Below are 72,089 nucleotides of genomic sequence, written 5' to 3'. Positions count from 1 at the left end.
GTTTTACAGTATTGTTTTACAAACTATTGTAAGGCAGGGTTAGAACAACGGAGAGTATTAGCCAGGCCCTGGGAGGAGGGTAGCTTTATGAGCCCTCTGAGGCTGGCTGGGGAGCGCCTGGGCTCCTGTGCAGTTAAGCAGTAGGCTGCGGCGCTACAAGCTGCCCCTACATTTACAGAATGCCCTTGGACGGAGGATGTGTGTGAGAGAGAAAGTGTGGGGCATGCATGCTCGTGGGCTAATGAGTGCATGTGTTAATGCCTGTGTGTGTTTGTGCGCACATGTGAGTGTGCGTGGACGAGATGTTGTTGGGTTGAGTCAGTCTCCAGAGGGAAGGAGAAGGACAAATGCTCCTTAAAAATAGCCCCTGGGCAGCTGGTGTACACAGTCTATCAGCAGTCCGTCCCTGGGGCCAAGGAGGGAGGGAGGGGGGGGGGGGGGGGGGGTGGAGAGAAAGAGAGAGAGAGAGAGAGAGAGAGAGAGAGAGAGAGAGAGAGAGAGAGAGAGAGGGTGGATGTAAGAGATAGTGAGAGAAATGTGGAAAAAATAGGATAGAATATGGGTGGAATAAAATGAGAGAAGGAAAAAATATATATATATACTTATGGATAAAAAAAGATAACCGTCCTCTCAAGAAAGAGAGAAGATAGTAAAAAAAAAACCCAAAAGTCAAAGAGAAAAGGAGAACAAACTGAGATAGTCAGCGAAAGAGAGGAAGGCAAAAGATGGAGAGTGCCTCCTAGTCCCAGTTGTGAATGCTCTAGAGGTCACAGTGGAGGGATAGGGTTTTAGAGAGAGCAGTTTTGTCCCCAGACGTCTTCAGTTACTAATATACCAGTGTGTGCTTCACTAAATCGCTCCCAGTCGGCGGGAGTAGAGATCCTTGAGACCCACTGAGACCCTTTATGGAAATAACTCTACCCCATTTGCTCTCAATAACTTGCTGTAACATTTTGTGCGTATGTAAGTGTGCGTGTGCGTGTGTGTGTGTGTGTGTGTGTGTGTGTGTGTGCGCGTGCACACGCAAGGGTTTGTGTATATTTGAATTGAAGGTGCTCACTGAACATTTGAATGCGCAGTTTTAATGGACACGCACATAATGGATAGATGGTTTTTACAACTGTTCAATCTACTGGGAGCAACAAACTCATCAAGCTATTAGATATTTGTGGCACAGGAATGCTCTGATTTTTTTTAGGGCTTGCAGTGTCTGCTTTTTGGGATCCTGGTGTGATCTCAGGTATGACATTACCACATACTAGAAAAAAATTTAGATTAAACCCAGACACAAGAAAAGAATCTCAAAAGGAATATCAGGTAGTATATAGTTTGCAGCATGCGACTGGGAGGTTTTGTGGGTGTATTTCAACTTTAAATGAGAAATAAAGAGCTGGAAGACATGCTATGGTTGCCTCAAGGATCCCACACTCTCACAGTATCATCAACACACCAATTAGAGCCACAGACTGGGAAAGGATCAATGCGATTCTGAGTGTGTGTATGTGTGTGGGCGGTGTATGTGTGTGTGTGTGTGTGCATGTATAGATGTATTTCGTTAGTTCCTCCACTGAGTTAATTGAGCTGTTTTTCCTCAACAGTTGGGAGCTCTTAGGCTGCGGACAGATGCCCTTGGGCACAAGGTGTGTGTTTGTGTGTGTGTGCGTGTGTGTGTATCAGTTTGTGTGCATCTGTGTGTTTGCCACTGCAAGCATGTGTTCCACCCTGCCATAGTGATTGCGAGAGTTTGTCAGTGCATGCCGAAATGAAAACTTGTGTGTGATGTGTGTGTGCATGGCATGCTGGCCGTTGGTCTGTCAGTGGCGTATTTAGCGGTCTCCAGGCGTCATTAGTACCCGGACTGTCACATCGGGCTGTCTTAGTTGAGCTCTTTATAAAGCTTTGTTTGGAATACTCCGGCCACATGTGCTCCACTGCGACTGATGAGCCCTGAGCGGGTGCTGATGGAGTGTGTGCGTGTGTGAGTGTGTGTGTGTGGAAGCGGGGTGGTGATGGAGCAAAGCCGTCCTGACAGAGACGTTACCCAGCCGCAGGAACCTGCGCTCTACCCCCACCCCTGTCCTACACACACACATTGAAACATACACACACACACACACACACACACACACACACACACACACACACACACTCACTAGCATCACCTACCCAAACAGCCTGGCTCTCAATGTCATCATTCAGGTCATGTTTAACCATGACCCGAATAAACTTTGTTTATTCCAGGGAAAGGACAGTTGACCATTCCTCACATACAGGAAATACTACATAATACTGTGCAAGACGATAATAGTCACACTACACTGCAGCACTCGTGGAAAGTAACCAAGTTCTTCTACTCAAGCACTTTACCTCAACTTTGATTTACATGTACTCTCAGCCTCCGCCATTCAAATATTCCCTTTTTTTCCCCATACATCTACCTGAGTTGTGGGTTGACAAATTTTTGTAACTTTCAGAAACAAAAAAATCGACAGTCACAATCACTACACACAGCAACTGGTCTGATATGTGGAGGTGTTCCTGTGAACACCATAAATGCCTTTCAGGACAGAATGCACGCTCTTAAAGCCGTTTGTATCATTCACCATATCAGGTCATGAAGGTTTAGGCTTTTTGCTCCACCTTCAACTGTGTCCAGTTTGACCCAAGACCCAAGCTCATTCGATGCTGCTCACAAATACATTGTTTCATTTTCAAAAAATGAAAATTGTCTCAAAATAAACTACAGAGTAATAAAGGAACATGTTATCCAGTGGCTCACTGATGTGCTTTTCATATTTTTTTGGACAACAATGGAAACAGAGGCACAGAGGAAAAACATATATCAGCTCTTGGCTACATGGACAATACTTGTTAGCAGGATAAAGATTATTAAGAGATTTCATTTTTGTATAATAATATATCACTCTGAAAGATGCCTTCTGCCCTTTTTAATACTTAATTACATTTTGTGGCAAACGCTGCTGTACATTAAGATTTTAAATGTAATGTATTTTTACATTGTGTTTTGGCTAATTTTATTTACTTACATGATGTAAAGTCTTCTTCCACCACTGCACTGTGATGTGAGCGTCTATATGAAAGGCTGTTTGGAATTAAAGCTCTCAGAAAATTTAAGATTTCTACATTAATATGTAATATATGTAAGCACCCATGGAATCAACAAGTAGTCAACGTTGTTTTCGAGAAAACTTCCCTGCAGCATCTAGCTGGTGCTAGTCGTCTCTCCTCACCACGGCAGCTGCCTGTGATGGTTATCTCTCATTCATTTTCAAACACACACACACACACACACACACACACACACACACACACACACACACACACACACACACACCCAGACCCACGCACATTTGCACACCCACTCCTACAACAACTCACGCACTTCCACATTTGCACACGATAACACACTTGAACACGCTTGTTCTTTTTCCCCCCCTGTCTCTTTTTAACAACACAACTTCCAGCTTAACTTCCAGCAGAAGTGCGCCACTCTCAGTCCTTCAGCGGGAGTCGTTACTTTGAGCTACTCGGGAATACAGTCTAACTTTCTAGTACAAGACTAGTCATTGAGTTTCTCTCCAGGGACCGCCGCTATATAACTTATACTCACTTTACAGGACTTCCATATCAGTGGAAGGCATCTCTCTGTGAAAGCACTCAGATAGGAATTGGGATAAAGTTATTTGATGTTTTGTGGCGAACGTATCTAAGGTAATGGATACTGTGTGAAAGGCTACGGCTGCGTGAGTGAAGTGACAAAGTTAGTTTGGGCCTTACAGATCTTTAAATCCCCCCGGATCACTCAAAATGCCCTCTCCTACACTCACCGCTCCACTGATTGTGTGTGTTTGTGTGTGTGTCAGATGATTGGTACCTGGGCTAACAGAGAGGAGTCCCTCAGGTCCTTCTGTGGAGGTTCTCAGGTCTGGTCAGTTAACCTCCATCTCTCTCTTTGATCGCTGCGGCTCAGACGACCCTCAGGGAAAACACAACACAGTCAAACCTCAGTCAGACCTCTTTTAGCAGATACACACACACACACACACACACACACACACACACACAGGCACACACACACAGGCACACATATCTACACTTATCCAAAGCAGACAAACGAATTGATACAAGAAAAACTTGCACATATGCCAATGCATACACCCTCAATCCACACATATACACACACTCTTTGCCACACAGTCAGACCAAGGGGTAATGCTATACAGCCAGTGTCAGTGAGAGCAGGGTACTTAAGGTGCTATTACACTCCCATTACCTCTACTCTCATGTGCAATCAGGGAGAGGTGATGGCCTGCGCTCTGGCAACACATACCCTGTTTCCCCCGTCTGACAGCACTGTGGACAGAAGCCCAGGGCAGCAGGCTCCAGGATCGTGAGGTAGCTAAAGCAAGAAGATTTAATCTGAAGGGTGTGTATCGTGTCTGGAAGGTACAAGAGAAGGAATGCATTGTGTAGGAGCAGGGCTAACAGAGATAAAGCTCATACTCCTATTTGCAGATAATGATGATGGATATGCAGCGTTTCATGTGTTTGTGAATCTGTTTTAATGAAACGTATGAAAAGAAAACATTGTTCGCCCCCCCCCTCGCCCCCATTTTCTACCTCTGTTTTTTTGTGCCCTCTCTCTCTCTCTCGCTTTCTCTCTCTCTCACACACACACACCAACACACTCTCTCTCGCTCTCTCTCAGCTGGCCCTAGATAGTTTTGCTCTTCCCCCAGCTCCTCTGGGACCCCTTCTCTGTGTCGTTAATCAGAGCTCCTCAGCTCAGCTTCTCACTCTCCTTCTCTCTCCCTTTTTCTTTCTTTCCACCCAACGCACGCACTTGCTCGTTCACACACACACACACACACTCTCATAGTCTCTCTCTCCCCTCCTCCCACATGCATTCTCAGCCCCATCCATCATAAAATGGCAGTGGGAAGGTGGGGTTGTGTGTAAGTGTAAGTGCGTGAAAGTGTGCACGTCAGGTTCTGTGTGTGCGTCTGTCTGTGTGTGTGTCGGCTCATGTATGTGCACGCTATTGGCACACATCTCTGTGTCTCCTCAGCAAAAACGAATTGAGACTTTACAAGAAGAAAGCAATTAGGCCAGGGCTTTGCCCTATCATTCACTGGCTAATGTATCAGAGGCAGAGTGAATATTATTAACGGACGGGGAGGGTTAGGCTCTGTGGATTTTACAGCCAGAAGGTAGGACAAGAAAAGACTAATGATTGTGATGAAGTAACCCTGAGTTGAAAGGTTTATATCACTTGTAGGCTTTGTGGCTTCGCAGTTGACATGCTCTTTATGATAACTGCGTGGCTTCCAGCTCTCCGTCTCCGCCATTCAACGGAACACTGACAGGAAAGAATCAAATGAGCCATTATCGAACATGGACAAGGATGGCTGGGTACAATGCAACAAGATTACTCATTCATCAAGATGTGTGAGTGAGGGCCACAGGGCCGAGGGACCCGGAGAGCAAACAAATCATGACTCAGAAAAATGGAAACTATGATGAACAGAGGACAAAGAGACAAATTATAAGGGGGGAGAGGGAGGAAGAGGGCACAGAGACAAAAGTGCAAAAGGGGCGACTGAGGTGGAGCGTTGATGGACAGAGTCAAGAAGGAGCAGACAGAGGAGAGAAGAGGTGAAGGAGCAGCGTTGGGTCAGTGATGCGTAGAGACAAACCATTTGCACCTCAGCAGCAACTGAGCAGAGTGCTCTTGACTTCTGTATGTGTGTGTGAGATAGAGAGTGTGACATGTGACATGTTACATGGGTCGGGCGAAACTGGGTTCAGGCGGAGGATAGGTCACACTGTAATGGTGGGTTTTTTAAGCAGCATTTTTGTTTCACGTCTCCACAGCGCTCTTAAATGTCATGCATTTTAAAAAGTCAGGTCTCGGCGGGTCGAGCCGACACTGATGTGTGTGCGTTCTTCAAACAGGAACCTTCCTCTTTGTGATTTAAAGCAACATTTCGTGCTCTCTGGTTACATTTGTTGACATCACTCAGCTCTTAACAGCAAATGTGATATGATAACTCAATCAGGCAAAACGCTAAATATTGAGATAAGCCCATAGTGACCCTGAAGAAAAATATGAGGCCAATCTGTTCCAGCCTGTTTCAGTGTTACAGTCACAATTACTGGAGATTACAGCCAAATCACTTCCACATGGGCTCAATGAAAACTTTACAATCTCTCCCACAATACACGATGAGGTGACTTTGTTTGGACTTAAACCAACAGAGAAAAGAGGAGAGGAGGTGAAGGAAGTAAAAGAGAGAGAGCCTTAGAGCAACAGGGGTAGAGGGGAGACATTTGAGGGATAGGTGGAGGATTTTTGAGAAGGGCTTATTTTTGAACCATCATGCAACCATCATTTTCTCTCCCAAGAATTTCTGTTCCAAAATCTGTCAAATTGGAAACAAATGTTGTGGGTGAGACCGCAACGAGAATAAAAAACATTCTTGTTGTTTCACAATCCACCACCAGAAAAGAGCTGGCTCAGAGGAGGAATAAAAGAATGAGCAAGCAAAGTCAAAAATCAAAATCAGCTTCAACATCACAGAAAGCAGAGGAATTCTGTGTGTGATGCTGAAGGCCTTTAAAAATATATTTGTATTTTAAAAAAGAAGCAGGCACAAAAAGGGACTGTAGAAAAATTATCGGAGGAGCAGAAAAGTGGAGGATTATTGTATTTTTTTTTTTTTTCTGCTAAAGAGTGGGTAGTCATTTTTTTTTCTTTGTAAAGAGCAGGTGGTAAGAAAGTTTTTATACTTTAATAAAAATGTAAAGATTTATCGTGAATTTAACCTCGTGAAAATTTTGCTTAAAAGAGTAATCCACCAATTTAGCATTGCAGTCCTATAACGCAGACTTGTGACAGACAAGTTAAAAATGATCAGATTTGATGCTGCAGAACCAACCTATTTCGCACCAGAATTACCCACAATGCAATTCTTTCGGTCAGAGATTACAGTGGGTTATGCCAGTAGTGGCTGATGTAGCCTCAAGCAGAGATGAGGAGCAAGCTCCAGAGATCTGGTAAGCTCATTTTCTTCTAACTAACACACCCCCAGATGTTTTTCATTTTACAGCTTGTGGTCTTCAGTCCCAACCGATGCTGACTCAGGTGAATTATACCAGTCATGACCGTACGCAGGGTTTTAGAAATATTAAGGTCCAAAAACTGAGCTTACTAGAGGTGTTGGGGAGCATGCTGGTTAATTCATTCAAGTGAAACTAACTAACATCACAGTAGATGGCCACTGTATAACGTAACGCAACTGCCCAGGAGCTATTGGTCAGATGATGAATGGCACTGAACTACAAGCTGTCCGTTAGTAAAATTCTCTAGCTACCTGTATCACACTTTGGCAGATTTGGCAGCCTGTGTCGTTTGTTGACACAGTCAAAGAACCACCGTATTAGTAACAATTTCGCAGTAACAAGATCATTCACTAAACCCACCCACACACAAGCACTGATGCCACTGATCAGGTGAGAAAGTCAGTTATCCTGGTGTTGTACCATATCTTTGCAACACCAAAGTAGAGCTATTTTTAGGCACTCAGTTTATGACTTGTATTAAATACACCAAAAAATAAATCCTCATGCATTACTGAGGTCCGGACCACAGTGATCGTAATGGTGGGGTACGCCCATGATACCAGTTTAGTACTGTAATATTATGTTGAGTAAGTGGGGATAGTTTGTTGCAGTTTTTCTCTTACTCAAGGGCTGGGAACTCCCGGCTCCATTCATTTTTGTACAGTCCTTAAGTCAGTGAAAGGAAGGGGGTGATTGTTGCGCTAAGTAAAGTAATTTCTAGTTTTTCCCCCTTTTCCTCCATAAAGTGAACTTGTTGAAATGTCCTCTTTGTCCACAGGAGCTCCTTGGTAAAACAATCCAGGGTAAAGTCAGAGCATGTGGTCATTAACTCAGGCTGGCATACCTGTCTTGCTTTTATAGGTGGCAAAAGCTACTAATCCTTCAGTCCAATATTTACTTAGTCCAAGTTATGTTTTCCTGGACCCTAGCTATGCATCTCTCCTGCTCCCTGCTTATATATTCTTGGCCCTTGATGTATTCCTGGCTCAGGAAACAACTTTTAGTGCCCCGCAAGGGCTGAGTGAGAATTGACAGTGTGTGCCAGAGTGAGAGCGAGAGGTAGGGGGCCTGTTTTAGTTCCACTGTGTTTGTAAGGTCACTCAGAGTACATCTGTATGGAGTGGGAACTCACTCGCTTTCACTGTCACAACCACTCACAACAGCCATCTGTAATGCTGTTATGTGGAGCACTGTGTCCCTTTGTCCCTTACACACACACACACAGAGGCAACCACACAGTTACTCGCACACCCTCACACATATAAAAGCACATATGTGTGTATGTGACATACACGCACGCAGCCAAACCCACACACACACTCTCGCGGCGTCACCGTTCACATGACAACAAATGAACCAGCGCAAACACACATTAACATAATGCTAGGTTCTAATTGCTAGAGCATGTGTTTCTGATGAAAAAGTTGTTTTAGGGTTTTATTCCGCTCGGCTGTCAAACAATTCGCTCATGTTTTGAAATATAATTGTGGAGACCGTAGGAGTTTCGAAACCAAACCAAAACATTGCCGCGATCCTGGTTTCTAATGTTTCTAATTTGTTCAAATATGCTGAGTGAATGACAAAAGTAGAAGTCCGACCTGCCAAGAAAAACATATCAGAGGCAGGGCCATGTGGAAATACAGAGTCTCTTTTAGAAACATGATCAATGTAACCTTTGTTACAGGAAGGAGAGGGGGAGAGAGAGACGGGTGGGGGGAGGGAAGGCCGGGATATGGAGACAACATACAAAGACAGTAGGTTCATGTCTGTGTACGTGTTTATTTATCACTATATCCACAGTGCATACAGTAAAAATAAGCTAGGAATTCAAGTGGACAGTTTCACTCTGCTTGTGTGTGCACCACATACCGATGTACATGCATTGTTGTGGTGAACTGAAGGTTTTCTGTGCGGGGCGAATACGTTAGAGAGTCATTTTCACAAACTGTCTAGATACCGAGAGGAAGAGGAGAAGGATTTAATCATTTACAGATGGAAAGTATATCTTTTACTTCTCATTTGTGCTCCTTCTTTCCTAGGCAGACTGAGGTGTATCCCCCCCCCCCCCCGCCATCTCCACCCCTTCCCTCCATCCCACTCACTCCTAACCCAAAACTAACATACAGCCTGGAAGTGGGCTGAGTGTGTGTGTGTGTATATATATGTATGTGTGCGTTGGTGAGACGGAGAACGAAATTCATATGGTTGCAGAGCATCTCTTTTTTTTTCCCCCTGCTGCTCTCTGCTTCTCTCTCTCTCTGTCTCCCCTTCCCTCCCCACGTATCTGTTTCTCCGAAGAATAACATACAAACCCTCTGTGAAAGGATTCATGGTTTATTAAACCAGAGGTCCTTTTCCTGTTTCAACACTGAGAAGAAAAAATAAATACCGCAGTTTGTTTTCTCTCCCTCTAGCTTAGTCCTCTATCTATCTCTCTATCTATTTTCATACATTTTTTTCTCCAATTTTTTTTTCTATCATCCCGGTTGTTGTCCGTCAATCTTTCAACTTTCCCCCTTATTCCAGAACTTTCCATACTCTAACATTGTGTATCCTGCTTGTTTCAAGTCTTTTTTTTTTTTTTCATTCCTCTTCATCTCTTGGGCACCAATCAGCCACACAGCCCATTAAAGCAGAGTGTGTGACCGCTGAATGGGTCCCACTAGTTTACACCCCGCGTCTGCTTGGCCAGTGTGTGTATATGTCTGTGTGTGTGTGCGTGTTAGAGGAGGGCAGACTAGGATAACTCAGGGTAATGTATTGTCCTGGGCGTGCACCCTGACAGTTCCCCCTACCGGTGCCTGGTCATTCATTAATGCTAATTTGACATGTTTACGGACCCCCCTCCTAACATTACATACTTAAGGCAATCGACTGACCTTAAATGGAAACACCTACAGCCGTGCGGCATGTCAATACCAGATGAGGATGTTTGTGTCTGGGTGTTGTGTGTGTGTGTATGTGTGTGTGTGCTCTCATGTGAGTATGTACCTGTGAAGCAGTGCATCAATACTGAGTTAGTGGTTAATCTGGAAGAGCAGGTGAGTTATGTCTGCAGAGACAGCTTCCTGCATTATCTGAGTAAGTGTGTGTAATGCGGCTAAGAGGTGAACAATTCAGAATAATGCAGGTGCAGTGTGTGTGTGTTTGTGTGTGTGTGTGTGTGTGTGAGTGTGAGTGTGTGTGTGTGTGTCAGTGTAAGGGAGGGAGGAGGGGCAGTGGGAGTGAGGCCAAGGGGGAAAAGTGAGAGATTAGACCTTTAAGAGCCAATATCTGTTTTGATTTCAATCACGGCTTCTCTAATTTCCCCCCTCTGTTTGTATTTTTACATATTCAGCACTTAAATACAGTGTTGTGCCATTAAATGTCCAATCTTGCGTTGACTCTCACTGATACACAACATTAATCACCAATTAGCTTGTCCTGCGACTGGCCACCTCTCTCATTAGAATATGATAGAATATAATGGTACTTAATGATGCTTAGGAAACATAATTAAATGACTGAGCTGTAGAACATGTAGAAGAACCGCGGTGCATCAATCAAAGACGACCCTGTCAATCCAGCGCTCATCAAGAGTGTGCAGAGAGGTTGTGTGTGTGTGTGTGTGAGTATTAAAAAAAACAGAGGGTGAGTGTGTGTGCAGAAACCACTGGCCTCTATCATGACCTCATTAGGGAGAAATGAAGGGTGGACGTGTCCCCATCACAAGATACCATTGGTGCTTCAAAGTGTGAATGACATTAATATGTGACTGTCTCTGCCTCTGTCTGAATGTCAGTTGGTCTGTCTGATTGCACTGGAACAGATGAGGAATTAAAAAAAAAAATGCGGTCTCTCTGAGGTATCTGCTTCTAGCTCTAATTAGCATGTGAATAAATGGAATAAATAATCTATATTATTTATGGATTTGCTTTTATCATTAATCAACATAACAAAAAGCTTGTCTAATGCGCTCGCTGCAGTCGCCACTGTAACATCAGCTGAGGGGAGGATGGAGGGGGAGAAAGAGGGAGAGAGAGAGAGAAAGAGAGGGAAAGTAGGAAGGGGAGGGGAAAATAGCTTATCTTTTTTTTTTTTTTTTCATTTTAGTAGAACAATAAAGATAAGTGTTCTACATGCTTGCTTAACACACACAGTTCGCCGGCCTCCTCCCCTTCTCCCTCTCTCTGCCGGCAGTGGTGAAATCCATCTCTCTATCTCTATCTCTCTAACATCCATTACATACCCCAGCCCCTCACCTCCCTACTCATTAGGCCAACGCACAGTAAATTAGCAGCAGCAATTACAGGGAATATAAAGCATGGGCTGTGCCGGGCTCCCTCTGACAGGTACCACACAGATCATAGACAGACACCCACAGTCACCAGGATAATTACTGTGGGAAACGACCACACACCCTTGTATAAGCGAGAGCGCAAAGCTGAATGTGAGTGCACACTCATCCTAGGTATGCCTGTACTCAGATATGCTCTGTCTTACTGCTAGGCGTGTTCATGCATACACAGATGTAGAAGCTTGTGTGCATCTGCAAACACACATACATTAAGTAAGGCTAGGAACTTGCTTCCCATTGCCTCCCTACGTCTCTCTATGATGTCCATTGTGACTATTTTTCCTGCATAGAACATTATTAATATTCATTCCTCCTCTCCTTGTCTTTTGCTCACTGTCTAGGTCTGCTTCCATTCTGGATATTTCCCCACCCCACCCTACACCCATCCTCTCTCTCCTCTCTATTTCCTTCCTTTCCTTTCTTTATCTGGGATCCCCATGGGGACTCCTGTTTTTCTTTCAAATAAGCCTCTCCGCTCATCCTCCCTTCATGTGTCCATGCAGGGAGGAGAATGAGAAAGAGGAGTAGGAGAGCAAGGAATATGTGCATTAATATATTTCATTAGGATACTAGTAGCACAGAAGCACCCGAACAGCACCTCTCTTGATGTGCGAAGGCTCTACCGTCTGTATCCAGAGGAGTAGTTCTCCAGGAATAGCGTCTTTAATGTTATGTCTCCAGAGGGCTGAGGTCTGCTGGCTCCGCGCTGCCCTCGGCCTTCCACTCCTATTGTCCTCCTCCCACACTGACCAGTCTATCTGGGCCTGAAAAGCTGCTGGAAATAAAGAGCAAAATGGGTTCACCTTTTGTCTATATGTATTTATGATTTATGAGAGTGTGTGTATTGCAGTGCAAGCTGCATCCCTGGAGCTGTGCGGTGCAACACGGCAGCGGTGCTCGGTTCGCTAATCAAAAACATTAGGCTCCAGGACTCATTTTCCCCAGCACTGAGTGTGTAACCTCCATAATTCAATATCCCACCTCTTACTGCTAAATCGCGTACACTACAACCCACTTTACTGTTTGTCAGCAAACTATCAACTCTGTTATTAGATATAAGGGAGAAAAAAAAGCCCTGTGCGGTTATGAACCTTTGGGCAATTAAAGGAGGCAAACACACACATGCACGCACAGTGTTTACAAGTCCTTATTTCATCAGTACTTCCAGGTCGTCTCGCTCTCCCCCACCCTCCCCCCACCCCTTGGCGTTACGGAAGCCTCCAGTTACCGTGGAGACCCTGGAACACTTTGAGGTCAGCAGAATCCCAGGATCCGCTATTTTCACAAGCTAATCCAATCGCAACCCCCTAAATTAGATATGCAAAAAATAAAAAAGAAATTAATTTTCTGCTGATGACCGGGTATGCAAATGATGACTCAATTATGGTGGGCTGGTGCGTTTGCAATTAATAACCTTGGAATCATCATTAACTAATATGTTTAGGAGGAAACTTGTCAGGCTAACCATGTTCACCATGCCATCAGTAATGCATTAATGAATTAGATTCATTAGAGAAAGGAGCCTAGAGGGGGGAGGGGATGCAGGCCTGTTTCTGACCTGTGGAATTAGTCTTAGCCAGGACTCCTCTATTCTCAGTGAACCGCCTGTCAGCTATTTGGTGATAACATTTTCAGTCAAACACGACAATAAAGACACAAAACCCTCATCACCAGGCTGAACGTGCAGTGCCTTCAGATAACATTCAGACCCCCTATTAAAAATCAAAAACTGAAATCTCTCACTGACAAAAGTATTCAGACCCACGATTCAGTATTTTGTAGAAGTACAGCTTTGAGTCTAAGTCTGTAGAAGCTTTACACACCTGGATGTGGGCAGTTTGTCCAATTGTTTTCCTCTCAAGCTCCATCAGGCTGGATAAGAAGTGTCTGTGAACAGCCATCTCCAGGTCTCCTCACTTGTCCCAAAACCACTCCGTTGTCATGGCTGTGTGCTTTGGATCATTGTTGTGTTGAAAGGTAAACCCTCTCAGGTCACTTGCACTCTGGAGCCAGTTTCTTGAAGGATCTCTCTGTATTTGGCTGCATTCATCCTTCCCTCAGTTCCCTTCCCTCAGTTTTAACTTTTGTCTCATCAGACCAGAGAATCTTTTTATTCTCATCATCAGAGTGCTTTAAATACTGTTTGGCAAACTCCAAACAGGCTGTTATATGGCTTTAACTCAAAGTGGTTTCTGTCTTACTGTTCTACCATAAAGTCCTGATTGATAGAGGATTTCCATTTAGGTTCTTGATTGCCTCCTTGACCAAGGTCCCTGTCCCTAGTTTGGACAGACAGCAAACTCTGGGAAGAGTCCTGGTGGTTTCAAACATCTTCCATTTCACAATATTGAGGCCACTGTGCTCCTAGGAACACTCAAAGATTTAGAAAAGGTTTTATACCCTCCCCTTGATCTATGCCTCTTATGTGTTTTTGGTCCGGGCGTGCACTGTGAATTGTGGGATCCAACAAAGGTGTGTGTCTTTTTTTTTTTTTTTTTTAACTCTGTCAGTTCAGTTTGACACAGGTGATCTCCAGTCAAGGATAATTAAACCAAAGTGGATGCACCTGAACATAATTTGGAGCGCCACAGAAAAAGTCTAAATACTTTTCTGACTAAGAAATTTCAGCCTGTGATTTTTAATACATTTGTAAAACTTTCTAAAAACATACTTTCACTTTGTCATCATTGATTGCTGAGTGTAGACTGAAGGGTAAAAGGGCCAATTTTATCTAGTTAAAATTAAATCTAAAACACAATCAATTGTGTAAAAAGTGAATACTTTCTGAAGCCACTGTATTTTACATTTGTTAATCGTATGACAGAGAAACAGAAATGTGGCATGTTTTAAAATAACAAAATGACAACATAAGTCACAGACAAGAGGTAACTTTAATTCAACATTGTGAGAGTCCAAAAGTTATCTTACAGCTCAATTTTCATCAAAAACAATAACAATCTATACAGTAGAATTTTTTTCTTCCCTTATATCATAGAGCTGTTCAGTGTATTTGCAGTCAAAGACAAAACAGAGGAAAAAAATAGACACCAGCTATTTGGTTTGCATCTTTTTTTTGTTGTTTGTTACCTAAATACAAAACTTTTCACCCATTACCAATATTCATAATCAGGATGGAACTTTGCTTACAAAGAAGCCATTGTATGACAACAGACCTCTGTAGTTCATTTGAAACAGATATGGTGCGGCCCCTCCCGCCCCGGCCCAGACCAGCACAGGCACACAAGTGCCTGAAAAACACTTGTCTGTCAGCAGGCGCCTCTGTTAAAACGGTCCTTTCTACCCACTTAACAAAACCAGGCTCTAGAAAAGAAAAGCAGAGAGAAAAGCCCTATTCTCTGTCCAGCAACAGCTTGAAGACACACGGCAGACACAAAGAAAAGACTACAGAAATGGCTGAGGGGCCAAGGAGCTCCCTTTCATGCTTCCTCACTTGTTCTTGTTCTGTTTAGCTTGTAATGAAGCTGTATTGTCCAAAGGCTAATACAGGGAGAGGACTGGGGGATTGACTGTCAGATACTGGAGTCAGACCTACAACTCCATGCGTGAAGATTAAAATTGTGCTGTGACAGTGCTTGTCTTCACTGTGCGCCCCTTTGTACTACAATTAAAGCAGCTCGGTGTTGTCATACTGTTGTGATCCTGTGGTTAATGAGAAATATTACCATCATGCTGTTGAAATTATTTCGTTAATCGGCAAAAAAGCTACATAATCGCTACAAAAAAAGAGCAAGTGTTTCTGTGAACACTAAAGTGCAATGAGCACAGCCGAGACGGGCCTCTCAGCGTTGACTGTCCTTCAAAGCATGCCATTGCTGTAGTATTATAGTACATCGGGGTGTGTGTGATTCTTGAATTATGGCTCTTTGTATTCTAGTCTGGCTTCACCACCAAACAGAGTGGGTTTGTGCTTTGTCCCCAAGTTCCCATGAATTCCTCTGTGGCAACAGACAATTGTGGTGAGGGTAGAAAACTGTACACGTGATTGAATGAAGAATGGGTTTGCATTGTTAAGGCATCTAGACTGCTGGTAAAGATTACAGTGACAGAAAAAAAAAGAAGGAGTATATAGATACAGTATGTAAGCAGGCATAAATAACATAGGAAAAGAAAGAACAGGGGGGAAAAGAGGAACACAAAGAAAGAAAAACACAGAGCAATTTCTTAGTTCTCTTGGTTTCCACACACGAAAAAAGAAAGTGTCACTCAAGAGAAGAACCCATGCATATTATCAGTTCAAGAACAGTATCAATCTGAAAGCCTCAAAGAGTTCAAACAAAAAGATATAGATTTACAGTATATATTAATGTGTGTATATATTCTTAAAAAATCTACTTCAACCAAATACTCTGAATAAGATGCTACTTTTTTGCCATACAATAAACATTTTCATAAGGAAAAAAACTGAATTTTGTTTTATTAACTTACAAATAATACAAAAATAGACAATGGCATGTTTTGAATCAACAAATGAAAGCATGTTATACCAATGCAAAACAATCAACATACAAAACAAACAAAGAAACAAACCAACAAAAAAGATTAAAAAAAAAAGTCACATTTAAATAGTGAGAGACAACAGTAAATAAAGAAACAAAACACTGTGAAATATGTTCACTTACTGTATTAAACTTACACAACACAACTAAAGGGGGGGTGAGGGGCAATGTACAAATACAAGGGATAAATACATTATTTATAGGATATTTTACAGGAATCCCCTTTTTGTATCCAAATCCATGTTTCTCATGTTTAGCAGATGAGATATTGACAACACACAGTAAATCTATCTTCTGTACTGAGAAGCTGCCTTAAGACATTTAATGTTTACATTTCAAACTATAGCTATTGCAAAAAGAAAAGAAAAGTCAAATGAAAAATTCAACATTTTTTTTTTATATACAAAAATATATGACATATATCACGCATTTATTCTAATTTGATATTTGCTAGACTCCTTCAGTACAGTGCTGGCTGGACGCACACATCCTCTGGCTTTTCAAGTCTTCACTAAAGTCTCCGACAAAATGTCAATTTTGGCTAAATCATCCTCACCTTTTCTTCACATGACAAGCGGAAAAGCATATTGCAAACAGCTCAATCCTCACAGTTTTATTGAAATTCAAACAAACAAACAAACCAAACAAAAAAGAAAGAAAGAAAGAAAGCATAGGGTGATTCTGATACAACATTTTTTTTGTTTTATGGGATAATTAGCAGCAAAATTAGGGGGTTGATTTTGTTCTTTTCTGTATTTCTTTGCCTTTTGTGTGTTGTTGACCTTAGTTCCATTTGGCCAGTGTGTTGTTATGTGGTTTTAGTAAGCCGGCTGAGCTAAGGAAAGCATCTTCTGTTGTGACAGAGGTTACGTAAACTTCATGGCCAAACCAACACTTCACTGTTGTTTGTGCGAGTTATGGATTTGCAAGACGGCGTGGGGCCTCCAGTAATCAAACCCAAACCTTACAGGCATAAACATAAAGATAAATAAATGCTCTTTTCATGAGGTCAGTGTCACACTGTGGGCAAACTATCAGTCTCTATACACTCCATCCAACGCGGTGTCAGAGAAGCTACACTACTTCAACCAAGAGGGAAATAACATCACAAAGGTTCATATTGTTCCTTTTTTTTTCTCCTCCCCTATCCCTTCAGATGAAATCCCAATGGAAAGGCCTGAGTTTAACAGAGTCCTGCGTCTTATCTTGACTTCCTTCAGTTCAGCTCCGGAGCATAACAGAGACTCGCCAGACTCCGCTACTGTGTCTTTTCCTCTCAACATTCCCAAAATCTCCAGCTATCCCAGATCCTCTACATGGGTGGAACAATCATCCCGGGGATCGCTGCTTTGTGGGAAAAGAGGGGGAGGAAGAAGGAGAGAAATGGGAGATTGGGGTGGTAGAGAAAGACAGAAAAAAGAGAGAGAGAGAGAGAGAGAGAGAGAGAGAGAGAGAGGGAGAGAGGTCAGTCATGTGATTGCTGGGTTTCATCTGTCATCACAACAGTCACGTAACAGAAATGTGCTCCAGCATCTGGCGAACAAAGACGACTCTCTCTCATTATCTCTTCATTCCGAGGCCCCAAAATCAAAACATTTTTCTCCGCTGCGCCGCTAACTTGGCGCGCGCCGACAACATCATTCAACTTTTCGCAGGCTTTCTGAATAGCTTCATGCAAAAGCTGCCACTGTTAATTGTTAGCAGTTACACTGTGTAAGCCCACTGCGCATCATGGAACATAATTCAGACATGAGACAGAGAATGCAGTGACGTGGGATGACAGAGGTGATGAAATTATGCTCGACAGTCGAACATGGAAATGGAATCCATGAGCCTTTCATGGGGAGTTTTATTCACATTTTTACCTTCTTATATCATGCTCTGCCTTACCACTAGCTCCTTTCCCCACCTCCTCACTCCGACCTCCCCCTCGCCCCTTTCCCTTCCCCCCATTTTTACACAGGAGCCATCACAGGGAGGAATTTTTCATATAACATATTGGCTCCTTATTGATTCCCCTCTCTCTTCAATCCACTAATTCCCTGGTTATTTCCTAAGTGTCCCCGGCTTGTTGGGATTAACAGAATGGTGTGTGTGTGTGTGTGTGTGTCAGCGTGATCAGCGCACAGTGGCCACTAGCCCTTGGGTCACCGTGGTCAGCGCTCATCAACGCCGACAGAGGAAGTGAGGAAGTGCTTAGCTTGGGGCTCTGATAAAGATTCCCATCCATCATCTCTCTCTCTCAGGATCTCAACACCATACAACATCCTGCCTAGAAGAGCAGACCCCGCGCTGCATTCAGTGGAAATGGGAGAACAAAATAACCCTTGGTAGCTTAACACCCCCACCCTTCTCACCACCGCCACCTCTTTACAGAGACACCCACTGGACCGCAGGCAGGAAGCAGGAAGTGAAAACAGGAAATGGAACACATATGGTGTGGCATGCTGTCTCTCTGACAAGTCAAGAGTGACAAATAAAAACAGAAAAGAGAAGGTTAGGGCAGGATGAGCTGGTTTTCGCAAATGAGTGGTGGGATAGCGTGGAGTGGAAAGAAAACAGTGAAAAAGAGAAGACGAAAGAAAAGGATAACGTACTTCAGGAGAAGGCCAGGCCCTGCAGAGAGCTGGCTGATGAGTACTTGCTAGAGTCCACAAAAGACTGATCTACAGTGAGGAAGGAGAGTGGAGGGTTCAAGGAGGGTAAAGAAAGGAAAAACAGGGAGTGAAGAGGAGGCAGAAAAGGAAAATCGGAAGAAGAAGTGGGAGTAAAAGTGGGAAATTGTTATCGTAAGGAGGTGAAGAAGAGCTGGATTAAAGCTTGAGGATGAAAGTTTCTAAGTAAATACAATTTAACCTATTGGAATCTTTCACTGTGCACATAAACAACAGCTCTACATTGATTAGATACCATGTAAATAAATGCTAGATGGCTACGTGTTTAGCGGCTTACCTTGCAGGCTGTTAGCATTAGTGCTGGTGCACGTGGGCGGAGGGGAGTTCTGGGGTCGAACGACAGGGGCAAAGGCGCTCTTCTGCTTGACGGCAGCAGACACCATGTTGGCTGGAGAGAAGGAGAAGATGCCGGAGGAGCTGCTGCAGTTGGAGGGCAGGCTGGTCGACGAGGCCATGGTGGGGCTTGATGGGACGACTGAGAGGAGAGAAACGGGTAGGAGGGGGATGGGGGTTAAGGGGGTCATGGGGAACGCATCAGGGAAGAAGGACAGGGAGGAAAGATGAAGACGGAGAGGGGAGAGATGGGGTTAAAGAGAAGGCCGTGGGCAGAGGACGGGCAGACGGGACGAACAGAAAGGGACTGGTCAATGGACGATGGCAGGAGGGATAATATTTTGGACTCAGATCAGCTGGCTGAGACGTTTCTTTTAGTTGTTTAATAATCACCTGGCAATGCGTTATTCCATAGCTAAGACAAAAATGTGTTTAGTTGGCAGTGAAAACAGCTGGAAGCACTTTTTTTTCCTCAGATCAGTCTGTTTTGATGACTCATCCTATGCTCAAGGGTTGCAACAGCTTGATAAACATCTTGCAAACTTGGGGCGCTGTACCCATAATTCGTTTCAAGAGCAACTTACCAACAAGGGTCTCCCACATCAGCTTTATCACAGTTAATCATGCTAGAGAATTCATTCAACAGCCAGAGCCAGTGGTTCCAGTAAACACAAACAAAAGGGTTAATACCCTGTGTTTGACAGAAATCACATTTCTTTGACGCTTCGTTTTCGTATTGCCATCATCTAAAACATGGATTTATCAGTTGTTGGCCATATGTTCAACCTTATTTTTTAAATAATCTGAAGGCTGTCTGTGAATGTTCTCATTCATCCAGGTCATTGTTCTCTCTCTCAAATTGAATCGAAGGCAACTGGACTTGTATTTGTCTGGGAAGACGTTTCGCCTCTTATCCAAGGGGCTTCATCATTTCGTATGCCATGGTCTTTCTAGTCCGCACTACTGGTCGCACTACTAGTGCGGACTAGAAAGACCATGGCATACGAACTGATGAAGCCCCCAAATACAAGTCCAGTTGCCTTCGATTCACTTTGAGAGAGAGAATCTGAAGGCTAAAGGCCAGGTCACACCAGAAAGTGGCACAACCAAATTTGCCCACGTGTCTTTGCAAAATATTTGATTGTAAAAGCTTGGGCTACTCACAGGACTAGGTTAGTTGGTGAACTGCTGTGGTTAGCGAGCTAACTGCTAATATTTTTGCTCTCATCAGTAGCTATATTTCTGAGCTTCTTTCTGTTTTCTCTGTACTGAGCTGTCTTCTCACCCCTGACATTTATTTCTCAGGATTGTACCTCATTTTATTCAATACAGAGTTTCTTTGAAGAGGTGAAAAAGCTATGTGCTAATGAGCTAACTGACTTCATGCTAACTCGATGAGATTTTGTGTCTTAAAGTTCACCAAAGTTGAACTCCGCTGATCAGCATGATTCCATTGGAAGACACTGATTTGGGTTCAGACTTTTACTGTTTCACTTGGAGCCTTAAATCTGCCAAATTCCTAACTTTAGTTCTACATCATTATGACAGCTCTGGATAAAACTCTGTGAAAACTTCACAGCATAGCAGCATGTTGGAAAAAGCTTAACTTGCATGTTGTGAAATATCTGGATCCTTGAAAATGAAGGTATCATACAAGATAGCTGTGAGCTTGATATACTGTGGCTACAAATTCACAACCATTAGACTCGTCTACAGACAAAAATGACCAGGTTATCTTCACATTCAAAACCCTGTCTCCTTCTGACATCATCCCATCCATCCACCTCTCCTGGGTTTGTCTTTTGTCTGCTAATACACTAAGAGCATTTTCCCCGTCAGTGACTTTACAATCAGCCGAGTCGTATTTCACCTGCCCTCTGATATCTGCTTCTGCCTTTATTGTTGTTATTATCCAACACTTAGCTTTTATGGCTCTTCCTGACAAATCCTCGCAATAAAGTCATAATCCATTTATGAAGGGGCCTAACTAATCAATTAATGAAAATTGGACCTACAAAGGCAGGCCGAGGGGCCATTGATTGAAAGTGTCTGTGTGGGGCCGATGAGCCTGTTAAAATACTTGTTAACACCCAGGAATCAAAGAGCTGAAATGGAATTGCTTCTCTAGCAATTAGTTTATTGATTTAATCAAGGGTCTTTAATGTAGAGGGTGAATGTGTGTGTGTGTGTGTGTGTGTGTGTGAGCAGAGGTGGTGGGATATATGTGTGTGTGTGTAAGGGGGGTGCTAGGTGGTGTGCTCCCCTGGCCAATAAAGTGGGGATTTGCGTTTGACTCTGTTCTTAAAGAAACAGATGAGCCAGCTGAACTGAAAGACTTTCTCCTTGTGTGTCTCTTCTTGTTTCCACCTCCCTTTCTCAATCCCTGTCAGATACTTATTCATGTTCAAAAGGCTCAGATTCAAACTTTTCTACCTTCTGTGCCTTGATTTTTGACATCCCCTCCTGGTTTCGGATCTAGGATGTGGTGTATTTACTCACTAGCATAGGGCGAGTTGCCTGCAGATCCATTGAGGAAGTTGGGCGAGGTGCCCAAGGTTGCCATGCCAGAGTTAGCGTAGCCATTCATGCTAGTGGAGACAGAGCTGTAGCTACTCTGCTGGGGAGTGGAGCTGGGGACATAACCATGAGGGGAAACACTGCTTGTACTCCTACTGAAACCTATGGACAGGGAAAGAGAGGGAGACGGAGAGAGAGTAGGTGTTAGGAGTATAGCAGATGGCAGACAAAACAAAACGAGAAAGCCTACATGCAGTACTGCCAAACACTCTTTTCCTTACATGGCTAATGGACATAGAAATATAAGCCAAAAGAAATTTTCTTAAAATCTTAGACAGCATATGGCAGAGCGAGAAAGAGTGGAGGAAGAATGATAGGAGAGGGAACTAGCTACAATCCAGCTCCTTAAAAAAGAGCCCTTTAACCTTACTGGCCCCTCTCCAAAATTACATACAGTATATTGATAAGGCAATTAACACTAAAAGGCCTCTGCAGCGCCCATGTAATTTATAAAGAATGAAGCCAGTATTCCTGACAGGACCTTTCTCTCCTTTATGCTTTACAGGGGCAGCGAACAGAAGGAGGACACGATGGAAAGAAGACTATAAATATACATCTCAGGTCCAACACGCTGACACTGGAGAAAAAAACAGCTGGAACTGAACATCAGGAATTTCTACTCTCTAGTGCAACAAGGGCTGCACTTCACTCCTGTAGTAGCCTCCTCTCCTATAATTAGGTTCCACCAATTCCCTATTCTCATCTGCTATCAGCTGGAGAACTGTAAGCCAGAAGGCAAGCAGCTGATATCTGTTGTGTTCTTCATATGTGAGGATGTTTCCAGATGAAGATGAAGGGCGGAGGAAGAGGTGAGGAAGCTCATTGGAAGTATTGAGACACATCCAGAGGCTGGTCCATCCACTCTCCTCTCCTTCCCCTGATACATGTGATGAATCACCACTGACTGCACCCACATCTCTCTCTGTCAGACAGGGGCCGACCCCAGTCTAATATACACACCCCTAGGACCCACTCATATTTCTCCATCGTACTCCATCCATGGCTCTCTTTTTCTCCATTCTTCACTCTCTCTTCTTTCTTCGCTCCTCTCAAGTTTTCACTGTTTCCTGCTGCCACCTCCCCTCCTCCTCCTCCTCCTGTCCTCCTTTTTCAGAATCTTCCTTCTTTGCTCTTAAATCACCCTCTCTGAATTTCCCACATGAAAAATAAAATTTCACTATCGCACTTCTCATCCATCCCGAAAAGAAAAAAACAAATAAATCACCACCCCATTTCCCATGGTAATAGACTTTAACTGTTTCCTGCTGAGTTTGCTCACCCTGATTGGCTGTTTGTGCCACCTCTGACCCAGTGAAGGAGTTTACGGCCATCATGCCAGCATGGACGGAGCCGCTGCCAAGACTGGCTAGCTGGTTGTGCCCTCGTGGCACTGTTGTGTACAGGGCCTCTGCGATATCTGCTGCTCGTTTCAGAATCATCTCCTGACAATGAGGGATAAAAAAAAAAAAGATCTGTGGTCAGCAAAAGAGGCAGAAGAGAAGAGAAGAGAAGAGAAGAGAGGAGAAGAGAAAATATGCCCTTGATGCAGGCTTTATGCTCTCATAAGAATGCTAGATCTCCACTTGAGATATTGTGCATGTAAACCTAGCAGGCTGAGTGGTTTTTATCAGTGGTCACAGGGAGTGGTGGGATTGGTTCCAGTAAACGGAGGAAAGGCTCATTAACAGACTCATCAAATCTTCAGCCTGCTTCTTCCTGCTTCGTGTTTCCTCTCCTCCTCCTCCTCCTCCAGAGTCCAGTGTTAATCCCACTTCTCCTCTTCATCTGCCTCTTCCTACTCTGCTCTCCTCCCTCTACATTTTGTTTTCACTGAACTTCTCCTCCCTTCCTCCTCTGTATATGAGCTGATAAAAAAAAAAAACATATTCCCATGTGTATGTTTGTGTGGTCCCAGATCTTGCATCAGCACAGCAGGGTGCTGTGGGAGGCCAGCGGAGACACCGCCTTTGATGCTGCCAGTGGTCCTAACCACAAACATGATTTTATCTAAGAAAAGATATTGCTGTTTGTGTACAAGCGTGTGTTATTGTGTGTGCGTGTGAGTGAGTGTGCGCATTTACCTGGTTATTGTGAGGCATCCCGTACAAGGCCTCCACCAGGTCTGCTGCTCTCTTTAAGATCACCTCCTACAATCAAGCGCAGGAAGACAAAGGGGATTGATCATGAGTGTGACGGCTCAAAGAGTTCAGTCACTTTTATTACATTTCCCTTCTTACATTATGCTGTGAATGCAGAACAGAGAGTGTGAGAGAGGAAAGAGGCAGACAGAGGAAGGGAGAGGAAGAGAAATGGGCCTGTCCCAGCACTTTGTTACTAGCCGGGGCAGTTTGGGAGAGCAGAGTGAAGATACCGTTATCTGTGAATAAAACATGAGCCTATATCTCTCTATCAGTCAACCATCTTCTACATCTTCTCCTCCCTACTGTCACCGCTGGATCATGAATCTACCTCACATGATCACGCATCAATCTCATTTAACACAACATATCATCAGGTTGACGGCTATACAACTCCCATCGTCAGCTGGGACACACCCGTCTCCTGCCCTGTATTAACCCTGGTAATGATCCAAGTGAATAGTCCTGCATCCACTTTGTGTGATAAATGTAGAACATCATTGCTCAGATGAAAACCGCCAAGTGGAATTTCCCACATCAAACATTTATCCTAACGCAGTGTTGCCGTTTCTCCGCGCTCATTTTCTACCGCTTACCCTCCTTTCTCTCCTCTCGCTGTCTCTATTCTTTTCCCTCCCTGAGTGTATGAGTGTGTGACTCCAGGCAGTCGTTATATGTGCGTGTGTGTGATGTAGACACCTACAGCCCTACGAAACCCTTTTTAAAAGTTAATGTGCCAGGGCCAGGATATATGCTGGAGGCGCGACAACCAGAAAATTGCAGCCCCCTCCCCTCCAACCTTCCCCTCGTTTCTTTCTCTCCCTCCTTCTCTTCCACTCGCGCACACACACGCTGTGCGTTATACCCTCCTGAGTGTATCCCTCGCTGTGAACAAGCCCTGGAGCATGTGTGCTCTCTGTTCCGTGACACACCGCCTTTCAATCAGACCTCATATCACACACACATACACACACACACACACAGACACACACACACACACACATATACACAGACCACGCACATGTGGAGGCTGTCGAGCACGCCCAGGACATGACGAGAGGGTCAGCAAAGCAATAAAGATTGTAGAGCGCTGTCCGAGGTGCTAAATTCACTCAATAATGGGAGCGCTGCCTCTGTGTTAACCTCCCATTACTAGCACTATCTGGGGGAAGCAGAGAGGGAGGCAAGGGGGAGGAGGGGGACAGAAAGAGGGGAGACCAGAAAGGAGGCCTGCTCGAGGTGATTGAGAGATGTAGAGGCCCTAGGTAGGTAAGTGGTTCTTTAGTATGTATGCACCGCTCCTCGCTTCCTTCTCTCTGCTTTTCCTCGACGCCCCATGCCTCCCAGGGATTGCTAGATAGATAGATGGATGGATGAAGGCAGGGAGGGGAGAGAGGGAGAGGAGGAGGAAGAGGAGGAGGAGGAAGGGAGGGAGGAGGAAGGGGGAAATGAGGGAAGTGTGAGGCATTAGGACACAAACAGATCCGCAGCTGGAGTGTAACGGTGTTCAGGGAGGACACATGAAACCTCAGTCACTTCATCTCAGATTTTTTTTTCTGCCTCTGTCTGCACAGCCGTGAGTCTCACAGCCCTTCAGCTCATTCTCCTTAGGGCCTATACTCCTTACTGTCTGTGCATCTCCTCTTCTAATCTCTTTCCTCTTCACCTGCGCCTCCAAACGACTTTCTCTTGTCTCCTTCTTCTTCTTCTCCATCCTCTCTCTCTCTATTAATCACTCTCTCATGGTCCTGTGCCCTGTCTGTACCTATCAGTCTCTCGTTAGCAAAGGGATCTGTCCAGTAGCTAAACACGATTAGGCAGCGCTCCAGAGTCGTTCTGATAAACAGATAAATGTGGTTAGCGCCGTGCTGCCTCCCTAGCTCTGTTGCTGTAAGGGGAGACCATTTCCTGGGCGCAGGGTCTCTTCCCGTAAAGTCAGGCCCACAGAGACGTCAACAGGAAGGGGAACCTGATCCAGAGCAGAGCCTGGCCTCGTCTGGCAGGGCGGTCACTCATTAGCCGGCCCCAGACCCCCAGCTACACCACAGCCTTAGCTAAACACCCTGCAGTCTGGCTGTGCCTGACCTACCCAGCACTCCCTCCTCACTCTGACTGCCTGAGTATTAGCTACAGCACAGTATGGGGGCTGTTTTCAGCTGGACACTGGATCATTACCACAACATACAGAGATAGAACAGGCATTGGCAGACATCCTGCTTGTCTCCTGCTTAGTGTGTGTGGATGTGTGGGTTCATTAAGAATCCCCTTGCAAAAGGTGCCACTGGAACGGAATACATTATATACCCAATCAATTTAATCTCGATTAAAAACTGACTGAAGAACAGCTACAAAGTGGCTTTGCCAAGGCTGCCGTGAATGGACATTTGTTGCTCGAGAAGTTGCCAGCGTGTGCCCCTCTCCTGCCCCTCTCTCTGTAATGATTGAGGCCAACAGTTGAGAGAAGTGTGGTCAACAAACTGTTATTACCTCAATAAAGGCACAAATCAATAGAGCTGAAATGAACAACCGGCCCTGCCAGCTACCACTGTTCATTTAGAAGAGAAAGAGACACCACCGCGCAACAAGGGAGGAATAGGAGAAGAGGAGAGATGGATGGATACAAAGATATTTAGAGAGATACAGGGGGTTGATAGGCTAAAGACCAGAACTCACCAGGACAAGTCTTGTATCCACCAGACATGACACACAGAGAGGACAAGTGATTTCTCTATCTTCCTTCTGCATCTACCTGGGCTCTCCATCTCTGCCTCATGGTGACTTCCCTCCACCGTGTGTGTATGTATGCGCAAGCACAGGCACAGAGAAGTGTGTATGTTCATTTCTGTGTGTGTGTGTGTGTATGTGTGTGTGTATGCTGGTTTGTGTATGTGTGTGCGTGAGTGTGTGTGTGCTGGAAGTAATAAAGTCCACCCGGGGTTGACTTCGATCCACTGACCCAGCAGGAGGTAAGACTGGACAGCTATGATGGATCACCTAACCTGCTTCTGCCTCTCTCTTCCTCTCTCCTCTCAACCTCCTTTCCTCTCTCTCTCTCTCTCTCTCCCCCTCTTTTCCTCCCTCCATCTATCCCTTTCCTCTCTCTCTCTCCCTCACTTTGCCAGTCTAAATGACCTTACACTCGGTGGAAGGATGAATAGAGTTGTTTGTGTGTTCGCTGCGCAAATAAAGTGTTTGTTTGAGCAGAAAATGACCATGAACATATGATAAAATGTTTATGTGCACACTGCATGGTGTCATGTATAGTCCACTGTCTGTAACACACAATCATTCCTCTGTGTGTGAGGTCATGCTGACCTTGTGCCATGTATATCCATATATGCTATGAAACTCTAGAACTTGTCAATACGTCTCTGTACCAGCGTTACCAAGACAAATTCCTATAAAATAATTGCATGTGGCAACCAGCATAAGCACAGACACATGAGAGGAGTGGAGGCACTGTACCTTGGGTAATCTCTCTTGGTCTCCGGGGTGTCTGGGGATGACCTTCTGTAACCTCTGGAAGCCGTAGTCTATAGTTGGCTCGTTCAGCGCTAAGCACAAACAGGAAGAGAGACGGAGGAATAAAAAAAAAGAAAAAAAAAGTTTAATGCTTGATTCTTAATAATGAAAACACCTACAGTTCAGGAACAACTGAGAGATGAAGCAGGAGAATCGAGTGACGGTAGAAATGACTGAATTAAGCGCGGTTTTACATGAATATTTCAACATTAAACTAAACACGCCGAAAATGTGGGTGTTCTCTATTAAGTCTGGTGTGTGTCTTTGTTTGCCTGTGATGTAATGAATCTCTCTCTGTCGCCTGCTTTGGTGGTTAATAAAAAGACTGTCAGGAATCAGGCTTGTACGTGTATTTGTGTGCATGTGTGTGTGTGTGTGTGTGTGATGTGTGTGTCCTGTGGTCTTGCGTTGATCAGCGACTAATATAAGCAATTACAGAGCCTGGTTCCAATATAACAAAGGCTTGATCGCTCCAGGGAACAAGCTAAACACACACATACACACACGTAGAGACAGTTGCATGCACTCACATGCACACACAAACACACACACACACACACACACACACACACACACACACACACACACACAGAGCCAGATCATCCAGGCAGCAGGGAGAAAGCACTCTCTCGGCATGCTGTGGTCGTGCTACGGTAATTGAATATGAGAAGATTTACCATGAATATTTAAACATTAGAATAAATACAATGAAGATCTGAGGCTTATAGTACAAACACTTCAGAGGAGGATTGTTGGATAAGTGCTCTCTCCACATAATTCATTCCTAATGTACTCTCCCTCTCTCTTCCCTGTCTTTTACCCGCCCCCCCCTCTTGTCTCTTTGTGGGTTGCCTGGGGAGTCAGTGCACATACATATATAAACTTGACTACTTTTCTGGGCTGTAGCCTTTAAGATGCTGCTTCTGTAAAGAGTGCATGTGGCTTTGACATGCGTGTATTTGTGCTTGCATGTGTGTAAAAAGCGAAAGAAACTGAGCCATTGTGCATGAGGATTGCCTGTATGGGTCTGTGCTGTCCGTCTGTTTCCCCTGTGGGTCGCAGCTTGGATGTTTCCTGAGGGCTGATGCCCCGCTCGCCTCACATCTGAGCAGCCAGGCTGACTAGGCGGCCCTCAGAAAAAGGCCCCTAGAGGCTATGAGTACAAGCTGTCCTGCTGGACCTCTAGTGACTTCACCATGGCGCCTCCTGAGCCACTTACTCAAACGCACAAACCAAAAAGAGAGCAAAAGAGCAGGAGTCAGTGATGCTCTGTTTTGGCAACACAGAGGTATTTGGACAGCTCTCCCAGCGGGCCGTTCCAGTAATCCATGAGAGTGAAAGGAAGGAAAGGTGAAAAGCAAGAAGATGCCACAGAGAGGGAAAAGTAAAAGTAGAGATGCCAGCGGCAGGCTCAACTTCTGAAGAATGACACACATTACAGGCCAGCTGGTCCACTGATAAAATAAGCCAAAACAATGAGATGATCACATGCAACAAATAAAGTATGAATTATTTCCGAGGACAAATATTTGACATTACTTCCCTATTCTCTGATCTCTCCAAAGCCTTAAGGAGGATTTGCCCTGGATTAGGCCTTGCAGTCTGAGGAGGGGATTGTTCCGACAACATCCTCTCTTTCGTCTCAAAGGCTTTTGTTTTTATGATGAATTTTTTATCAGTTCTCCACAATGTGCCAAATGAGCCTCGAGTGAACAATAGCATAAAAACCCAGAGACATACAGTGATACCCCCTATTACAAATAAAGAGACAATTTTGGTAATTGAGAGAGGAAGTGATATTGTCTCTGCTCATTTTCAAGGACCATAAACCAGGGGAGGAGTATGTGGGGGACAACGCACACCACTAACTACCTGGCTGTGTCTCTTTGGGGATTATCCTGGCGTTTTATGCTCCTATATCTATGCTCAATATCTCACATTTCACAACAGGAATTAGCGCTGAAAGAAGAAAAAAACCCTCTCCTGCCTCGAAAGAGGAGTGGTGTGCAGGTACACTCCAGGATTCAAAGCACACTCTCCTATACAGGTATATTTATAATCCTTAGCTGTCGCTCTCCAGAAGAGCAAATCAAAGCCAGTAAAACATAACTGCCATAAATAAATGAATAGATGAGCAACAGCCCTGGACTGGAGGGATTCACCTAGCAATCACCCACATCAGATCAGATCAATGCTCATGGAAATTTCATGAAGCCTAGAATCCACACCGCTTCATATTTCACTATAATAACCCACAGAGCCGCAGGGGGAGTGTGTATGAAGGGATGAGGGGTAGGAGAAGGAGGAGAGGAGGATAGGGCAGAGGGGGCGGAGGGGTGCTGGAGGTATGAGCTTCAGGGGAGGAGTAAAAAGGGGGTGGATGTTTGGGACGCAAAGAGAAGGAGAGGTGTGTGTGTGTGTGTGTGTGTGTGTATGTGTGTGTGTGTGTGTGTGTGTGTGTGTGTGTGTGGGGGGGGGGGGTGGGTTGAGGGATAATTGAGAGGTCAGAACGGTGGAGTCGTCCTGGAAACACAAGAGAAGAGGAGGAGGAGGAGAAGGAAGGGAAACTACACTACTAAGTGTCCAGTAACCCTGTCTCCTTCTCCTCCTGTGTCACAACACTGTGTGTGTGTGTGTGTGTGTGAGGGTGGAGGTGAGTGGGTGGTGTACTTGCAGGGTTGGGTAATTGGCTCTGAGGCTTGATGTTAACACCTTAACAGGCCCTCAGACAGTGGGTAAGGAGCTGATCATATCACAACCTTCTGTTTCTCTCTCTTTCTCACTCTCTACTCCTTCGTCTCTCCTCTCCCTCCTCATACCCCTGCCCCCCCTCCCCACCCTCTCTTTCCCTCCCCACCCTCTCTTTCCCTCCCCTTTGCAGTCTCCAGTGCTCAGGTGTGATCTCATAAGCGCTGCCTGGCGATCGATGCCGCCAGTGGCAGGGGGTTCAATAGCCCTGAATTACGGCTTCATCCCCCCCACCACCACCCTCCTTCACACAGATGAGAGCTGCCCCCCCCCCCATCACCACCAAGACACACACACACACACACACACACATACACACACACACTCGCAACACCCCCACCAACTACTCACAATCCAGATCAATACCTTACAATCTAATTTTTATCCATTTTTCCATAAACCCCAAGATTGCGTTTATTTGCAGAATCCGACAAGCTAAATAAAGCATCGCTTGAACATGTCAGGGAGACTAATGCACGGCTGGAAATTCATACACAGAAAACAGATGAGTAGAGCTTTTTGCTCCTAAAGGAAGGGAGAGGCTGAGGCTGAGGGAGGAGGAGAGGATGCAGGGGAAGAGGAGGAGGAGGAGGAGGAGGGCGCTAAGAGATTCTACAAATCAATGGAGGTGTGGATGCTACTACAATCTAAGCTCTAATTATCTGTTGCAAAAAGTGCATGTCGACAGTTAACAATACCTGACAGCATGGATCCTCACTGGTAGAATGCAAATTCAAAAAAATAAAAAATAAAAATCTGGATGAAAAGTGTACGCTTGAATTAAGATATAAGAAAACGTAAGAAATCATTCCCCCTGGTGAACGCTGCTCATTTCAGCAGGGTATAAAATAATCTACGTTCGAAATCCATTTACATCATCATCATGGAGCAGATGCTCCTGTAATAAGAAGGGAGCACGCTAAAGAGGGAAGACAAGCCACATGGTGCAGAAAATTAATCTCAATCTCAAATAGAGGTGTGAATTTCCTCGCAGTTAAGACTGTGTGCAGTAAATGTGAATGTGTGCCGCTATCTCAGCTGGCCCTGTCTCCAGCTGGAGACCGGCCGTTTTAATCAACAGCAGGCCTCCACCCAAGCTCAATAAAAGACGGCATTCACAAATAGGAGCAAGACAAGTAATTGACCGGCTCTCGGTTGCACCCCACTTTTATTGCCAGATGACTACATGCTGCATTTGCGTGTCTGTGATGTGCGAATGCGCTCATGCCTGACTGTTGGTGTATGTCTGTAAATCTGTGTTAACTTCGCATCTGCAGAAAAAAAACAAGCAACAGATTTTCTCACTGATTAACACACAAACTGCACAAAAATCATCATATCAACAAGATCCTCCTCGGATATATTTCTGAATCTGAAAGTGTTCAGGCGTCATCTGAGCAGAACAGTCTTTCTGGATGTGTGTGACAAGCTGACTTCATCACGATGTGGAATGACTTAATTAGAGCTAAAATAAATCAAAACTTTACAGAGCATGTTCATGCTCACAACACTTACTGTGGCATTATCTCTGTATCACTCCAATGTCTGCGGTGCATAAAATGACAGACAACTGACAGTCTTTCCTCCACTCCTAAAACTAATTTGGAGCTCAGAGGCAGACACAGAGAGACAGAGAGAGATGTCAGCAGCATCCCTGCTGGTTTAAATTCTGTTCTTGACTTTTGTCTTTTCCCTCGCTGTTCCTGCTCCTCCTCGCCACAACTGAGTGATGTTTCCTACACACCTAATCTCCAGTCAGCGGCTGAAAAACTACCCCTAATGTTTGTGCGTGCGTGTGTGAGGATGCGTGTCGGTGCGCATGGTGCCGGCCTTAATGCGAGCCAGCAGAGCCTTTTAATATCAGCAGAGGCTGTAGTGGAAGCACTAAGCAGACAAGGCTGCATACTGAGGAGGGAGGGATTGCCTTTTGAACGACAAGGGTGATTCATCAACTCCCCCAATCTATGGCCAGTATCCCTGTGTCACACACAGGCGCGCACACACACACACACACACACACACACACACACACACACACACACACACAGACACACACACACGCACAGACACAAACACACACGGGTCCTAGTGGCAGAGAGCATTATCACTCTATATTGCATGGAGAAAAGAAAAGGGAGAGCTTCTCTGATGAATGTTGGAAAGACAGCAATCCAGTAAAAGGTGATACACAACCAAACATGGAGATGCATTTGTACAGGGGAGGGGGAGACGGGCAATGACCTGATAATGAGAGAGAGAGAGGGAGAGATTAGGGAGAGCTCTCAGCCCCAGAGGTGGGTAAGGCAGAGGGCAGGGAGGGGAACAGAAGGGGGATAAGGGGATAAAAAAGACAGAGGAAGAGCAGAGAATGAAAAAAAAACATTCTTTTATTCTTATCAGTGGAGAGCTTAATAGCCTTTGATGAGTCTAATTGGAGCTTTCTGAAGTCTAATAGCAGAGGAGTCCTCAGAGACAGCAGAGGACACATTACTGTAATAGCTCCTCTCCGAATCTCCTCTGCACCAAAAGTCCCTTGCTTGTCTCCTCTGTCCTGAACTACAGCTGAAATTCTTTCCATTCAACAACGGCTGGTTGTGTACTATCAATGATCAGGAGGAGGGAGGAGGGGAGTAAACCTATAGATGGGTTGTGTGTGTGTGTGTGTGTGTGTGTGTGTGTGTGTTGGGTATGTTTGCAAAGTAGCAGTAGCAGCAGTATTGGGTATGTGTTGACTTAATTAGGTCTGTGAGCTGCTCGCTTTCCTCTCCTCAGCAGAAGTTGATTAGCAATGCCAGCTGTCCCCAATGTAATTCAGTGTGCGCATGTGTGTGTGAGATCCTGCGTGCACATGTAATATATGAGTATATGCATGTGTGTATGTGAGTGTGGGGGCTGTGTTGATGTGTGTGTATGTGCTGGCTGCCAGCTGCCACGCAGTGCTGCCAATCCTCCATGATTAGTACCCACTGGCAACTGGGCTCAAACTGGTGCCAAACAGACCCAGGAGGGCAACATGGCCCTTGGTAATCCTCCATCCCTCCATCCCATCCTTCTCCTCTCTCCTCTTTCTCATCTACCTCTCTGTCTCTCCACTCACATCAGCTGCGTCCTCCATCCAAATTCGCTGCTCATCTCCTCGTTGCTTCCTGCCTCTACGTTCAAGATACCAAAATGTGAGCAGACTCCTCCTCTCCAGGAAAAGGTAAAATTATTAAAAAAAAAAAAAAAAAAAGCGCAGATAAAGGAACAATAGAAGAGGTACAAATACCCACTGAGGGTACAGAGCAGTGGCTGAAGTCAAGTGTGTGAAGAGTAAAACTGGGATCTACGCCTCGACACGGTTGACTGTGTGACTGTGAAGGTGCCAGCACTTGGCAAGCGGCATCACAGTGTGCTCAGCTCCCAGTGGATGACCTCTCGCTACCTCTCACCTGTTGAGATTCTTCTATGCGTCTCCATAGAAGCCAAGAGGCAGACAGAGAGAGGAGGCGATGAATTCATTGAAAGAAGCAAGTTTTGAATAAGTGAATGTGACAAGGTGAAAGAGTGGAGGGCTGGGAAGAGGTAGGGCGATTATGCATACGGTTCCCACATGTCTGGCACATTTAAAGGCTGCGCACACATTCACACACACCTACACACACTTATGTACACAAAGCTCTATGAGTTTGGCAGAGTGCTGGCTGTTGGACAGCTCTGGCATGGCAAAGGCTGCCCACCCATCTGCCCTCTGTCTTGGTAATGCAGTTACTTGTCAACGTGTATGTGTGTGCTCGGAGTAAATTTACACATACGTACAAACAAACACAGGCAGCCCATCGCAGCCTTTCCCATAAGTACACAAACACAGAGTCATAATTATGACACATGGACATGGATTTCGTCCATGCACTGTAATTACGACAACACACAAGATGCACAAAATGCATGCGGGCGATAGAACGCACACGCTTTCTCTCAATTGTGATTTTGTCAAATGTTGGCAATTCCAGCCGCGGCTTACGGCCTAAGTCTATCAGTGGTTGAGATTACAGACAGATTTATGTGATTCACAGTCTCCCCAGGGACCTGTGGCCTCGCATTGGTTAATCACCGCTTCACATTCGCTCTCTCTGCCGCTCTTTTCACCACACGGCTATAACTCTGCACCGATACAGTCTGATGTAAAGCTCAAGCTATTCATGCCGCTGTACTCAAAAATCAGACTCGCCGCACGGATCTCTTCCTTTCTGAGTCACGCCTTCGACAGGGTTAAATCTCAATAATCCCACTAATCAAAAGGTTAAACCTCCCCCTGACCTTCACCTGCTTCATAAAAGGGAGCAAACACTTTTCCCTCTCTGATCAGTCAGGCGTTCTTTTTTCCTCTGAATTATTGAGTCGTGTTATTGTTTAGGATGCACATTTTTCTCCAGAAACAGTGTACAGAAAATGACAGTTTATAAGCTGCACCAGGTTTCAGCAGATGTTACAAATACACAGAGCGAATCAAACTTAAAGCCACTAGGTTTTTTTCCCCTGAATTATTCCAAATGTATATGTTGTTGTTTGTAGAAAGAGAAAACTGCTTGAGTAAAGTGGAATTTTGATTATTGTCAGCGGGCAGTCGGTAGATTTGGGCTGCATTATGTTTTAAGATTAAACTGTAAATTAGAGTCATTAGTAAGTGTTAGAGTAGAGGTAGTACCTGTGTAGATGAAGCGTCCAGGTGTGCCTTTGCAGAACTGTTTGGATTTGTAGGACAGCGTGACCTCCACCACCCCGGGGATATGCCTTGGTGGAGTCTGCACACGAATGGCATGGGGGGTGATCAGCTACGGAGAGGCAGAGAGGGCAGAAAGATTAATGCAATGAAACTTCACATCTAAACATGTGCTCGGGGGACTATTCCCCGCTCGCCTCAGACCTTTCCTTTGCAGCTTTTGACTTTCTTTCTTTGTATAATCAGCCTGAAAAGGATGTGTTAGTGCTAAAGCCCTCAGGTGGCCTCGTAGCCCAAGGCAATGTCACTGTGAGGCTTAGGATGGTTATCAGTGCTGACACGGACTCTGTAAGAGGGGTTCAAAAGCAGTTATCTGTTTATGAATAAAACACACCTTCCTCTGCATACCTCTTTTACACAGTATAAGTAAACATATAATATGCTCATTGCTGCTGCCCCTGTCTCTGTGTCTGTCAGCTGAGGCTGTCTAGCTGCCGTTAGCCACATAAAAGCACCACTGTGTCTTAAACAGGCTCACTTAGTGTGGTTGATGAGCCCACTCGCCACGTATGTGTGTGTGCATGCTGAAGGGTCTTTGAAGGAAAACGGTAACAAGACAAAACACAGATGAGACCTTCAATGAGTGCTCATTTTCCACACGCTATAGTGAACTAGCACTCAAAGCTAGCAGCGCTCAAAAGCTATCAATGCTGCTGCCAGTACCTTGTGTGAGTGCAGGTGTGTGTGTGTGTGTGAGTGCTAGTGTGTGTGTGTGTGTGTGGAGTTCTAACTGTCCCTTTCATTGCTCACTTAGCTAGGCTTTCATTCTACCATTGTCTGGCCCCACTCACCTCTCAGCGAGATAATATAGGAGCTTTTTATAGAATTATTTCTTTACTAAAGAGAAAGCTGTTTAGCTGCGCCTCTCACTGACCTTCAATTTCACGCATACACTGCATTTACATTTTAGTCATGTGGCAGATGCTCCTTACAAAGAGATTCATACTGTACGGTGTGCACATATTCCAATGGCAGATACTAACATAATAAAAGACAGGAAGAGAGCTGAGCAGAGATATGACAGAAATAAGAGCTGCACAGAGGGAAAATGAGAGAGCAGGCTGCTGTTCAGATTGTAAAATATTTCTCATACGGGCTTATAGGGCTGCCATTAATTATTGCTCTCATTTTTAATTAATCTATTGATTATTATTTCAACTGCCTCATTACAATTTTAGTTTATAAACTAAAACTAACTAAAAACGAACTAAAAGTTCATTTTTGCTTTACATGCGTTCACCTCTTGGATTTTTATTTTTATAATTTTTTTCTAAACTAAACCATCTGAGATGGAAGTTTGCTCACAGCCCATGTTCACACTCAGGCTATCTCATGGGGTTGCAAGTGGACATTGCTTAGAAAGGGGCCCAAAGCCAAAACAAAAAAGGCAGGGTGCCCGTGTTTTACAGAGCAGTTGAAGGCCTCTTTTAAATATTTAAAAATGTAGTCAGGATGCACATATACCGTATGCACATGTTCTTTTACGCGACCAGATGGTGACTAACCTCACTCCAGACCAGCATGGTTCCAAAGATGACCTGCAGGCCGTCAAAGAAGTTGTCCCCGATGATGATGACTGTAGCGCCCCCTGTGGTCCAGCCTTCACTGGGGCTGATGGCTTTGATGCTGGGGGTTGCTGCAGGATTCACAGACAAAATAGATTAGATGTTAACTAACCTAATGACACAGCCCATAAAGGTCTTCGCTACTGGCACCGTGTACAGTCCCTTCTTCTTCTTTCCATCTACTCTATCACACACACACAGACACACACACATCACCTCTCTCCTCTCTCCCAGGGGTCGGGGGCGAGCGAGGAATACTAATCAGAGTGATTATACGCACCCCGTTATTAAACATCACCCCTGCCCTGTGTGTGAGGGCAGCGGCGGTGCGCTTGTTTTATGACACGTGGCAAAGCGTGCGGGCGTGTAAATGTCAGGTGTGCTGAGTGTCTGATCAAAGGCCACGCGACCGGGGAGCAGAGCAGAGCCAACAGTAGCTCTGCCCTCTGAATACGACGCCTTCATTAAGCAAACACTTAGCTGTTGCTCAGCTGTCTGTTTCATATATCTGTGTAGCCATATCAGCGCCTGGCCACTGAGGACATGACACACAGGCTTATGTCAGCTCCTCCTTGGTATATTTGTCATGTGTTTTGTGAGCTTTCAGTGTTTTCTCTTAAAGCATATTCTTCATATCTTATCAGACAAAGTACATGGAATAACAACAATAAACCGCATTTTCAATAACTGGTATTCAATGTGTTTTTTGACCTTATCCGCTGGTATTATGGACTTGAAGATTACTGGATGTGATTGAAGAAAAGAACAGCATCGGGGAAAATACATGTTTATACAAGCTAAATCTCCTCTCCTTAACAGATATGCAGCTTGTCAGACATGCTGTAATTCTGTAAAGCGGCATAATCCACTTTAGACTAGGCTGACTTTTTCCCTGCAGCCTAGCCTTTGCTCTTTGCCTGACTCCCTGTTCTGTTGATCCTCCCCAACAAGCTGGAATGATATTTAGCCCCCCGATACGCCTGCAGAGATCAACGTTCACCGAGCAGCAATCTGTGGCCGTAATCATGGCCTAAGATGCCTCCTTTTCACAGCCGCTGATATTATGTGCGCTCCATGTGCATGTGTGGATGTGTGTGTTTATGTGTGTGTGTGTGTGTCTGTGTGCGCGAGCGTGTGTGTGTGGATTAACCAGATGGTGGAACGTGAATCCATGTGATAGGATTATACTTTGGGGTGTTCCTCACTGCCATCTGTTCAACTCTATGCACTGCTCATCTATTACCGCCTGAAATGGGCCCCCAAAGTTGTGTATCGTGCACACAAACTCAACACACACTAGAAAGCAAAGGGGAGGAGGGAAAACAAAAACCTAAAAGAAACTTCTGTCTTCTTTCCTATAATTTTGTCTTTTCTTTGTACTATCGCGCCCTTTTACCCCTTCCTCTCATCACGCCTACGTCTCTCCATCTCGCCCCTCTGTCTTGTTGTTTCACTCCTGTTGTTCCTCCTTCTAACCCCCATCATCAGGAGAACAGAAAATCAGAGAAGAGGAAATTCCCAAACAAATCTCTCTGACACAGGGAACATCTGCTGGCGTACTGTGAGTACTCTTCTTTCTGTGTAAGATCCAAGTCTCGGTGACGTCTCCAATATGTCTCGTCTTTGTGAACTTTTCTAATCGTCTGTGAGACCAGTCGCAGGGACAAGTGGTCCACGTACCTCTGGAGAATAGTCATTAGAAAGACTTAACCATAACATTCAATCTTAATGCAATCTACTGTAGGCCATCATGTAAATCCCTTCTTAGTTTTTTGTCATCATCATCCCTGAGGTTGACTTTCCTCAAAGAAAAAAAATATGTTTCTCTTATTCAATGTCTGGGAAATCGAAATGAGAAAATAACTGGATTAGGGACTTGGGAATCAGTGCGGGCTCCTAAATCATGTGCACATGTCATTATGAAGTATTAAAGGTTTGGGTCTGACTGTGTATGCGGGGGTGTGTACGTGTGTGCATGGGCTTTTCTGTGTGTGTGCACGGGTGTGTTTGAGAACCTGAGGGATGGGGAGTGATGGAGGGCTGGAGGATAAAAGCAGGTCTCCGAGGAAATAAAGCCAGTGTTGGCTTTAAGCAGAACAGACCTCATAAGACACATAGTGCTTATGCGAGGCAGAGTAGAAGGCCCAGAGGCAGAGACCTGAGGGGAGCAAGCCACAAGGGAGAGACAAGAGACTCACTAGCTACCACTCTCTTCTCTCTAAGCGCGAGTTAGAAACCCTACAAGAGAGGAAAGTGAGAATCCGGGAGGAAGCAGAAGAGAGATAAGAAAGAAAGCAAGAGAGCAGGTTTGAGAGGGATAGAGTGGAGACAGAGAGGGGTTGAGTGTGGAGCCAGACAGGGGGGTGGGGGGGGTGGGGAGAGGGGTGAGAGGAGGGGAACCGAACAGAGAGAAAGAAAGAAAGCAAAGAAGACAAAGAAAGCTAGGCGAGAGAGAGAGTCTGAATACTTTGTTCTTTCTTTTAATACCGTGTTCCAGGTAGGATGGTGTTCCTTCCGATGGGTCCAGTCTTCGAGCTCGGCGCCCGTGTTTGGAGTTGTTGTGCACGAACATGTTGTCGGAGACGGCCAGGACGTGACCCTCAACGCTCACCGTAGTTGACACAACCACCTGAGAAAGGGAAAGACAGATGGAAACTATGGAACGGAGAGCTAGACATTTCTAAACTATCAAAAACAATAAATCTCACACTGATATAGAAGCTTGCTAAAATGTATGATACTGAGCATGTTGCTGTGCCAAGTTATGAACAGATTCTCTCCACACGTGCACCCTTTCACATTTCCCATTGTCATTTGACCCATTATTATTACTATCATTAAAAAATATATTGATTTTAGACACTTTAAACAAAGGTGAAAGGTGAAAGTTTCATTTATTTTCATGCATAAATCTGCAAGAAGAAAAGTTGTCATGGCATGCCTGTGACAGGGCTGCTGCTTCGCTTGCCATACTAGAGTGTACCACAGAGCATGTTAGAGAGCGTGGGGTAGTTTGTAACTTTGTCAAAGCTGTTACAGCGGCAAAGGCATCATTTATGAAAGAGAGATGCTGCAGGGTGGATATTTTACACAAAGAATATATTTTGGTCATTTCAGAGAATTTTTTTAATTTGTTTGTAATGGTAGTGTGCGCTATAACCTGGACTTTAACTACGATTAGGACTTTAAACAGGGAAGGTACAGAGTGTGTGTGTGCTTTCTCTACAAGGACAGGGAGGTTATGCTGTTGTCTTGTCTGGTGCCTTGCAATAAAGTACTGAAAGGCATTGGCATTAAGTGTGGGCATTTTCCACTTTACAACGCAACACAGTTAGGACCGTTACATACTGTACACACGCAGACGAGGCGCGTCTCACCTGAAAACGCCTCATGTCTCGAGGGTTCCCTGCATTCTTCAGGCAGTTCTGATTACACTTCAGGAAGAACTTGAGAAAGAACCTGCATATGCAAAAAGAGAGAGAAGCAGAGAGAAACAGATGAGATGCTTACTAAAAGAGCATCTGTCTGTCAATGAGCGTACGGTGTGCGCCACCTTAATAAAACACAAAACACAAATAAAACAAATAAAAGAGCCGTGGCAGACAAGGCTCATACACCATCCCACCCTCATCCATCAGCTGTTTATGACAAAGGCAGTTTTCGATGTAAAAACAGCTCAGGGATATTGAGTAAGATGCTACCTTGTATATCCATCTTTGAGCTGCTGTCACAGCTTGCCATAAACTCACCGGGGCAGACGCAGCAGCAACCCCAACACCCCCACCCCCCGCCCCCAGCTGCAAAGCCGTGTGACGGAGGTTGTGCTGTAGCTACTATGCAGCACAGTGTTGCCATTCCTGCCTCTCTCAATCTCAGTGTGAGAGACCACATCAACAGCACCTGTCATGCATTATTAATAGGCTGAGATGGCAAGTATGGCTACCCACATCAATACTTAATGAGGGAGGGAGGGAGGGAGGAGGGATGGTTGGAGGAGTAAAGGAGGAGGGGGCGTGTGGGTGTGGGGGAGGGGGAGGGCACCAGAGGCCTGGAAAGCAGAAAGGGGACGGCTGACAATTTATTCCCTAGCCCCACCCCAAGGCTTGAAGCCTGACAACTTCTTCTCTAACTGAAACTACAGTACTGTACATCTCTCCACTCTCCCTTCTACATTGTCTTGTGTCTCTGAAAAAAAAAAAGAAAAAATACAACTATATCAAATGAACCGTGAAAATAAACAGCGCCGTGTACGAATAAACAGGAACCCTCAAAAGGGGGAAAATAAAACTACAACATTTCCCGCCCCCCCGACTTCTCCTCCTCCTCCTCCCTTTGAGGTAGCTCAAAGAAGTGCTGACAGCTGAAACTGCTTACAATACAGATCTCCACCAGCCAGAGAGAGAATCACTCCTTTGCTCAGCTTTTCTTTCATATGTCTTATTTTCTCCCCTCTGTTCATTTGTTATGGCTAGGATTCTGCACTGGGCAGCGCGTTTGGAGCCAACAGTCTTAGATATAATCATGCACGAGCGAACGCATCACACACACACACACACATAGAGAGAGAGACATGTCAGGAGAAACACAGTAAGCAGCAGCGTGCCTTGGACAATTGCTTCATCTAGAAAAAAAAAACAAAAAAAACAAGAGAGCAAAGAAGATAAATGGACAGACCAGAGTTCTGTCTCATTTCAAGGGCCAGCCTACTGCTGTGTGCATTACAAGCATCTGATGTAACACAAGAACGCGTGAATTTATCCTTGACAACTTTTAAATGCATGACAGCTGGTTAGTGGTAGACGCAATTCTTCAAGTGAAGAAGAAAAAGCCTCTTATGATCTGAATAACAAACTGTCTTTCTCTGGTGCTTTCTTTTTTTTTTTTTCTTCAGCTTTGTTTGTGTTGTGATTTACGGTCTCGCTGGCGCAAGAGGCTGAATCTGAGTGAGAAGGGGGGAAAGGGAAAAAAGAGAGAGCGAGAAAGGGAAGGAGGTAGAAAGTGATAGAAGAAAGTGATAGAAACATAGACAGAAGGATGAGGTAGAGAGTATGTGAAATCTGAAAAGAGAGACAGACCACCCTCCTGTATATTTTAGAAGCTGTAGGCCAATATCTCAATAATTCATGAAGCAGAGAGATGGAGTTTTTTCTTTTTTTCTTTCTTTCTTTTTTTTTTTTTACAGTGGCTGTTGGACCCCACAGGCTGAGGGTCTTCCAACTTTCTTATCTCCTCGAGGTCAGAGAGCAGCCTCGCAGACAGCTGTGGACTACATCCACTTGTCCAACATACTCCACCTTCCTCGCTGCACCTCCTGTTTAATTCATCGACTCTGCTCTTTCCCCAGCTGTCCTTCTCCTTCTCCTCTGAGGTATTCATGATGGATGGATGATGGATAAGTGGAAGGAGGAAAGTTAGGGTCACCAGAGTCAGAGGTGACCAAATCAGGAGGTTAAATATTAGTTTGGAGAGGGGAGAAAGAAGGAGGTGATGGTGGAAAAAGCAAAAGTAAGACTGTGCTGAGATACTGTGTGTGGAAAAAAAAAGAAGAGGAGAAAAAGAGAGAAAGTAAAGTCAGCATGCTTCATTCGCTGTGCCATATGTCAGCGTGTCCCCTCGATCTCCTGCACACGTGGATCATCTGATTCATTATTTACACGACTTAAGGTGTCTGGAGTCAGCCGCACGGAAACATTACAAAACTGCAGCATGTTGATTCCTCAGTGCTCTATCTCATCTCCCCGGGAGCCGGGGGACTGGAATCATTGCTGCACACATTTACATGGATCAACAGAGTGTGGGTGTGTGGTGGCGGTGGTGGAGGTGGGGGTGGGGGAGGGGGGTGGAGGGCACTGTGGATAAAGAGCAGTGCGTGTTGATATGCAATAGCAAAGAGATTACCATAAGGATTTATGGATAATCTGATTGACAGCTGACCAGTAAATATGGACAGAAAGATGACAATAGCCCTTAATTCTCTCATTTGCTCTTTTCAACTCTCTATCATCATGTTTACTTTACTTTAATCAATAAAAAAAAAGCTAATCTAATCTTTTTTTTTTGTCAGACACACCCCAACATTCCTATCAGATGGGCTATTTCAACTGTTGATCCATTGCCTTTAGCTAAATATTTAAACCGTTCATACTTTAGTTTTCACTATTTTCTACTTCTCTGCTCACTTGCTCATGCAACCTTAATGGCAACATGTGGTTTCAAGTCTGGTGGACTCAGATTGGTGGGGGGTGTGCACTGGGCAGTCAGACTTATTGTGGCTTTTAGCTTACTGGTTACAGTCCCAAAAAAAATTACCTAAGACCTTCGACACACCAATTTGTAGTCCTATTTAGATGTCAGTCATGATTTTCCCCCTAAATCCCTCCTTAGTTTCCTCCTAAACACAAATATGTTGATATATAGGTATTCATGTGCCCTCTGGCAACTACAGTTGCAGTACAAGAAGTGATTTTTGTTGCCAGTGCAGTTTACCTTATGAATTCCTATCATGACATGATAACCTTAAAATCATTGAAACGTTTTTTTTTTTTTTTACAGTGTGCCAATGTGAAACAGCTTTCAGATCATAATGTGGTGAGATAAAATTCACATTAGATTGTTCAGAGTTAAATTAATTAATAAAGGTGAAAAAATAGCTAAAACCCATAAAATCTTGTAGGCCTCTTTGTGGTTATTCAAACATTGATCTTTTGTGCTGGGGGCATGTAGACTCCTTTCCTCAGTATTTCTAATATCCTGTCTCAAGGCCTGAATATGATGTTAAAAAAAATACAGATGATACAAAAATTAAACTGTATCTCATCTCAAAACATCAATTTTCAGTCTGTAGACAATATTGTCTCTTGCATTGATTCTTGCTTTGATTATTGCGTCCTCTACCTTTTTTGTATTTGAGACTCTCGTTGGTTTCAAGCTGTTTTACTGTGCAGACTCCACGGCTACAAATATTACCAGTGCAAATTGCTGCACCGACCGGATTAAATGAAATAAAACCATTTTGCTCTCACGTAATTACCCCCAAATCCAGGAATGGCTGTGGAAGTGAATTTGTGTAAATAACTGCTTGGCCTCTTGAAGCCTCATGGCATAAATTTGTAACAGCGAAAACGAACGAATAAACACATGCAGCCGGTCGCCCTAGTAATTTAATGATCTCACACTTTCATCATATCATAACGGGCATTATTTGTCACTTTGGAGCAATTAAACACAAAATCACCCTCTGCCCATAAAAAACAAAACAAGGAAAGCAATTATAACACAACTTTTAAGTAATCCCTGTAGCATCTAAATATTATTACTGTGGTGATAAAGATTGTCTAAGCGATTAGCTAACAGCAAGGAAGCCTCCGAGGGACAATTCTGTTATATTTTCTAATAATTTTCCTACATTAGCCACAAATGAGGTAAAGAGCTGTTTTCCTTGTCAAATTTAACATGGATAACTTCAGAACTGTGTGGTTTTATCTTCCTCTGTAGTTCGAGTTTATTCATCTTTTCAGCCTTTTGTTACACATCGCGCTATACATCTTTGGGCCTCATTTCTTTATTCTTCGCCCCTCCTCTCTCTGCTCTCTGTGTTTTGTTTTGTTCTGATGCCGATGCGCTGTAAAAATGGCTGTGGGTGATGCCATAACTCAGCCTTCTCCTCTCCCTCTCCCTCCATCCATTTCTGCAGTACAGATCATCTCCAGAAGAAAAGCACTGTGTCTGGCTCCTAATATGCTTCATGAGGTGTGTAATTCACTGTGCTCCAGAGGGGAGCCATTTGTCTCGGGGGTTAACTAAGTGACACAACAGCACTTCCCCATGCCTGCTACCACCGTGGGACATGTTGAACTAATCTAGGCAGGTAGAGGGATGGAAGATCCTGCACTTTAGCAATTAAGCATTAAGATTTGTTCAGGAAATCGATCCTAATGAAGTCAGAGGCAAGTTCAAATTAAGTGTAAATATTTGTAAGCAAATATAATGTTACAACAGAAAAAAGAGGAGTGATAAATAGGAGACTAAACTAAAAGTGAAGTCTGGCTTTCTCAGAGAATCAAATATCTTCCTCAGCTCCTGTTCTGTGTATTTTCTTTTCCTCTCCTTGTGTTTCATTTCTCATTTTCTCTCTTTTCTTTGCAACTCTTTCTTTCGCTTTTTCCGCCATGCATCACTGACACTTCAACCAAGAGCCTGACTGGCTTGTTTTCGTGGTGACCTGTCTCCCTGCCTGCAGTATATGTTTAAGTGTGGAAGAACACGCACACACGCACACACACATACGCACACATGCACACATACACACACTAATTTAGGGAGATTTATGAGGGGGGCCTTGCACCAGGAGCCATGCAGGCTGACCCCAGGGGTGTAGGGGGGCACTGAGTGGGGGAGGGGACCCTGGCTCCACAGGGGGGGGACATTAATAATCCAGAACCAGGTCTGTCTCTGGGCCTGGCCTTGGGCCTCGGACACCAGGCTGTAACAAGCTGCAGTGGCCCAGTTTAGATGTACTGGAAGAGAAACATCCAGTTTCACATGACATACTTATACCAGATAGATGGCAAGATACATAGATAGAAACCTCGACTAAAAAAGGAGAAACATAGAAGAAAACATGGAAAACAGTGAAACACGGGGGCAGATGACAAAGAGACAGAGACCATCACACACACACACACACACACACACACACACACACACACTTTGCTCCATTCCTTTGGAGTGCAACTCCTCAAAGTAGCGGCGGGCACCTCTATATTGCCCTCATGTCTATCTTAAGTGTCATGATTTATTCAAATAGAACATCTCACTGCGCTGAAAAATTCATTTCCAGCTCGCTCCCCTGCATCCTCCCATCCTCCTCCTCGTCTGTATCTGCTCGATGTGTGTGCATGTCATGTCAGCTGGATTTGCCCTGTCGTTAAATATTTCTCAGAACAAATGGACCCTGGAGGAGGGAGACGGTGGGTCAGGGGGAATCCGCGCTGTGCCTTCGCCGCTCAGGGAACAGCCCCACTTGGGAGAGATCGCTCCTCGCTTCCCCCGGAGCTGGAGCTCCAGTCTCAGCTTGGGGACAGAAGTCCCAGAGACACTTAACCAATTGTGTTTCATCCATTTCATCCGAAAAGGATCATTCAAAATTCAACTGAAAAGTCGTGCAGGGAGCATTGAAAGACAGGCAACGAGATCTCTGCTGCTCGGGAACAGCGTTGCAGGAAGGAGTGCTGGGTTCAACAACTTGTAGCCTGATAACATCAGTACCTGTGGCCTGGCTTTGCACCAGAGCACCGGGGGAAGAATGCAACCAAATAAACATCTGTGCATGTGTTTGTGTGTGTGTGTGTGTGTGTGTGTGTATATGTGTGTGTGTGTGTGAATGTGTGTATCAAAGCCGTGATGAATAAGAGGCTGTCTGGGTGATGGACAAGCTTGGCAGGCGGTGCTGATTGAAACACTTCCTCTGTCGCGCCCGGCCCATTAATCTGATAGAGACAGAGACAAAGAGAGAGAGAAAGAGAGAGAGAGGCTCCAGGCCTGGGAGTAATGAAGGGTCCTGGTCCCTCTCACCTCACCGCTGTCCTGCCACGCTGGGACGCTCTGCTACCCTGTCCAGCCCAAACCCTGCCCTCGTGGGACTGACCAGTGAATAATGGCCCTGTCATCAGCCTGGGTAGACGCCGCCGCACAGCCGAAGGGTGTGTGTGACCGCGTGTGCGTGTGCGTATGTGTGACCGTGTGCTTATGCCCGCCCGTGTGCCTCCCCACGCAGTCATTTACCCTAACTGTTCTCCTCTCTACCTTAGTTGAAGACTGATGTATTCATATTGAATAGTGTTGATTTAAGCACATGTTAAACTTAATGCATAATGCATCGACTATATATAGCTTGATAAAGAGCATTGTGTCAACCCGGGACCAGCCCCATACATTGTGGGGATGAATGTGCCGCTTGCAAAAGTTCTTTCTTTTTGTTCCATTTAAGCACCGTATTAAATCATAACTATGACTGTGACTGTACACAGGCTCAAGGTTATGTTTCTAAATGCAGCAGGATCAGAAATCAGAAACTTAATTAGTGTGCTGCGTTTGTTCTCGGGTAAAAAGTTGTTCCCTCCAATGGGTCTTGAGGGAGGAATATGGAAGCAGAGAGTGGGAGAGACCAAGAAAATGTGAGACAGGGAGTGTGTGTGTGTGTGTGTGTGTGTGACAGGGGAAAGACAGAGGGAGACTGATATTGAACAGAGACGTATGATTCTCTACAGTGTGTGTGTGTATGTGAGGTTGTGTGTGCGCGTGTACATGTGCACGTGTGTGTTTTGGCCTTGCATCCCTCTGTGTTTATCAAACATATTACAGCTCCTTCTAGATTCCTCACCTGCACACCCCCAGCCTGCTACATATGGCCCACCAATCACAAAATAAGGAATCATGCATACATTAGCATAGCTAATGGCCTACCCTCTCCATTTAATATGCAAATTTCCTGAAACATTACTGAATGCCGTCTGTTCTAAATGAATAAATTTGAATCGCAATTAGAATAATCCTTTATAATTAATGAAAACTGTCAATTTTGGTTCATAAGTAATTTGATTAAAGTGGTGATGGGACACTTATGAAGTTCATCGGGCTGCAAGGAGTGTGAACACACAGTCACACGCATGCTTGCAAACACACACACGCTGCATGTCGACCAACAGCAGGGCCAGGGCTGCATTATTGATGAAGATGATTAATAAACTTATGAAAGTGGTTGTCACACATGCCAGAGACCCCCCTCAACATTTTTTTTTAACCCAACACAACTTCTTTCCACTCCTTTACCGCCGTGGAGAAACAACAGATCAATCACGCCTTTCTGCCACCTGACAGAGAGGGAAAAGTGAGGAAGTGAGGGAGTGATTGAAAAGGTTTCCCGGCCTCATGGTGCTGTGTCAGTGGCCTGTCTGTCCGGTGGAAGACACTGATGGACTGTCGAGGCAAAGAGAGCACCGCACACACACACACACACACACATACACACACATACACACACACACATGCCAAGTCATTACAGGGGGCTGAAACGCTTCTCTGTTGTTGTTTCTCACAGGAGGACGGGGCAGTGCTGCTGTTTGCTGAGTTTTCTCAGTACATAACAACATGTTACGAGGAGCATATAGTTAAAGAAGAGGGAGGCCGGTGTGCAACTGTTCATCAACATCCCCTTCTTCACCATTTACTCCCTCATGCTGTGCTATGCTGCTACTGAAGCGTATAATGGTGTCACTTAAATTAGGGTCACTCAACTGTGGGAAATTGTGTGCTGCATGAGTATCTCTTCCCCTTGTACCATATATATATATATATATATGACCGTGAGTACGCTGGTGTTTGTGCGTCTGCTCAAACGCGAATGTGTGTGTACGTGAGTGTGTTTGCATGGCTTCAACCCAATAATAATGGTCCAGATAGTGTAGAGCCTTGCAGACTAATTAGCCAAATCACTGAGAAAATAGCAGCTTGCTAATTAATGGGTATTATGGCATTTCAGAAGTCACTGCTCTAATTGGGAGGGAACAGAGCCTCACATTTCCATACTGCAGTAATACCAGCTTTATCCGTCCGTCTATCTGTCCGTCTGTCTACCTACTTGACATGCTTGCTTTTAAACACAAACCTCCAAAGGCACATGGGGAAAGTAATTATCCTGCACCAGCTCATATTTTCAAACATACACAAAGCGATGTACAGGATGTATACATACAGTGCCAAGTTCTGCACATAAAGGATCACAAGACAAAACATTCCTGTAACCTCTGACCCATCATCTTTTATATTTATTCTAATTGAATAGCTTTATATTGCTGTGAGAAGAAAATAGCCTGATGCAATGAACAGGTGAGTAATATAATCCATCTGAATAATTCTCCTTATTTTGTGTGTGTGTGTGTGTGTGTGTGTGTGTGTGTGTGTGTGTGTGTGTGTGTGTGTGTGTGTGTGGGAGGGTGTGGGAGGGAGTGTGTTTCTCCAGCCAGCCCCTCTGATACACAATGAATACATGCATATCCCCTATAGATTCCTCTTAACCCTATCAGACGGTGGGACAATCAAAATAGATTTGCATTCAAATGCCACATGCTCGGTATCAAATATCAAATCAAGCTGGAGTCTCCGAGACAGACAGACAGTCAGCTCCTCCCTGCTTCCTCCACCTCCCCTCCTGCACCTCCTCCTCCTTTCTCCTCTCAGGGTCCCAGGGACTCCCATTCTCCCCCGGACGAGCTCTATCGAGGACTGACAGGCTTGTGGCCGCGGCTTGATTGACAGCCTGTTGATGCTTCTCTTTCCACCACACACACACACACACACACACACACACACACACACACACACACACACACACACACACACACACACACACACACACACACACAATCCTCTCCTGCATACACTCAGCATTTGCGTCCACCACCTCCCCCTGCATGTGCACTGGTCTGGGTGTCTGTGATAGCCCCTGGGCTAGTGCCCCGCAGGCTGCACAGCACTATACATACAAATCACAGTGTGTCAGCCTTGTGAATGGGCCCATTTTGACTTTGTCCTTGTAAAGTCAGGCCCCCCTTGAAGCGAGCTGGATCTGTATCCTGCCTCTTTTTTTTCCCCTTTACTTTCCCTCTCATTCTTATATACACACACAGGCAGATGCATGATGGAACTTACACAAAGGGACAAGTAGTTGTAGTGTGCACACACATAAACACACGTGCACCGGAGCACACTGGCAAAATGGCAGATTTAAATGTGGTGCTAATGGGCAGCACCTCACAGGAGCAGGGTATAAATACATCAACAACAACACAAACGCATAGACGGTCCACACACACCATAACAGCCAAGACCTGGGGCCTAATCTCACACACTCAGCCAGTACACCTGGTTAATGTTAAGAGGGCAGTTATAGTCAATTACATTCCCATATAACGCATAAACCTCCACCCTGCCTGTGCTGGGAGAGTAATTGAAAACAGGCGCAGAACGCACCAGGGTCCAGGCAAAAAGTCAACTTCCCACCCCTGACTTTCCCATTCACTATATGTGCTGTCTTCCAGTTCCATATTCTGGTGTCCTGGGGGTAAATGTAAGTGGGAGGAAAGGGGTGGGGTTGCCATTTGGATATATGGCAGTGAAAGAGCAGGAGGATATGGAGTCACATGAGGTACTGGAGAGGAAGACAAAAGAAGTGAGAAGGAAGGGGGAAACGGCGAGGGCTTTGTCTCCCAGGTGAGGTCCAGGGGAGGAGCAGTTTAGGGTCGGGGTGAGAGGGTGGCGGACTGGTGGCGGTGTTCCATGTGGGTGTGGGGTGGGGGAGTTAAGGGGGACAGCGGTTGTAAGTAGGAGTTGGAGACTGACAGGTGACATTACCCTGCGTCATGGCTGGAGGGACAGAGGGACAGAGGGCGCGATGGTTATCCAAGCAGAGAAATGTCACCGTCCAGACACCGCTGTGACACACACACACAAACAAGAGCTGCACAGACGCACACACACACACACAAGCACACAAAGATCCAGGACAAAGGAGTCTGGAGTCTTTGAGAGCGAAAAAGGCTGGCTACAGTGGGCAGAGATGAAGAGATTACATCCTCTCCATTTAAAAAAGAAGGAGATGAGAATAAAGAGACAAAGCAGAAGAAAAGGCTAAGAGTCACTGACTGTACTATTACGAGTCAACAACCTAGCATTTATTCATATCGTCTGCTTTCTAAACATAAGCCTCCCCTCACAAAGTTGGTTCTTTCTTCACATTTGTCCCTTTTCAATCTGTTCTCTGCCGTTTTCATTAAAGCCTAACCTAATTTTTTGGCAAAGCTTATAAAGTGTCCATATTGCTGCTCATTCGACCCCATTGATTTAGTGTTTGGTTAAATATTCACGACTGTGGATGCAATTAACATGCTGTTAATGAATAATTGATCGCATCTTAAGCGGCCATAAAACTCATGCATATTAATTATTGAAACAGGAAATATGAAAAAAAAAAAAACAACCTTCCTTGTTTTGCCTCAATCAACCTTCTTTCATTTTGTTTCTTTAGTCAGGAAGGCAAGTTGAGAGTATTCAAGGGGGAAAAGTGCAGCTTTTGAGTGTGTGTCTGTGTGTATATGTGTGTGTGTGTGTGCGGGTACGGGAAGGACACAGTCAGAAAGTGCTATGAACACTATGCAAATGCCTCCCATAAACACGGCTTTAACAGCTCTTATATGCATTTAGCTGCTTTTAGAGTACATCCACTTTGCTCATACATACATCTCCAGGTGTGTGTCTGTGTGCCGTACAGCTCGGTATGATGTGGAGTACAGTGCGGTTGAGCGTTGTGTTGACAGCCCCTGTGTGACAGAGGTAGTAGCTGCCTGTTTTGAGAGGCAAGTGTTTACCAGGAGCGAACACAACAAAAAACAAATCTAGCGAACACGGGAGGCTTGTCAGCGCGAGACTGAAGATCAGACAGCCAACAATAAGCTTTCCTCTCCCACTGTGTCTCTCCTGGTGTATGGTTATAGGCTGACGTTGCCCCTGGTACCTCCCTGGGCCCTGGTGTGTGGAGAACAATAGCGCAGAGAGCGAGTTGGGGGCGGGAGTCAGCCCGAATGTGCCTCGAATTAATGCTGCGGTGCACCTGTGGTCAGGTGAATATTCAACTCTGCTCCCTGTGCGTATGTTTGAGCGCAAAACTGCGTGTTTGTGTGCAGCTTTGGGGTGGGGGGGTGGGGGGTAAATTCATTATCACTACATCCTGCTCTCCTAAACCACTCTAAAATGTCTTGACATGAAAAATACATACCAGAAGCAGCCTCACACTCCAGGAAAACACCAATTTACATCGTCGCTTGTTATTTATTTAGCACACAAAAAGCTCTTGGAGGTGTGTGTGTGTGTGTGTGCGTGTGTGTGTTACCCCCCTCTATCTCCCTCTCTGGAACCTAACTAACTACTCGGTGATGTTGGTGCCTCAGAGCTAAAAGTGACAAGCCGTCAATTGTGTTCCAATATTAACCCCCTCTCTATGTCTGCGTGCCCGTCTTCTTTTCTGTGATGTTGGCTTGATCAAAGAAGCAGTACTTTGGTAAAAATAACCAGGGAGAGTGAGATGGAGGACACCATGCTGCTTACAGACTGACAAACGATGGCCAGTCTTTCAGCAAAAACACTGTCCCCCTTTTCTTTCCTTTTCTTTGTCTCTCCTTCTCAGTCCTTCTCATTATCTCCTTCTTTTTCTCTCTTGAAGAGGCAACACAAGGCGTTGGCTGAGAATGATTCAGTGTCTTCTATATACAGCCAGGCAGTAAGTAGTAGTTCATGGAGTGTAAGGTATACAATTTTATGAGGAGGGAGAGGCTATATGCTGAAGCTTTTTATATGGAGAGGAAGGCAGCGCTCGGCAACATTTTTTCCCCTATTTTGTCTCTACAGTTCTGAAGAGATATTGAAAAGGGGCTGGGCAGGGGATAAAAGAGAGAAGCAGACCACCGGAGAGACAGAATATGATAGAAAGATGCCCCGTGTCTGTGTTTCATCTTATCTTAGCAGGTTCACCTAGCGGTGAGATTCCTCAAACGCACCTTCAGTCATCAGCAAGGGGGGGCTGAAGGGAAAGGGACGGATAGAGAGAGATTACAAAGCGAGAAGATAGGCACACACACACACACATACACAAAAAGAAAGAGAGAGAGAGAGAGAGAGAGAGAGAGAGAGAGAGAGAGAGAGAGATGGGAGGTGGATCTCTGTGGCTAATTCTCTGGGTGTGGGAAAGCAGAGCACCTAACACAGGTTGGCCTGGTTTCAGTAATGAGTTTGATTCTTCTCTCTGCCTCCTCAGTCTCACTGGGGACCAAGACTGCATAATAACATCCTCCACACACACACACACACACACACACACACACACACACACACACACACACACACACACACACACACACACACACACACACACACACACGCACACACACGCACACACAGGCACAAACAGGTCTATGGGGAGCTAATTATTCTCACCTGTGTTAATTATTGCTGTAAGCCAATCAGCGGACTCTGTGCTAATTAGGCAGTGTTAGGTCTGATTAGTGTTTTGCAGCAGGCCCACTCAAACTGTTATCTACCATACTAGTCCCCTCAGGCGAGAGAGGAGAGAGGAGAACAGGTGGATGCTTGCCAGGTGTGTGTGCGTGAGAGAGAGAGTGTGTGTGTGCGTGTGTGTGTGTGTGTGTATGTGTGTGTGTGCTCATGCTTAATAATAAATAACTGAAGGACAGCCTAAATTCACAATTAAACAAAGTCTAATCAGTTTCTTTCTGAATCAAACTTCCATTAAACAAAACAACACATGCCATCAATTCAACTAGTCTGTACCCTCTGAGTTAATTGGCCCTGGTTTGGGGTCATTTCTTTTATCTGGACAAACAGCCCCTGTGCCCTTTTAGTTAATGAGGGCTGATCCAGGATCAGTTATGTCACTAATGGCTCCTTTTTGCCAGGATAACCCCTCGGATTGATCCACACATCTCACATGCAACCCCCGTCCTGACCCAGGGAATGCAATCTGTGTGCATGGGTGTGTGTGTGTGTGTGTGTGTTTAGCAGAGAAACAGAGATGCTCAAAAATGAAAGAAAGGCAGGGAAGAAGGGAGCGGTGAAGGAGTAAATGGAGGGTCTGTGGATGATGTCCCAGCTGAGACGAATGAAAAGAGAAAAAGAGAAAAGAGGAGAAAGGATGAGAGGAGGAAGAGGAGGGAGAAAGAAGGAGGCTGGAGGAAACCTTCCTCTTATGACACGATTGATTTTCTTTCAGAGGCTTGAGCCTGTCACTACTGAACACTTGGTCCCCCACTCCTTCACACACACACATGCACACACAAACACACACGTACATGCACAAACTCTGTGCCCTGACCTCCACGTGTGCCTGCTGGTCCATACTGGGTCTAATGACACCAGGGCCTCCCACAGATCAATACTAAGCTGTCACTCAGCTGGCAAGCACACACACTCACTCACATACATACACATACAAAAGCAGTCGGACAGATGCAGACACACACACACACACACACACACACACATGCACATATGTGAGGCAGGGTGTGCGTTTGCACATTTGTGTATGCTGGAAGCAATGTTTTCTACAACCTCAGCAGATGCCCTCCTTCTCCCCCTCCGCCCCCACACCCCCTCTACACACATGCAGACACACACACACACACACACTGGACCAAAGCCATATTCTCTCTCCTCAGCTGTTTTCTCACCCTCCTGCTCCCTCACACTCAGAGTCTGGGTCCTGATGTAATATTGATGAGCGAGGATGGAGGCCCTATAAAAAGTGATAGGTCCTTGTGATTGTAAATTATAAATTGTTATTGATTTAATGCCCGCATGCAAATGCACACACATACATACACACACACACACACACACACACTCACACACACACACACACACACACACACACTCATACACAAGTATCAAAATAGACACACAGGACAGCAGGAGAGGAGTCATTTTTTTTCTCTACTCTTGACTAACTTATTCCACGTCATTCACCGCCATCTCTTCCTGTTTCTCTTCTTCTTTCCATCCCCCCTCCCTCCCTCCTTCACTCTCTCTCTCTCCTCCTCCTCAACAATCTCAAGCACCCATCCGCCTCTCTCCATACACATCTCAAGTGCCACTTAGAAAACCAGACTCGGGCTTGAGCCAAATTCTCCTCTCAGTGGTTCAGTGTTTGTGCGACTGTCTGTGTGTGTGACTTTCGCTGCCTTGGAGTCAAGATCACAGAATAAAAGAAGAAAAAAAATACTAACCAAAAAACAAACAAACTAATGTCACAAATCACTGCAGCCACACGCTCTCTTTTAATTCTGGACAAACGCAATAATTTATGTCCAACTAAGAATCTGTTGATTGTGAAAAGCTCTGGCTAAAAACATTTGTTTGTCTCTGTTAAATCACTAATTATAGCCCGGCACAACACAGGGCAGATGCAGGCTAATTCACCATTAGGCCGTTTGGTGTTTATTAAACTTTTATAATGTGATCACTCTGATAACGGCACAATTGTTTCCCTGGGCGTGTGTGATTATACTGTTGTACCCCTCTGTCCCCTTGTAATAGCTCCCACTGTGTGTGTGTGTGTCCGTATATGTGTGTGTGTGTGTCTTGGAGCTTGCGGAGTAGTGTTTTCCATTTCTCATTAGAGTGGCACAGACTCCTGCTGCAGGGTCAATGGAGGGGGGAGAGGGTGTGTGAATATGTGTGTGTGTGTGTGTATCTGTTTAAAGGGGAGTGGGGTGGTAATGAGCGCAGGAACATAATACTACGGCGTCCATTAATGCTCTGAGGCAGTGACATTAGGCATACTTAACTAATAGAGCCAGTCTCTGCAATTACCCAGTGTTATCTCTGCAGCTTTAGAGGGGAACCGGCTTTAATAAATGTTTGTAGTAATGTGATAAATGCCAGGTTTGCTCATTTGTAATCTACACTGCGGGATAAGGGGAAGCGGGTAGATCTAATTGTTTTCCTGCAGATTCGAGAATGTGGTTGAGTTCAGAGAAGTCCTCTACAGAAAAACAAAACAAAAAACAAAAAAAACAAAAAAACAAAAACAAAAACAAAACAAAAAAAAATGTCTTTCCGTTTCCGAACATTTTCCTTCAGGTACATCTTTCTCTCTTTCTCGCCGTTGTCTATCTATCTCTATAACTCTTCTCTCTCAGCTCTCAGTGGGGTACTGTTACAACTGTCCTCCTGTCAAACAGAGAAAAGCAGTCCATACCCGACGCTCACCGTCACGTCTCTGCCTCCTCTTTTTCCTCTCCTCTCATCTCTCTTTCATCCCGGCCCACATCAGAGGCACGGCCGTGATTGTGTGTGTAAACATCTTGTCATGCTAACACGGGCGTCATGACAGAACAGAGATACGCTTCATTAACGGTGCGCTTGTAAGTTTGTCTTTGTGCTCGAACGTGTGTGTGTGTGTGTGTGTGGGCTATATGTCTGTCCATAAGTGTGTGTGTGTGTATAAGAGAGTATGTCTTGAATTGTCTAGGGTCAGTGAGAGATACATGGAGGAGATGGATAAACTGGGTGACACAATTTAAGAACCAGTGTCAGATACAAAGGCAAAGTTAACACCATCTCCATGTTAGTTTCACTCAACAGCGCCTGAAAACTTCTCTCTGAATATCTACCAAAACGAAAAACTGTCAATTAACCAGCAAGCAATCACTTGTTACAGAACGTGCACTAACAATTTCTCCTCCTTGCACACCCTCACTCTTTTGGCAGTAAATCTTCCCTGTTTGTGTGAAGACAATAGCCAGAGGAAGAGAGAGAGGGAGTGGTGTAGCAAGAGAAAAAAGAGGGTACAGGAGGGAGGCAGAAGAGAAAGCTGCGCTGTTAATTGTTTTCCAGAAAAAGGTTGCGAAGGTCTGCGCGTTTGAACTGAATGTCACCTCATGTAAATCACAGCTCCTGTGTTGGAGAAGCCAATAACCGGGATAATTAGCGTGACTCTCCTGCGCTGCACGCCGAGATCGAGGAAGAACACGCTGCCGAGGAGGAGCGTTCAAACGTGGGGAAGATTCCAAGTGTGATTAACCAAAAAACCTTCAGAGTTAAATCTGGAATTTTGAGTGGGAGGACCAAAGAAAAAGACACATAGACAGAGGGGCAGATAGATAGAGGAAGAGAGAAGAAGAGAGACGCATCGATGGAGAAAATCAGAGCGACAAACACAGAAGGAAAGGAAATGAGTGAACATTCCTCTCAGCGAGGTCAAGCCACTCGGCAAACAAACAAACAAACGTTAGCAGCACACACACAAAGGGGGTGAGGCGGTGTAAAACAACAAAGTGTCTCAGTCGATTGCCTACGCCTTACTTTGTCTCCCCTCATCACTTACATAAACACAAACAAAGGCCTTTAAATTCAGCTCGGCTTTTTGAAGTGGAACAGTGACATGTGCTTGGGTCTCATTTGTTGATGATTAATGCAAAGTAAAAAGAATATATTAAGAATGTAAGAATATATCATCCCTTTGATCGAACAGTGCTGTTGACCATAATTGTCTGCATGCTGACGTCCCTGCTTTACGTTTAATTACGGCAGAAATACTTCCTTGAAGATTTCCTTTTGTCTCTTAATGTTACAGCTCGAGTTAGTCAAGCTCAGTGTCACATTATTTATATATAAGAGCAGATATGAAAAGGCCAAACTTGGAAATGATGGTTTGGTTACTAATAGTATTGTTGCACTAACTATATATGTACCAAAGTGCTTTTTTATGAAATTAAAAAAAAAATCCACAGGAAGCAAAATCTCACCACTATCACACTACATATCTCTCCCTCCCTGTCTCCCCTAATGCCGAGCAGGTTTTCCTTCCATTGTGGCGTGTGAAAACTGAGAGCGCCGCTCACAGCGCCTGGCCAGCGATCCATTCTTCCTGGACAGATTGATGGAAAACAATCAACAGACTATACATCTTTCTCGGGCACAGCGGGTCACCAGCACTCATCCTGGACACCTGGACTTGCATCCTGGGCTACAGCGCTGAGGTACGCCAGAAGAGGGGCTGGGAGGGAAACTGGCTGCTAGGAAGTGAGACGCCAGGTTGGGGGGTATGGAGCTGGCATGAAGCATATGTCTGCGTTCTCACTTAGCAGAAATAATCAGTAAACAATGAATCATGAGTGAGGGCTGAGATCAGGGCGGCTGGAAGCTGCACTGCTCAATGACACACTGGCTCAGCCTGCTGGGAGAGGAAGCCCGAGTATCCTTCACTGAAAGAGGAGCTGGTGTGTCTATTCAATTATGAGCAGCAACACAGGCAGCCATGTAGCACATTGGCTGTGAGAGAGCACTTAGTGGGTCTTGCGCTAGACTGTCCACACACATCAGAGAACTGAGAAAACAAAGCCCTGCTCCTGCTGCACACACACACACACACACACACACATAGCCATGCATGTCCAAATGTATAGCATCACACCGAGAGGCACACACTCGCGCTCTTCACGCCTCATTTGAAAAGCAAATTGAGCGCATCTTCTAGGGCGAGTCACGGACTAAATCCTGGAAAACGTTACTCTTTCCTCACTTGCAGCACCACACACGTTCACACGTCATACATGAGACCTTTCATATGGTAAATATATCTTCATTCTACTTGACTCCCACTTCTATCTCTATCTCTCTGTCCTGCAATTTCCAACACCAAAAATGTCTTAAATAGCTCTCAGAGAAGTAGGACGCTACTCATTTGGGTCAGCTCTGGCCGGCCAAAACCCCTCATTCTGGGACAGAACAAACACTGACACAAAGGCAGAGGGAACGGCCAAGGAGAGCGGCCAGGTCAAACAGGGAATGTCAAGCAGTAATGACAAAGCAGTTTACAGAGAAAATAGAGCTACAACGGAGCTATTTACAGTAGCTCCAGCCAAAAAAAAAAAAAAATTCCCCATGTCATGAAACCCAGAACATTTCACAGTAATGACATTTGTAAATTACATTTTATATGCCCTAATAAATGGATTGCTACCTGCATTCAGCTGTGGAGCATTAGCTTAACTACCTATAAAGTGTGATAGCAGCTCTGTTTTAGTTTATTGGGGAAAGAATTAAAGCACAACAATGTAATACACACACAAACTAGAGCATTATAAAATACTTATTTCCAGTGTGTTCCTCATTGTTTCCTCACTGCAAAACAAAAACCGCTTGTGTTAATGTGATATTTCATACTGGTATAAACAAACTCAGTTATACTCTGGCAATGATGTGCTATTTATTTATTTATTTCTTCTTATTTTTTTTTTTTGGGTGGCGCGTTCTCAAATGAAAGTGAACCAGTTGTTGAGGGGTTGGGGGTGGTGGTGGGGGTGAGAGTGCTGAAGGTCTGGATGAGAGAGAAAGAGGCAGCGCTGTTTTAGAGGCTCCTCGACCTCCAAACTCTCTGCTGTCAATCAGCGCAGCCGTCCGTCCCCTGGGGCCACGCTTTCCTCCAACCCTGGGGGGGAAACCACCGCAGGGAAAAAAGAACACAACCAAACAGATGCAGAGAGCTGCAGGTCAGTGTGTGTGTTCGTGTGTGTGTGTGTGTGTGTATGTGTGCGTCTTATATTTTTGCACGCCTGTGGATTCTTAGGACTGCGCATGCGTGTGTCTGCATATGTATTTGTGTACAGAGTATGAGTTTAGCTGAGGGTGCGAGCTGCGTCTGTGCCTATGTGTGTGCGCGCATATGTTCTTATGTGTGTGACGCAGGTTTGTGAGGCAGCCAGCACCTGAGGGAGGGGAGTTCTGCCTGCATATCGATGAGCCAGCAACTCTGCCTCTTTGCCCCTGAGCCCTGCACAAACACCACAACCAGCTCAGGGCCAGTCCTTTTCAAAGCCTCCCATAACATCTAATGCAGCTGTCCCCCCATAAGAGTGAGGAAAAAAAGAAACAGCACATCAACAAGGAAATACACCCTCTAAAGAGAAAGGGGCCATGCCGAAAATCCCAGCACAATCTGAGAAGATCAGTCCTCCCCTGAGGAGAAACACCAAAACAAGCTGAAGGAAGATCACACGAGTTAAAAAGGTGCAGAGTGGCTACGGTAATAAAACCATACGAGAGATACCGCTGATCTCAGGGTCTTGTGACTCTGTTTCTAGCTTCTCTTTGTCTGGGAGGGGGAAATGTCAAGCCAGTCATACGTGGTCAGAGACACAACATAAAACCAACTGTCAGGGAAAAAAAAGTGGGACAGAGGTGGGGAAAAGAATGACTGTCCTGCATGAAATAAAACACAACCAAGATGTGGAAGTGAAAAGCAAATAATGAAGACCTCAGTATTTAGGTAGCAGCAGGTCAGAGCAGATAACAGTCAGAAGAAAGTAGGGTAGCTGTACTGTAAGTGTGTTTTCACCTTCTCACTAGCACAGTCATGGATATGAAAGTGAAACTACACTGAGGGGACGGAAGGCGCTGCCAGTAAACCACATTAGCATCAAATGCAAATGAGAAGGGGGCTAATGGCTGGACAGGTGCAGACTGGGCCTCTAAATGACACACACACCGTGCGCGCGCACACACACACATACACGTTTGCAGTCACACACACACACAAATGAGATGGATGAATTAAACATGGGTGGGCTCGGCTTGGCAGGGCTGACATAAAGTCAATGACATACATTATTCACTAGCACACGTTAGCCCAGCCAAGACGACACATGACCTCTCACCCCAGGAAGTGCATCTAAACATAACAACCAAAACAATGACGGGGTTCCCCACTAGAGAGGGGGACAAAGAGGGGGGAGAGTGACAAACAAGCAATACATCAGCTTGGAAAATGCAACAATCCCCAAAACACTGCGAGCGGCACAGTTGATCTGTTCTTTCTCCAGACATGTCAGGTGATCTGGTGAAACACCAAACCAGGTGCAGACTGGAGGCAGCCAAGAGGTGAACCAAAACCATTAAACATGTTTCTGGTCCACAAGAGCTAACTACCCACCGTGAAGCTGAGACTCAGTCCGTTCCACTGGCTCACAGAACAGGAAACTGTCGGCCATGACATCATCCTCCCCGGGAGGAGCACTTCCTGCCCGACATTCTTCACTCAAGACACACACACACTCGCCAGGAAATGGCCTCTATCAACACACACACACTCCTGGGGAAATAACCAACATCGACGCGGATACACAAGCACAGACACGCATGCAAGGAAATGGGCCACATCAACAGCGGCCTGCAAGGAGTGTGTGCAAAAGCAAACACACACAAGCATACACTTAAAACCAGCAATAAACCTGAAATAACACTGTGCGTAAACTCGACACCCCCCAACCGCCCCCCACGCTGTGACTGGAAATGGGGACCATGGGATATGTAGGGCTAACCAGTGGATCCTTATCTCTGGTCACAGAGGGTTTCTCTGCCTCCTCCAGAGAGGCTCACCCCGCCTGGGGGACACCCTGTGGCAGGCCTGGTGGAGCTGGACAGGCAGGAAAGGGCCACAGGACACAGGTGGTAGTAGGACACATGGGGCCTGAGGGGCAGTCATAACCCCAAAGCGAGTAGGGCTGGGAGATTAATCCTCAATTATATGGATGTAAATTAACAACAACAGCTCTGTGGGGAGATAAATTTAAGAGAAGCTATGCAGAAAGACAGCAAAGGTGCACACGGGTGAGAGGAAAATGTGTTTGTGATTTGAGGCCCATCCAGGCACATGATAGACTGACTGGCAGTGGCTGCATATGATTAACCCCATGCTAACCAGGAGTGATGGAGAGAGATGGAGGTGGTGGTGGTGGGTGTGTGTGGGGGGAGTGTGGGGGTTAAGGGCTCCCCTCATATTATCCTGCCTTCTGTAAGAGGCTAAAGTGGACCACACATGTTTCCCTGGGGAAGACACAGAGAGGCACACAGGAGCTTCTCACCTTTCAGCTGCTTCCCCTGCCCAGTGTCAAGCACAGACACAACATGTCACGACAAGGTCTCTCTGAATTCCCAAGAACTCACCGCCTCGGAGGTTAATACATAAAATATGGCACGAATTGTCTTCATCTTCGGCATCGACTGATTCAAATCAGGTGGGCTTTGAAACTTATCCGAGAGTCAGAGATGACAACACCTCTTGTAAAACTGAATGCTGCCTAAGCCAGTAATAGTCTTAAATCAAAACAGCCAGAGAGCAGGAGAGATCGTGGACGATGCTTCTTTCAACTTCAGTGAAAATCTAAGTAATGTTAAAGTGCTTTTTGCTATCATAGCCTAAACAAATGCTTCATAATTAAAATTTGAATCATATTGCTCCTTGTAGACGCTTTAAAGCCCAAACAAATCCTCTTTCCAGCGGGAGGCGAGACACGGAGAGGGGTGAGAGAGATCCTCCCGGTGAGCGAGTACAGTACCCAGAGCGCTGCCGATCCACACTGTACCAGATTTGTTCTCCTAACAATCAAATAAGTTTCTCATTAGCTGACTTTATTTTTCCTCATTCCTGCGGTTTTGCTGCAGTGGCCTGTTTCTCCCATCTTAACGAGAGAGAGCTAATTAGGCAATCAGACCCATTACTCTTCCAGAAGAGTTAGAGCTAGCCCAGCTAATTAGGGCTGTAAAATCTAATCATCTCTGCGAAACAGCAGAGGGCTAACGAGCCCTTATTTAACGAACTAAATAACTTCAAGGGTGGAGAGGGGCTGCTGATGGTATTTCTTTATGAATTTGAAGGAGGGGAACTCATGGTAATTGAGTCAGTTTCACCCTCACAGTTGTTTGTTTGTTTATGATTCTCTGATTATTACAACTGCCAAGAATATATTGGTACTAAATGAGCAAACGTATAAACCCTCCTCTCCTTATTCCCCTTCAGAACCCCCCCTTTAGAACAAGCTACCCCCCCCCCTCCCAACCCAACAGCTCTCCTCTCACCTGACCTATTTTCCTGTCCAGAAAGAGTGCTCGCTGGAGAGGAAAACGGAGATATTGCTGTTGTTTTCCCTCCCCCTGTTCTAATTTGTTGTTCGTTAATGCTGCCCTCACACCTGAGCCGCTGGGCGCCGGGGGAATACCGCCACAACACATGCTCAGTGTGGGAAAGCTGTTCACGGCGGAGATCAGCCTGTTTCAACCGAGGTGGCTGTGCTCAGACTACGGCTGAACTGAAGGGAAAGTTTAACCGTGGCAGCCAGGAATGGCGCCCGCGAAGACGGAGCAACGCGGTGCACAGATGAGAAATTCAACAAGTATGCACACAGGAAAACAAAAATCAGAAATATGGCACAGAGTGATGGGCAGGCGTGTTGTCTGAGGCCATGTGGTGGGGTGCAGCTGTCTCAGGGAGCGCTGAGGTGAGGCCTTCCGCTTCACTGGAGCGGAACAAGGGTGGCGCACGCACACACATAGATGTACACACACACACACACACACACACACATACATACGCAGGTAAAGAGTGGCTTTTGACAGAGCGACAGCGAGAACAGGACAGCTGTGCTCATCAGATAGCACAGGTCACTGCCTCATTAACACTCACACAAATACACTCGAATGAGACAAATTCAAATCAGACATAAAACCTAAAAAACCTACAGTTTACCTCTATTTACCTGCTAATGCAGTTGTTTGGACATGTTGTAGATCACCACATGCTGAAAAGGTGATACTGTGACTCTTCTATGGAAAATCACTTCAGCCTGTAAGTTTGTGCTCTCCTTCTTGTCTTGATCAGAGCAGCCTTAAATCTGCACGCTTCAGCAATTGCTCAAGTATAAACAAATAATTTCCCTCACACTGTTTGTCCACACGTGTGTCTCACACACAGGCACACACACACACACACACACAAGACTGTAAACCTTACAGGGCTGTTCCTTTTTCGGACGCACTCACTCGCAGAGTGTGAGTGTCAAAAACAGCGGACCACCTTCAGTACCACACCCGTCTCAGAGTGAGATTTATACACAGAAACACACACACACACACACACACACACACAGACTTCAGGCTGTAGCTGTAACCCTAACTACTCATCAGCGAAGTCATCAGCCCAACCACACAAACACTGTTTGACCACACTTAAAGCAAAGTTGTACTGCTCTGTGATTCCTCCTTAAAAATCACACACACACAGACACACACACACACCACTGGAATATTATTACTGCTGTTTCACACGTTTTGCTTACACAGACAATTACGTTTGCTGATGATTCAAACAACCTGTGGCCTGCTTTGTTAGGCCTGCAGGTTACATTTTCTCAGCCAAGTCACATGTCGAAAACTGCTTTTGTCTGTTCACTTCACTGGAAATTTAAATTACACTTTATCATGATTTTATATCTATAGTATGTTTCTCCAACATTTGCTGCCTGTGTATTCTGCACATACACTTCTTGCTCAGACACAGCCCTGCGTGCCGTGTTTGCGATGACAGCGCAGCATCGCGTCAGCCGAGGTCAAAGGGCAAAGTTTGCTTACCTGTCGATGATGACAGGGTCTGATGGGGTCTCGTTCCTGTTGCCACAACTCTTCTTATCGCAGCATCGGCTGCCGAGAGGCAAGTGAAAAGGGGGGAGGTGGGGGGAAAAAAAAGGGAGTTAGTCACCAAGATGTGAACAATAGAGTGAACAAGATAATGTACAACTCAGAGAGGTAGAGGAAGTCAGATGAGAGTAAAGGAAAGAGAAAGAGGTGTAAAGGGGCGTGAGACTTTCGTGGAGTTTAAGAAGAAGCATGATTTGGATTTCTGTTGGGCTTGTCGGGGTAAGACCGGGAGCTCTAGCGCTACAGCAGGTGAGATCAGCCGGGCGATTTTAGGCGAAGTTTGGAAGAGAAGAGCGAAAACAGTGAGCTTAGATGGTGCCGGATACAAACTTGAATTAGCCTCCAGGGCTCAGGTTAGCTCCATTTCTGTCAGACATCACACAACCAGACATCTTATGTTCTCTATTTTTCCTCAGTGCTCGTCCCCTCCCTCTATCCCGCCTCTCTCTCTCTTTCTCTCTCTCAGAAGTGGGTCACAGAGTGGTCCCACTGGACCTGGGGAGTAGTGCATGCTGGGTAGAAGGGGGTTGCATACTGATGTGACGAGTCCTTTCTGAATCATTTGACTGCAGCACAATGTAACAGTGTTTTGAGCCCCCCACTCCCCCCAGCCCCGAAAAAAAAAAAAAGTATTATCGCGTCTACCTTTTCTTCTCTGTCTGCTCATCTGTGTCTATGGTATGCATGTCAGTGTGTACCTGTGCCTGACTACATGTGTGCATCAACTGTATGTGTGTGGGAGGAGACGGAGAAAGACATAAAAAGAGAGTGAGAAAAGGGGGGAGAGAGAATGAGAGAGACTGACCCTCCCCCCTACTTTCTTGAGTCCCTCAGGACAGGAGGCTTGGAGAGCCAGATCAGATTTCTGATCTCGACCGTTTCCTGCAGCATATGAAAACAAGTGGTCTAAATTGCCTCGTGTGATAACCAGGAAGTGGCTATGCTTTTGCCACTAGCCATTTTTCTACATGTAACTCTGCATGTATTTCTAGACGACTGGCGTGTGAGGGACAGTCACAAGCCGTGTGATGCCTTTATTGATTCTAAATGCACGCTGTGGCCGGTGAGGGCTCTGCTTACTTACTACTTTTGAGTGAGCGTGCGTGTGTGTGTGTGTGTGTGTAAAAGTGTGTGTGTCTGTATTTTATGTGTAATTCGAGTCTGTCCCCCTCCGCACATAGCTCACTGTCAGGACACAGCAAACTGCATGTATTACACAGACTAAGGAGGATGGGTTTGAGTAATGAGCTTTTCCTTGTCCTAATTAGCTGAACATGAGAGGGATGCACACACACACACACACACATACACACACACACACACACACCCCTACCAAAAGAAATAGGCCAGGGCCCATCTCCCCAACCCACTTTGAGGAAAATGATAAGATTTCTATTGTAATTTAACAGTGCTCCTCATGTATTTGCCCCCTCTTCACACCTCCAACGTGAGAAAAACATTCATCGTGATCTGTACTGTAAAGCAATGGCCAGACGAAAAGAAGAGAGCTGTGAGCGGGTGTGTTTTATCTTACCTGCACATGATCTCATGGGTTAACAGGACCCGACACATCTCTGGATTTTTATCCTGGCCCTCATAGACGATCGCCTAAAGAGGGAAGAAAATAAGAGAAAATTTGAAAGAAAATGGTTTATATTTTTTTATGTGGCATGCCGAAAGAAAGAAAAAAGTCAACCACTATGCAGGGCGCAAATAAAAAACAGAGAAGTGTGTGTGTGTGTATGTGTCTTTCATCTGGGAGTAGTGTTGTCAATCTGGCAAATGTGTGTATCGTGGGAATCCAGTCCTCCTGAACAGGAACGCTCTGTTCTGACAGAGACAGTAACAGAGAAATTGTTTGTGTGCGTGTGTGTGTGTGTGTGTGTGTGTGTGTGTGTGTGTGCATGCATGCGTGTGTGTGTACTCCTACGTGTGCATTTGTGTTTGTGTGCGCACGTGTGTTTATATGGTGGGGTACAGTGAGCAGTTGGACTGCCAGACTGGAGTATAGTGCACCATCTGGTCCATACAGCACAGCGTCCAAAAATCTAGTCTGGTTACCCCTCCAACCCCACTCAACATGCTCTCCAGGGCTGTGATCACCCTGCACACACACACATACAGCCATAAACATGCAAACACACAGAGTCACACATCCATGTGCACACACAAACAACATCCCCCTCCTACTCCTTTCATTCTAAGGCAAACTCTCTTCAAGCCTAATGGCACTAGAGGCAGAATTGGCAAAACAAAAGACCTGATATCAAAACAGCGTTGAAGAGGCTTATTTTCTTCGTTATCTAATTCATCCTAACGGAGAATTCCCTCAGTGTGCGCCAGCCCACATGCGCTGCTCTGTATTTCTTTGTGTGATTGAATTGGCCATAACACACTCTGGGATAGTTTGTTCTGTTTCACATTGAGGAAATGAGGGTCAAGGTCCTCAAAGAGTGAGCTGGCATGCATCACTGTCTCTCTGAAACACTAACACAACTGCTTCTCCACCTCACGGAGATGTTCGCACACTATATGTGCACAATCACACAGTCACACACACCACACATGCACACCTAAGCTGCCTGACGCTTGTGAAAACACACACACACACACACACACACACACACACAACATCCCCAGTTACTGGCTGCTGTGCAGAGGTAGAGTATGAGGACACATGTCCTCTACTTTTCTGGGCCTCTGTAAATGTATTCCACAGGTAAGACAGGTCGTTTATCAAGGCGGCTGTGCTGTGCTGAAGTTGAGGGTCTCAGACACAGGCATGCAGCAGGGTGAGGGGGGTAGGAGGAGGAGGAGGAGGAGGAGGAGGAGGGCGGTTTGAGGTGGGGGCAAACATTCAGACCAACACAACCACCGAATTGATTCAGGCTTTCAGTTTAATCCGAAACCTCTTACCTGTTTAGTCATAGAGTCGATGAGACGAACGTATAAGTCCTGCTCTGTCCTGATCCCTGCAGAGAGACCGAGACAGACTCTTGGTTAAAACATAACTTGCAGATCACATGCCACATAAGAGGGGATATTTCAGATCACAAGATTGATTCCCTCTGACTTCCCCTGTGAGGCACTTCAGGAAAACCGAATGAGTCCAAACTGTTACTAATGACTTTCACTATTTGTTGCATGCTGTCAGTTTTGCTTAGAATTACAATTAAATTTGCTTCCTTTACCCAGTTGATTTTATCTGTAAAAACATTTAATTATGGACTTAACGGTGAAAATATGCACAACAGGAAGAAACACACATTTTTTTCCCCTAAATTATAATCAGTGTAATTTAATTATTCAATCAAGGCATCAAGACTAAAAAAATAAACATTTTAAAGAAAGATGGGAAACATTTCATTTTGCTGCCTTGGGTTGTATATTGCTGCCAAAGTAGGCTGACCGGAAAAGACAGATATTTACTGTAGGGAGACGTAAGCACCATAATAATAATAATAATAATAATAATAATAATAATAATAATAATAATAATAACGGTAGTGTAAATAACAACATTTAAAACATTTTATTAAACAGATAAAGCACTGATCCTTCACCAGAACAGTCCAGCTAAATAAGTAAAGCAATAAGATCTGACCTCGTAAAACATTTGTGTCCAGAGTTTCCTCACTTTGCTTTGGCGTATCATTCACTCACTGCTTTTGTTACAGCTCCATAAAAATGATGGAATCCAAACTCACCGTTACTGTAGAGGAGCTGAAGCCTATAATGGATCCCATTGTTGGTCTTTTCCCCCGTCGTTTCCTATGAAAATTAAACCAAACAAACCCGGTCAGAGCGAGCAGAGCCATCTCCTCCTGGGACTTTTACTGCGCGTCCACAACTTCAGATTTTTTTTGGAAACTAACATGTTATCACCCTGTAACTGTTTAAAAGATTTAAATCACTTCGTTTCTATCATTCACACAGCCAGAAGTAAGGAAAAAAACCCTTCTGTTTGCAACTTGAACAAGTTTTCTTTGTTATTTGATGAAATATATTCTGTAAATTCAACTTCTCATTAAATTGATATTTTGGGGGGAAAAAGCATTTCTTGATAAAACAGAACTATTAACAACCATTAACCAATGTTGAAAATGGAAACTGATTCTAATTGTTGCAGACATTTAACAAATATAAAAATAAAAAAAAATAATTTCACATTTTCATTATTTCTATATCCAATAAATCACAGCGTGGCGTTATAATGTGCTATTAGTACTGACCAACAGCAGAAGGACGTTTGGATCTAATAAATAGAAAACAAGCCGATACTGGGCTAAATGCTGGTAAATAAAAGAAACATCTAAATGTCAAACACACACCGTAAACGCCACTTGCAAACAGATCAATATCACACTTGATCGACGTATCAAACACTAATATTGATGGGTGTTTAAAAAATTAAATATCTTGACTGAGAACACCTGCAGGAATGGGCTGCACGCTGTGCTAAACTGTCATGAAAAATATGAGTCAATATCATTAGTGGCAACTGGGCGCAAAAGTTTTTATGCACTTGATTTACACTTTCGTGTAAATTCGTCTAAATTTGAGTTTTATGGTTTTGTAGTTATAAAGAAGAAGCAAAAAAATAATAATAATAAGAGGTCTGTAAGTCTTTCAGGAAACCACATGTAAAAAAATCACTTCAGGGAAGCCTTCAGGACCAGTGATCCCTGCTGTGTGCGTCTGGCCACTTTGTTAACACACGGCTGGTAATTTATCACTGTGACTTAACAGGCCGGAATACTGTGCCAGTCATCTGTCAATGCACCGCCACGATTTCTACACTATAAGCTTATTTCGATCCTTTTATTATAAGCTGTCATGTGGTGAATGTATCTTTGGTTAAAACGTTCAAACTCACCTTTTCCTTCTCCACAAAGTCAACGAAGGTGGTTCTCTCTATTTCCACCGGCTGACCCTGTCTGTCGTATAAAGCCAGGACGAAGTGGAAGAAGTTGGACTTGCGAAGGTTGGAGGGCGGCTGTTTCTCGAAGTGTGCCCGAGCAAGACCCACTCCGCTGCGGACACAAGCACACACCAGCAGCACCCACAACGAAAGCCATTAAAATAAAATCAATTCAATTTATAATTTAAAAAAAAGAAAGAAAGAAATGCAAACATAAAGAGAGAGATCTGCTTTTAAAATATAAGCTACGTTCGCTTATGTTTCTAATAAATGTCAATCTAAAATCTGGAACTACCTGTAATTTAATTAAAACCTCTTTCAAATGCGCACAAACGCACTTCACAGATCAACCAACAATGATTAAACAAATGAGTTAAAATATTAAAATGTAGGCCTAAATGTGTTAAACATACAAATTTAAATTACAAGCATAATTTTTGACAGATGAGTTTCTGTCATGATAGCAGGCCTGCAGTCGATAAACGTGTGCCTATTCTCATTTTAAACCTCACCAGCTTAATTAAAAGGAAAGCGTTTTATTTTATTTTGTAAGAAAAACTGCTTAATTCAACCTTGAAAAAAAAAACCAAACATTTTTTTTCTGCATGCAGTCTGTGAAAAGTAACCCACTCTGCTCGATCACAGCCAGAGAGAGATACAGCCACCGAAGTGAGCTGAAAAGCCTCCACACAAACTCACAGCACACTTTCCGCACAACAAAGTTAATCTAAGCTTATACTGAAACCCTGAAAGCCTAAAAGTGCTTCGACATAGTAGTGCTTTCCGTCCACAAATATGTTAACCCACTTTGAGCCGCATACAATATTAAATCATATTGGACTTTGAGTATTTAAAAAAAAAAAAAAAAGAAAGAAAAAAAAAAAACTTATAACGCCAGCGGGAACTGAAGTTATCCAACAACTACGTCCTCTGGGAACGCATGCTGCCCCAAGTGATGCAGCCGCTCCGTCTTTAAACACCGCAGATCTTAACGTGCTCTCCCCCCGGTCTCCACGCCCCGGTGTCAGCGCAGCGCCAAGGCCGCCTCAGGCTCACCTCTGGGCGGCTGTGTTGGCGTCCAGCACTCCGGCGCCCTGCATCCATGTCCGAACCGCGTTCATCCCGGCCACCATGGGCTCTTCTTTCATACTACTCCCACTCCTCTGGATGCTCTCGTGGATGCCAAACATCAAAACGCACCTTCACACTGTCGCTATCTCTCTCTCACTCTCTCTCCTCTCTCTCTCTCTCTCTCTCTATCCCTCCTCTCCTTGGCTCCCTCCTTTTTTTTGCCTGCCTCCCCTCCGGCTGCGTCTGTTTGATCGCGCTGTCAGAGGAGCAAAGTGGCGTGGTCTATTTCACTTGGCGTTTAGTTGCGCGTGTGTTTCTCAAAGTAAACAAAAGATGCGACATGTGGAAGGAAAAGGGGAGCTGTCAGCATCCAGGGTTAGCTGCACCTCATGTCAGCGACTCCACAAGAAAAAACAGAAGGGGGAAGCAGCGACTATGAAGATGAACAACGTGAGAGCGATGAAAGGGGAAGCGCAGGATGAGAGGCTGCGCTGAGTTGGCGACAGTCCCCCGGATCAAGGTGCAGCTGACAAAAACACAAGCAGAATGTCAGTTTTTGTGACAAACAGTCCACGGTGAGAGAGAAAACCAGGAGATGAAAGACGATTCACCCTCCTTCGATCCGTTTCTCTATTTACAAAGTCCTCTCCTCTGCTCAAGATGAATGAAACGGAAGATTACGCGCAATTAAGAGGCAGTCCTGGGCAACAGCGGCTCCGCTCCTCGTCAGCTCCTGCTCGGGTGATTTGCGCTCTTTTCTTCCCTGAGGAATCACTTTGGACCATCTCTGGGATGCCAAACAGCAGAGAACTAGTAGGTGAAGGAGGCGTGGTCTACACGGCGAGCAGGAACGCCCCCAAACACAGTTAATAACACGGACAATCAGCTGTCCACCAACCCGACCAGCACGCTGCCCGCCCGCTTGCCTGCTGTCCCCGCCTCGTCCCACGCAGCGTCCCGCCCCAGCCACTTAGTCAGAAGCTGAGCGCTGTGTGTGTGTGTGTACGCGCGCTCGTGTGTGTGTGTGTGTGTGTGCTCTGTGCCTTTTTGTGCATGTGTTTAGAGTTGACAATTAATGCATTCACGACTATCAAACATCAACTCAGGGGTGAACATTAGTTTAATCCATGCAGTTTCCCCACAGAGAGTAAAGGGCAGAGTGAAGCGGAGACCCGGGGTGGTTGTAACATCTATCGTCTGTTCGCTGCCCGGTCACTTGAGCTGCAGCTATGAAAATGTGCCCGCATCTGTCTGCGAAACGAGACGAAACAAAAAAACAAACCGATTCAAATGTTTAAATGAGCGTCAGATAAAACGTATTTTTGTCTCATTTATTATGAGACAAAAACACAGTGAGAGGAAACAGTTTGAGCAGTCGCCGCACCACTTGTGTGCAGATTTAATTGTGGACACTTATGTGTATATGTGTCAAATTAATTCAGCTTCATCAGATGAACATCCATATTTTAATTTTCCACGTCGCGCATGGGTGTTTCTACATTTCCCAGCTTTGAGGAAACACAAAAATGACTTGATTTGAACATAAAATGGAATTTAAATGTTATATTGTCTCGGAAGAACTGACTCAACTGCGTTGAGCAGTCCAAGTGTTCATTCAGAGTATCAACTCTGGCAGATTATGAGCTTAAGAAAAGTTTCAGCTCACCAAAAAGCCTGGCAGCCGCTGCGCACATTTTTCTGTTACAGCCCGATGGTTTGAAATTAGCTTTGATTAGATGCATTACATAAATCTTGCGGGACTAAGTGCTGAATCCAACATAAATATGAGGATTACAGCTAAACTGTGCGCTGTCCCGCTGTCCAAAAAAATTGCAATCACTCAAAAATAACTGCTCGATAACAAAAACAATAAGAAAAAAAGTGTCACACACACACACACACACGCACACACACACAAATTTGCATGGTTTGTTCACAGAACCATGAAACTGCACAGTGGGCTCACATGCATGAAAACTGTTTATAAGTCCATCCTGCAGAAAGTGAGGATGTTGAAGCTCTCCTCATGTTTCTCCCTCCCGTCATTACAGTCATTTCAAAATTGTCAAATTGAATTGTCTGGGGGCCATCTGTTCAATAAGTACTGTTTGGTTAATTATAATGAAATGGAAAGAATGAGGGAGTCGTTTATTTATTTATTTATTTATTTTTATGAGGAGGGTATCTTTGAAAATTAAGATTTTTATCAAGAATTGTTGAATAGAATCAGTTTGACACGTTGATGTCGTTTCAGATCAGACGTTGGTGATACTGCACAATTAAAAGCGCACCCAAAATGTCACACAATTCTAACAAAAAGCGCAATTTTTTTGCATTATACAATTATATTTGTTGTTATTCTCATAATCTAAAACAACTTTTACTTTCATTTAGCGATTATATGACTTTTTGTTAATTACACATTTGTCCTCGTTTACTGTGCAGCCTGCAGACTGAGACATGAGAGTCTCAGCCAGTTGCAATGACTGATAAATGCCATAAACGGTCAAGGTTAGACACCAAACCCCCGCAATCGTCTCATCATTGTCTATAGCTGTTTATTTATGTCTCCTGCTGTGGGAGGAGAAATGTGAGCACCCACGTGAGTACACGATACAATAAATAGTGATAAATAAAAGCAACGTGAGATAAAATGTCTCTCACACTCACACACTGCCTCAGGAT

At 44.9% G+C, this 72,089-nt stretch overlaps 1 protein-coding gene across 3 annotated transcripts; it reads right to left on the bottom strand.

Moving 5' to 3' along the window:
- Window positions 1–14,357: 14,357 nt before the first annotated feature.
- On the bottom strand, window positions 14,358–70,127 carry ebf1a (EBF transcription factor 1a). Of its 3 annotated transcripts, XM_041048022.1 has the most exons (17): window positions 69,390–70,127; window positions 68,289–68,445; window positions 67,120–67,183; window positions 66,329–66,384; window positions 64,947–65,020; window positions 63,347–63,415; window positions 39,694–39,775; window positions 38,804–38,945; window positions 36,257–36,387; window positions 34,677–34,803; window positions 27,185–27,273; window positions 23,663–23,728; window positions 22,861–23,023; window positions 21,504–21,683; window positions 18,949–19,146; window positions 18,594–18,662; window positions 14,358–17,340 (listed from the first exon to the last, which is right to left on the bottom strand). In XM_041048022.1, the coding sequence occupies exons 1-16, from the start codon at window positions 69,521–69,523 to the stop codon at window positions 18,595–18,597; spliced, it is 1,800 nt and encodes a 599-aa protein (XP_040903956.1). In that variant the 5' UTR covers window positions 69,524–70,127; the 3' UTR covers window positions 14,358–17,340; window position 18,594. The 3 variants fall into 3 exon arrangements, with proteins under 3 accessions (XP_040903956.1, XP_040903957.1, XP_040903958.1); XM_041048023.1 differs by lacking the exon at window positions 18,594–18,662 and having other exon boundaries at window positions 14,358–17,343; XM_041048024.1 differs by lacking the exon at window positions 18,594–18,662 and having other exon boundaries at window positions 69,390–70,126.
- Window positions 70,128–72,089: the final 1,962 nt, after the last annotated feature.

The sequence above is a fragment of the Toxotes jaculatrix genome, chromosome 10 (genome assembly GCF_017976425.1).
Source record: "Toxotes jaculatrix isolate fToxJac2 chromosome 10, fToxJac2.pri, whole genome shotgun sequence".
NCBI classification, from domain to species: Eukaryota; Metazoa; Chordata; class Actinopteri; family Toxotidae; genus Toxotes; species Toxotes jaculatrix.
The sequence above is the reverse complement of the archived record's forward strand: the minus strand, read 5'-3'. Positions and strand labels throughout refer to the sequence as shown.

What these genes read in the sequence shown, in the direction of transcription:
- ebf1a (XM_041048022.1), bottom strand. Translation starts at nt 69,523, where the DNA reads ATGTTTGGCATCCACGAGAGCATCCAGAGGAGTGGGAGTAGTATGAAA. An exon ending in ACCATCCTACCTGGAACACG is followed by an intron (nt 36,388 to 38,803) that starts GTATTAAAAGAA and finishes TGAATCCTGCAG; the next exon opens with CAACCCCCAGCATCAAAGCC. An exon ending in ACCAAGAGAGATTACCCAAG is followed by an intron (nt 23,729 to 27,184) that starts GTACAGTGCCTC and finishes GCTTGATTGTAG; the next exon opens with GAGGTGATCTTAAAGAGAGC.